Source organism: Hibiscus syriacus, unplaced genomic scaffold, assembly GCF_006381635.1.
Source record: "Hibiscus syriacus cultivar Baekdansim isolate YM2019G1 unplaced genomic scaffold, ASM638163v2 tig00111027_pilon, whole genome shotgun sequence".
NCBI lineage: Eukaryota > Viridiplantae > Streptophyta > Magnoliopsida > Malvales > Malvaceae > Hibiscus > Hibiscus syriacus.
In genome coordinates this window covers 1,960,090-2,026,544 of record NW_024062960.1, presented here as the reverse complement: position 1 = coordinate 2,026,544, position 66,455 = coordinate 1,960,090, and the positions used below count along the sequence as shown (strand labels likewise).

At 31.7% G+C, this 66,455-nt stretch overlaps 1 protein-coding gene, 1 non-coding gene and 1 pseudogene across 2 annotated transcripts; 1 reads left to right on the top strand and 2 right to left on the bottom strand.

The window, feature by feature from the left end:
- Positions 1-23,631: 23,631 nt before the first annotated feature.
- Positions 23,632-23,702, bottom strand: TRNAG-GCC. Its single transcript has one exon. It is a non-coding gene; the product is annotated as a tRNA-Gly (tRNA).
- A 1,424-nt stretch (positions 23,703-25,126) lies between these two features.
- On the bottom strand, positions 25,127-29,271 carry LOC120151123 (probable serine/threonine-protein kinase At1g54610). The gene is made up of 8 exons (XM_039163671.1): positions 28,375-29,271; positions 27,876-28,160; positions 27,365-27,682; positions 27,029-27,256; positions 26,794-26,894; positions 26,500-26,611; positions 25,891-26,361; positions 25,127-25,494 (listed from the first exon to the last, which is right to left on the bottom strand). The coding sequence occupies exons 1-8, from the start codon at positions 28,831-28,833 to the stop codon at positions 25,279-25,281; spliced, it is 2,190 nt and encodes a 729-aa protein (XP_039019602.1). The 5' UTR covers positions 28,834-29,271; the 3' UTR covers positions 25,127-25,278.
- Positions 29,272-56,782: 27,511 nt separating this feature from the next.
- On the top strand, positions 56,783-58,299 carry LOC120151002 (annotated as a pseudogene).
- Positions 58,300-66,455: the final 8,156 nt, after the last annotated feature.

Sequence of the window (66,455 nt, the reverse complement as noted above, 5' to 3'; positions counted from 1 at the left end):
GATCTAGTGCTAAAAAGAATTTGGCCAGTCCAGAAAGATTTCCGAGAAAAATGGACGCCAAATTGGGAAGGACCTTATGTCGTGAAGAAGGCTTTCTCCGGAGGAGCCCTTATCCTGGCTAAAATGGACGGACCTGAGCTGCCACATCCCATTAACTCGGACGCAGTCAAGAAATACTTCGCTTAGGATGAAAACCCGAGAGGGCGTCCTAAGTTGAAAAAAAAAAAAAGAACGTTTAGGGTGAAAACCCGAAAGGGCACCCTAAATTGAAAAAAGAAAAAGAGGAAAAAAGAAGAGAAAATAAGGTGGGTTCAAGATGAAAACCCGCAAAGGGCGTCTTGCAACTAAGGATGGGTCCAAGTTGAAAACCCGGAAAGGGCGATTTAGATATCAACGGTGGAAACATCCCGGCACATGAATCTTCTACGAACTCAACAAATCGGAGAAATGTTGCACCCTCCCAAACGTTGTCGCATTTTCAAAGATCCTTTGGCAAAGGCTGCATTCAAAGTCACCAAACGGCTTTTCAACTCAGAAGTGCCCACGTTATCGAGATCTAAGACATTCGTTTACACATCATTGTGTATTCGTTTTCTAGAATGTTTGCCATGTATTATTTGTTCTTCTCCTCCCTTATGAATAAAGACCATCTTTCCTCCAATTCCTTTTGAGCATCTTGAATTAGATTTAAACCTAATGATTTATTTATTTTTATAAAAGATAATCGCATATTACTGTACAAAGATTCATTGAAAAGTACAGGTACCCAGAAGCCGATCAAAGCTCATGCACATGCTTGAGATGGTTGAGGAGCATCTTCAAAAAAAATCAAAAAAAAAATCATCAAACATTTGAAGAATTCAAGATCAGAGATCGGAACTTCAAGCTCAAGAGTCAACAACGACAGGCCACCGGAGAACTCTCCAGAGCTCAGAATAACATATGTTGCATATGCATTTTAGGCATACCTAAGACCATGACATCCATAACATCACATATATGCATATCTTTGCAGGTTTTACCCAGAGCCAATTTCAACTTCACAACGAAGGATATTGGACTCCAGACAACATAAGTTCAACTTCACGACGAAGGGACCGCTGGTTGTCAACGAACATTTCTCAATTTCAGAGCCAATTTCAACTTCACAACGAAGGATATTGGACTCCAGACAACGATATTGGACTCCAGACAACATAAGTTCAACTTCACGACGAAGGGACCGCTGGTTGTCAACGAACATTTCTCAATTTCAGAGCCAATTTCAACTTCACAACGAAGGATATTGGACTCCAGACAACGTAAGTTCAACTTCAAGACGAAGGGACCGCTGGTTGTCAACAAACAATTTCTCAATTTCAGAGCCAATCTCAACTTCACAACGAAGTATATTGGACTCCAGGCAACGTAAGTTCAACTTCAGGACAAAGGGACCGCTGGTTGTCAACAAACAATTTCTCAATTTCAGAGCCAATTTCAACTTCACAACGAAGGATATTGGACTCCAGACAACGCAAGTTCAACTTCAGGACGAAGGGACCGCTAGTTGTCAACAAACAATTTTTCAATTTCAGAGCCAATTTCAACTTCACAACGAAGGATATTGGACTCCAGACAACGCAAGTTCAACTTCACGACGAAGGGACCGCTGGTTGTCAATAAACAACTTCTCAATTTCAGAGCCAATTTCAACTTCACAACGAAGGATATTGGACTCCAGACAATGCAAGTTCAACTTCACGACGAAGGGACCGCTGGTTGTCACCAAACATTTCTCCATTTCAGAGCCAATTTCAACTTCCCAACGAAGGATATTGGACTCCAGACAACGTAAGTTCAACTTCACGACGAAGGGACCGCTGGTTGTCAACAAGCAATTTCCCAGTTCCAGAACCAGTTCCAACGTCACAGCGGAGGATATTGGACTCGGAACAATACTTGGATTTCAACTTCACGACGAAGGATTTCCAATTCTCAGGCTCAAATTCACGACGAAAGAGCCATATACAATACCAACTTCACAAATAGATTGATCCAACTTCGTGACGAATAGGTCATCTGTAGCACAACCATACCGGAGCTTCGAGTTCGATTTCAACTTCACGACGAAAGGATTTCGTACTCAGGAGCCTCTAGTTTAACTCACAACGAGGGAGTCATTTTTCAATCCAGATTGACAAACCAGTCCTAATATCGGATTTCAATTCCACGATCGAAGACATTCGATATGACCAAAATTCGTGTCTTTTAATCTTTGCTCTATTTTCGTTACACGATAATGAGCAAAGAGGGGCAGCTGAAGACACTCAGTTTTGCCCTTTGTTATTAATATTATTATATTATTATGAAATATTACAAACCATAGTGTATAATTATATTATTAACTTTATTCACATTTTTGACAGGCCTCAAAATCAAATATAATGGCCCAACAGTAGCCCCAAACAAGTTGGCCCGTTCCAAGCCAAACCCTAGCAGCTTCCCCATCCAGCGCCGCATCACCAAGATTCCAGGGCTATCACGTCGCTCCAAGACCCCCATCACCGCACGTCTCGCCTCCAACGACCGGGACTCTCGGCCACGCAAAGAAATAAGCAACAACAACCAACATCAGTGTTTTACTCTAATTTAAACTCTAAAAATAGCCATTTTTGGGCTATAAATATTATGTAAAACACACAAGTTTGGGATTTTACGGCGAATACACAAAAAAATATACTGGACAAGAGAGAGCTTTTAGGCACAAAATACTCAAAAGTTCGCAAGGCAAGTCAGAGCTATTGTAATCGTTTCGAAAGGAAATAAAAAGGTAGCAGTGTTTTTACCTTTGTTCATCCGTTTTTTGCCTTTGCATGATTGTTTCCTATGCCTTGTACTGAGCTTTGATTTGAAAGACAATCCCGAAAAAAAAAACGTTTTCAGCCGATGAACAAAGGGAGAGTTTCAAAACTTTGAAGCTAGATCTACTCCCTGAGGCTCGTTATTTGTTGGATTTTTTTTCATTTTTGAGAAGAGTGGGTAGAGGGCTTTCGAACTGTAAAAAAAAGTAATAAATTTTTCTTTTTGCCGCCGATGAACGGCGGCCGGCGCCGTATAAACGGCGGCGGCGAGGCGGTGCTTGGAGGCCAAAGGCCAGTTTCTGGAAAACTTGGTCCATGTTCTTCATGTATGAAGAACAATGGAGAGAAAGTTTGAGTGAGGGGGGTTGCTCTCGGGCGAGAGAAGAAGAGAAAATGAAATTAAAAAACATTTGATCCATGTTTATATCAGATCCGCGTATTTTGTAATAAATTAGGGTAAACTACCCTTTTGGTCCATCGTATCTTTTGAAGAGTTATTTCACCCCCCAAATTGAAATTAACCCTTAATATTGCTTTGAATTTTGACCCCCTAGCTTATAGTTCTTTCAATTTGACCCTTTTTCTGGATTTTAATTTTATTTATCTATTATCTTTTTATATTACATTATAATGTTTATATATATATTTTATATTATTATTAGTTTTTTACACTCGTATATACGTATTATTAGTATATTATTATTTTACTTATATGTTATATTATATATATATGTGTATACATTTTGTATTTTATCTTATTATTTCTTTACTTTTTTTTCTTATTATATTTATCTTCATTATTTAGTTTTTCTATTACTATTATATAGATTTTTTCTCCCTCTCATATTTAGTTATTATATATATATGGTATTAATATTATTATATGTTTTTATTAACTTTATTTATTTTACTTTATATGCTATAATTATTATTTAATTTTTCTATTATTATTATATATTTTTCCCTCTCTCCCATATTTAGCTATTATATATATATGGAATTAATATTATTATATGTTTTTTATTAATTTTACCTTATACGCTATTATTTTACATTTTTTATATACATATGGACATTTTATTTAATTCTTATCATTTTACATTTGTATGTTATTTTATTTCACCTTTATTATGTTTTATTTATTTATTTATTCCTTTTATTTTTATTTGTACATATTTGATTATAGTTATTTATTTATTTTAGTTTTTTAGTTTTTTTATTTTATTTATTACTATTATATATATCTTTTTATTTTTTTTATTGTTTATATCTTTATTATTATTACCATCATTTTTATATTCTATATTTTCCTCATCTTATTTGTTTTCCATTTTACCTTAGGTGTTTTATTTGCATTCCTTATCTAATATATGTCTCGATCTTTTAAGGGTACAATTTAAGCAATCTAAGGTAAGTAATTTGGATCGTCATTTTACATTTTAATTTAAATTTACAACTTTCTTAATTAAAGACAACTGGAAATTACATAGTACCGAAAGGGCAGTTCAAGGGTGCTAATCCTTCCTTAGCTGTAACCGACTCCCGAATCCGACATATCTTTGGTAAGACGCAGATCAGGTAAGATATAAGGTATCCGATTAACCTATTTATTTTTAAATAAATAATCGGTGGCGACTCCAATCCATTTTTCAAGTCGAAGCCCAATTCCGGGGCCCAAACCGAAAGACGGTTGCGACACAAGCAAATCTGACTGTATCGACAAACGAACCACAAGAAGTGTTAAGCTATTAAAAGACCACCGAAAACCGCAAATCAAAGCTGAGTGTTGTGAGAAACTATCTACGATCGCAAAATCGCATATTCAAATTCAATTCGATGATCCATAGCAGAGAATATCAATTGGATTACAAATAAGCGTCATCTTGATCAGTCGTGGCGTCGTCAAATCAAACTCTGATAAAACATAAAATAAAAGAATGATCAAACGATCGGAAAAAAAGACGAAAAGTATGCCACAAAAGCAGAATTATTCTTATTAAAAAACTAAAAAAGAAACAAAGAGAGAAGAGAACCGACAATCGACAAAAAACCGATGGCGTCGTCGGCTAAACAAAATCAAAGAAGAAAAAGTTGATATGGTCTATAGAAAACGGTATAAACTCTAAAGAAAAAAAAAGAAAATGAAAATGAGGGGAATACTATCAATTAATTTAGCACGATGAAACATTAAATCTTTTAATAAAAAAATATCTATTAATTGATTGATATAATAAGATGAAATATTAACACTATATTACAAATTTATTTATTTTTATAATTTTAAATATATTTTAAAATATAGATGATAATCTTAATTCCTCTTATAAAATTTTTACTTGTCATGACCCCAGTACTAGTCCATGGTTAGAAAAACTTAGAACAATCCTAATATAAATAAAGAAAATCAATTAACCTGATTTGATTATTATAATATTTAAAAATGTAAATTTAAATGTATTTAAATATCTATTATCTTTTAATTGAAAAGTTTAAGAAGATAAAAATGTTTTAATTATTTTTTTAACAATATAATGTGATTATAATATAGAATTTATTCAGAATCTTTTTTAACTATTAACAATATAAATATATTATATTGACGAAACTGCTGAAACTAATTATTTTTAAGGAAAACAGCCCTCTTTTTTATAAGATAAATAATTAAAAACATGGTTGAAGTGTTATTGAGGTTGGAATATATGTGGAGTGAGTGTTGGATGGGAGCCAGCCGTAAAGAGGAAAGTGAAGGTATTGAGAGAGATGGTGGAGGTAAGACGTTTCCCTTGCAGGAATTGGGCCTATCTCAACAACAGCACAGAGTCGACACTATACATATTGCGGCATTCTCCAATACCCCAATTCAGTGTTGAAATTGCGGCATTCTCCAATACCCCAATTCAGTGTTGACTGTCAACTTCAATCCATGTTACTGTTTTAGAGTTTTTTCAGACTTTCACCGTCCTTTCTTCGTTCACTGTATGTAGTAATAGAAACAGGACGACACCAATTCCGGCCGCTAACCTCCCACCTCCATTTCTCCGAAACCAGCGTGGGAACTATCCGGGATGGAGGGACTCTTTGCTGCTACGATATTTTCATTGCAAAGCAACCCCACAAGTTTTAAACTAACAAATACTTTTAAAAAATAGAATTAAGAAATATGTCAAACATCTTTATATTATTTAATATGTCAATTCTAGTCAAATTTTCTTGAATCAAGTCAAATTGAAAAAAATCGATTTTATAGGTCGAGTCAAACTTTCTTGAATCGAGTCAAATTGAAAAAATCGATTTTATAGGTCAAGCCGAACTTTCTTCACCCCTAATTTATGGTGAAAGTAGACTCACAATATACAAATCTTTAAAATCAATTATTATTAATCCGATTAACTCTATGATAAACATTGATTAGTGTAGACACTAATTTTCATCCGGGGCTCGTTTAGAAAACGGTTTGAAAAACATATCATATATATTTTTAAAAAATGGTTTTTGAATATATATATATATATATATTATATAGTTTTTTTAAAACATTTTGAAAACATATATATAATATATAGTTTTTAAAACATTTTGAATATATATATATATAATTTTTTAAAACATTTTGAAAAAAATATATATATAATAATATATAGTTTTTAAAACATATTGAATATATATATATATATATATATATATATATATATATATATATATATTATAGTTTTTAAAACATTTTGGAAACATATATATATATAATATATAGTTTTGAAAATATTTTTAAAATGTGTATATAATATAGATTTTGAAAATGTTTTTGAAAACATATAATATATACTTTTTTTAAATATTTTTTTGTAAATATAATATTATATATATATATATTATTTTTTTATTTATTATGATTTTTATATTATATCTTATTTATTTAATTTTTTCTCTTTTTTGATCTAGGGTCCAATGCGTCCAAATGGGCAAAAATCCAAGTCAAGGTTTGGGTCTAGAATAGGGCCTGACCTAGCCCCAAAAGGAAACTAGGGTTTCCAATGATAAACAAACACTGTCGTCGGCCACAACAGAAACCACGTGAGAAATCCGACCGAAAACTGGCCACGAAATCACCAAGGCAATGAGTCCCAGCTAAATCAGGATTGACCCATCCCGTTTTAGCCGGTCAACCAGAAACAGTTCATAACAGTAAGATTGGGAACGGTCCCGAGAAAATCGGGAACGACCACCGGTGGAGGGGATAAAAATACCCCCCACCACACAACCAACGGAGGAACATCGAAACACAACAAACGGGAACCAGAGTCGAAAAACACAGAACCAAACACAACAAATAGAGCCAAAACAACACAGATCGGTAAACAACGTCGAACCACAACAATATCGAGCTATAAGGAAAAACAAGAAAGGCATCTAAACTCGACCAACAGAAAATAAGAAAATATTCAACAACAACCAAAACACGGAGCACCGTCGGTAAAAAGGTGAGGAAGACGAATGATTTTAACTTAGATCTATGGTGTTTAGGGTTCTTTTAGAGGAAGCAGGCTTCGGATTTGTGTTTAGGGTGTAGAAGAGAACATTTGGTGAGAGTTTGGGCGGCCAGAGCGGCGGTCGGTGCGGTCCGGTGGCCGACCTTCAACCGGTTAGGGGGAGATGATATTTGAGAGAAATGTTTGAAATGAATTAGAAATGGAGTTTTGGGTATTTATATACCAGGGACCTCTTTGTAATTAGAGGATTCTTAAATCCTTTCCTCATTCCTTGTAAGTTTGAAGCGAAATTCAATTCGATTACCTTTTGTAATTTTGCCTCCGATTTTTCAATTTAATTAATTTAATCCTTGTTCATATTTTTGTATTTTTAAAATTGGCCCCTAACTTTTTTATTTTTCTCTTACAGATCATTTTTAATATCAATTTAGTACATCAATTTTAATTTATTTCAATTTGGTCTTTAAACTTTTAGTTGTTCATTTTTTTCTTTTCTCATTATTATTTTATCATTCCTTTTAATAATTTTTTGTCCTTTTCTTTTACTTATTTTAATTTTTTACCCTTTCTAACCTTTTGTTCCTTTTTATTTGATATTTCTTAATTTATTTTTATTTTGAAATTTAACATTCTTTTTGCCTTTTTCAGTAATGATCTCAATCGATCAAAGGTAAGCAATTTGAATTGAATTTTTAAATTTCGATTTAAATTTTAATTTTTTGCAATTAAGACAACCGACAAATTAATTGGTACCGAAAGGGCAGTACAATGGTGTTAATCATTCCTTAACTGTAACTCACTACCGAACCCGGCACATTTCTGGTTAAACGCAGATCAGGTATGGTGTCTGATCCACCTAAATGTTTTTAAAATGATCGGTGGTGACTCTAACGATTTTTCAAGCCGAAGCCTAATTCTGGGCCCATCCGAAAAACGGCCGCGATAGCTTTGTGACTCTGTTGGGGACAGGTAAGTGAGTCAAGCCGAAATTAATTTCCTGTTATCTTTTTAAACGAAAATTATAAGTTTAAATTTTAATTTATTTATTCGATTATTATTATGTATCATTGATTATTTTTCAAGTAAATAGTTGTACTGACGATTTCTTTCAATGGTTTCAGTTTATCAAACTCTTTTTCCACCTAAGACTCTATACCCGAGCTCTGAACCCTTTTAAGTGGGGGTAAAACTGACGCCTTCATGAGAAATGCTTTTCCGTATAGGCCTGACAAGTAGCCTTCAGGATTCATATATCTTATATCTTCGTGTGAATTTATTCACCGCATAGACATAAGGGAATACATCCTCTCGAGTTTAACTTAGTCCACACAAGCTTGTAATGAGCTTAGGACTAAGGGTCTGGCAAGCCCAAGGGGGCATCAACAAGGAAAACTCGGGTACCGTCTTTAGAACCCAAACTGGGAGACTACAGGAAATTAGAGCCCACCCCAAAACCTCATTTCAAACCCTAGGTTGCTTTGAGATTATTCTCTGTTTTATTTTTTATTCAAAATATGTGAACTAGAAATTTATGCGGTTAGGACTTGTTCAAAATCAACTTGCGGGATAGAGATCATGTCCGAGTAGGAATAATAAGCATGTGGGGTAGATAGTATGTGGGTTAGGATTTTTCATTTTCATTATTTTTTTATTATCCTTATCTCACTAACTTTTTCCTTTCATTTTTGTTTTCTTTCATTTTATTTTCATCATTTACATCATTTAAAAGAGATGTTCATCTACAAAAAATGTGTTCGTTAAACGTAAATATTTTGCATTAATGGACAAAGGGGTTATAATACAAGATATGAAAAGCTCATAAGTTCGGCTATGGTCAGAAAAGACTCAGAATGGACAGGGTTTACACCAAGTACATCAAAAGTCAACTTTTCCAAAACGGGTTGGCAAAAGTTGCAGGGGCAAGACGAGAAAAATGTTACTAACTTAGGGAGTCCCTTCAATGACAACAAGAACAATATGGCAAAGCGATAGCTGAAACTGGAGGCCATTGTTGACAAATTAAAGAAGCAAACATGTGAGCTTCAGATAGTTCCTTTCGGTGGAGAGCTTCAATGACGTATTCGTGAGGAACATGTTCAGCAGAAGATGAAATCCAGAGATGCAGTCATTTTGAGACTTCTTGGAGTAAGTACAAAAAGTAGCTCGTCACTTGTACGGTTTAGTCAGAGAAGCTGAAGCAGTTCGACAGGGTACAGGCGAAGGCAGAAGATGAGTCAACCTGTCAGAAGCTGCTCGGGATCTAGAAGACTTAACAGTTTTTTGTCTCTTAAAGAAATAACACTTTTGTCCCCAATAAGGATTATTTATAATAACAAACACATTTTTTTGATTAATACCTCAGACATTTCATGCATCATGCATTTAGACATATTTTGCATTTTGTTATTTTCATTTCTTTACATTCGGATCAACTAACAAAAGAATGTCTTATAAAAAAGGGAACAAATACTGGAAATACCACCTCAAGCAATAGACACACCCCATCCACATAACACCCTCTCAAAAAAGAAGAAGATAGAAACAAAAATTGCTCAACTCGAGGAAATCATGTTGAAGTTGCAGAGGGAGTTAGAAGAGAAGATAAACCAGAACAATCAGAGTACTCTGGATACAATCACAAAGAGCCAAGAGTCCTTGGTCGATCAGAGATTGGCCAACATCAGACAAGTGCACCTGGGGCAGGCTCATCGGAAGGGGTAACTATGCCACCTACCTCGCAAGTGGTTGTCTCACTTGGAATCTTACCAGAACTTTAAAGGGACTCATTTGCTGCAAAAGCGAAGACCCCATCTTCTACAAAGATATAGACTATTGTATCTAAGCCTGAGAATAATCTAGGTTATTACCATATACTGGATTTAGACGAAGAGGACGACAAGGCAAAGAAGATGGAGGAGAAAATCAAACAATTAGAAGACCAAATGAAGGTGGTTAAAGGAGACAATGACTACTATAGATTCGGTGTCGCAGAACTCAGTATAGTCCCAAACTTGGTTATTCCTCCGAAATTCAAGTCCCCAGAATTCGAGAAGTTTGATTGGAATAGTTACCCATTGGCCCACATCACCATGTTCTGCCGAAAGATGACAAATTATGTAGGAAATGACCAACTCATGATCCATTGCTTCTAGGAGAGTGTGTCGGGCTCAGCCATCCGGTGGTACAATCAGCTAAGCCGATCACATATTAAGACTTGAAAGGATTTAGCCAAGTCATTTATGGAACAATACAAATACGCCAATGACACGAGGCTAGATCGAGTTATGCTACAAAGCATGGAGAATAAGCATAACGAAAGTTTCAGGCAATACGCACAGAAATGAAGGGATTTAGTTGTGCAAGTTTATCCACCCTTGGATGAGAAGGAAACTAGTAAGCTCTTCATGCAAACACTGAAGGCTCCTTACTTCGGGCACCTAGTTGCAATCACATCCGGTAAATTTTTTGACTTAATCATGGCCGAGTTTATACACTCAAACATCGTACTCTTCTCTTGCAAAGAACCGATATAGCCTTCTCATTTCATAAAGGAATTGACAAGAAGTTTGATATTAGGTATGCATAGGAGCGGACAACATGGGAGCATCCCTTGTATATGACATTATTATGCTTTTGTTGAAGACGTTCAGTGATGATAATGATCTTCACAGATGGAATAGTCGAGTAGGTGAATCTAGTTTAAGTTAGTTGCTTGGAAATTGAACTCTAATGAGGAGATTTCTTGACTTTCAACAGCACCTAGACTATAATAGGTTCTTCCTGAAAAACTTAAGAAATTAGATCCGTATACCCAGATTATAATATTATAAATATATACAATAAAGCTTGAGTTGTCCCTCTAGAGCAATTGGTTAAACATCCTGGCTTTATGGATAAGATTAAGCTAGCCTGATAAAGGTGATTATAATATTTATATAATAAAGCTTGAGTTGTCCCTCTAAAGCAATTGGTTAAACGCCCCGGCTTTATGGATAAGATTCAACTAGCCTGATAAAGGTGATTATAATATTGAGTTGTCTCTCTAGAGCAATTAGTTAAACACCCTGACTTTATGGATTCAGCTAGCCAGATAATGGCAAATTAAATCAAATTCATCTAAATAAGGAGTTTCAGTAAAGATGGACTAAGAGAGTTAAGGAACACATGTTATAGTCAATTTCACACAAGCACCCAGGAATTTCATTTTTAAACCAATATTTCTACACTGCCTTTGTTAGAGGAGTCTACGAAGCTTGAACAAATGGAAGATTTTAGAGGATCAAAATAGAAGGTCTAATACTTAATTATACTAGTTGCATCATTTTGTCTGCACCCGATTAAAATGTCAAGCCGAGAAAGAGGAGAATATTGTGTTGTTCAAAAAAATGACATTTTGGTGGCCAAAACCTTAGAAAATAGGAGGACAACCTGAAGCTAACTCATCAACTTGGACATTTGTCAAAGAGCTATAACTCTGAAAGCATTAAAGAGCTATTTATTCCTTTGATTTTCTTTGAACTCATGTTTATGATTTGATTTGATTGCGAACCTGAATTAAGGGGCAGTGTTTTACAGAATTCTTATATTCTCATATCATTTTTCCATCCTAAAATAAGAGAAATGAGAAAAACATTTTCAAACAAAACAGTCTCAAATGTGAAAGGTTGCAACCTAAGAAGAATATGGGGCATGATCAATTCCAAGGACCAGATCAAAAGACAAAACACTAGACTCCATCCAGGAGATAAAACAGAACTAATTCATGTTGCATGCATCTTAGACATACTTAAGAGCATCACATTTATCATTTTTTTAATATACATTATTTCTTGCATCTTTTAGAGTCAATTTTCAACTTCAAGACGAAAGATACTTGATTCAAAAGCACCTTTAGAAATTGGTGGTGGTTGCTTAACTCAGCAGGAGGAGCTACACCTCAACCAATTTGACCTATTGAAAGACCGATGGATCTTAGGATCAAATTCAGACGGGTTCGAGAACCAATTCAAAAAGGATCCAGTTCAGCTTAACTCAACGACGAGTGGCTAGTTTACAGTTGACGTTTTCAAGCCAGATTTCAACGCCACGACAGATGATATCCGACTGACAGAATATACCGCTTGGATTTCACGTGAAGGGGAGTTATCTGAAGAGCTATGACACGCTTACACCTATGAAGGGGAGCCGTTTTTCACTTAAATGAACTATTTACAACATAGATCAAGGCGAGAAATGCTATATATCAACAAAGACCTTCGAGTTCGATTACATTCAGCTCAATGACATATCAAACTTACAACATAGCTCAAGGCAATAAGGGTTATCTTTTAACCAAAACCTTCGAGTTCGATTACACTCAGCTCAAGGACATATCAAATTTACAGTATAACTCAAGGCGAGAATGAATATCTATCAATAAAGACCTTCGAGTTTGATTACATTCAGCTTAAGGACATGTCCAATTTACAGCATAACTCAAGGCGATAAGGGTTATCTGTCAATAAAGACCTTCGAGTTCAATTACATTCAGCTCAAGGACATATCAAATTTACAGAATAAGTCAAGACGAGAAGGGTTATCTGTCAACAAATACATTCGAGTTCGATTACATTCAGCTCAAGGACATGTCAAATTTACAGAATAACTCAAGATGAGAAGGGTTATCTGTCAATAAAGACCTTCGAGTTCGATTACATTCGGCTCAAGGACATATCAAATTTACAGCATAACTCAAGGCAAGAAGGATTTTCTGTCAACAAATACCTTCGAGTTTGATTCCATTCAGCTCAAGGGCATGTCAAATTTACAGCATAGCTTAAGTAGGGAAAAGCTATCTATCAACAAAAACTGTCGAGTTTGATTCCATTCAACTCGATGACATATCAACCACATGGTAGCATCAAAAAACTACTTTCTGGTTGAAGCAGAGGTCTTTAAGTCAGGAAGAAGATCTGGGGCAATCTCTCAGCTTAATACATCATAACTCAGGGCAAGAAGGGTTATTTGTCAACAAAAACTTTCGAGTTCGACTTCATTCAGCTCGAGGGCCTATCAACCACATGGTAGTGTCAATAAACTACTTTCCAGTCGAATTTTCAAACCAAGGTCTTTAAACCGAGAAGAAGACCGAAGATGACTACAATTTGACAATAAGAAACCATATTCCGATTCAAATTCCAAACTACGAGATCATTTCAAGACTGACTCAACTTCGCGGCGGAGGATTTATTAGCAACTCAATTTAATAGGGAGTTATTCATAATTACAATATCTGAGTTAATTTCCAACTCTACGATGGAGGATATTAGACTTAGGAACCCCTTCATATCGAACAAAAATTTGTGTCATTTTAACTTTGTCCTATTTTTTGTTACACGAAAAAAGACAAAGAGGGGCAACTGTAGACACTAATTTTTGTCTGGGGCTCGTTTAGAAAAAGGTTTAAAAAACATATAGTATATACTTTTTAAAAAAAATCAGTTTTTGAAAATATATATATTATATAGTTTTTTAAAACATTTTGAAAACATTTATATAATATATAGTTTTTAAAACATTTTGAAAACATATATATATTATATAGTTTTTAAAACATTTTGGAAACATATATATAATATATAGTTTTTAAAACATTTTGAAAACTTATATAATGTATAGTTTTTAAAACATTTTGAAAATATATATAATATATAGTTTTGAAAATATTTTTAAAACATGTATATAATATAGTTTTTGAAAACATTTTTGAAAACATATAATACATATTTTTTAAAAATATTTTTATTTTTGGAAATATAATATTATATATATATTTTTTTTATTTTTTTTATATTATATCTTATTTATTTAATTTAATTTTTTCTCTTTTTTGGTCCAGGGTTCAATGCGTCCAAATGGGCAAAAGCCCAAGTCAAGGTTCGGGACTAGAACTGGGCCAGTCCCAGCCCCAAAAGGAAACTAAGGTTTCCGATGATAAGTAAACAGCACCACCGACCACAACAGAAACCACGTGAGAAATCCGACTGAAAACCGGCCACGAAATCACAAAGGCAGTGAGTCCCGGCTAAATCGGGACTGGCTCATTCCATTTTAGCCAGTCAACCATGAACGGTCCACAACAATAATATCGGGAACGATCCCGAGATAATCGGAAACGACTACCGGTGGAGGGGTATAAATACCCCCACCACACAACCAAAGGGGAACACAACCAACGGAGGAATATCGAAACACAACGAACGGGAACCAGAGTCGAACCGAAAAAACACAGAACCAACCACAACAAATAGAGCCAAAATAACACAGATCAGTAAACAACATCGAACCACAACAATATTGAGCCACAAGGAAAAACCAGAAAGGCATCTAAACTCGGCCAACAAAAAACCAAAAAATATTCAACAACCAAAACACAGAGCATTGTCGGTAAAAATTTGAGGAAGCTAAAAGATTTCGGCTTAGATCTACGATATTTGGGGTTCTTTTAGAGGAAGAGAGATTCGAATTTGTGTTTAGGGTGTAGAAAAGAACATTTGGTGAGAGTTTGGGCGGCCGGAGCGGCGGGGAGGCCACTGGACAGTGGTCGGCCTTTGACCGGTTAGAGGAGAGTTGAGAGAATTTGGAGTGTTGGGGGAGATGATATTTGAGAGAAATGTTTGAAATGAATTAGAAATGGGGTTTTGGGTATTTATATACCAGGGACCTCTTTGCAATTAGAGGATTCTTAAATCCTTTCCGCTGTCCCTGTAAGTTTAAAGCGTAATTCAATTCAGTCACTGTTTGTAATTTTGCCTCCGAATTTTCAATTTAATCAATTTAATCCCGATTTATTTTTTTATATTTTTCGAATTAGCCCCCTAACTTTTTTATTTTTCTCTTGCATATCATTTTTAGTATTAATTTGGTCCATCAATTTCAATTTATTTCAATTTGGTCCTTTAAACTTTTAGTTATTCACTTTTTTCTTTTTAATTTAAGCATTCTTCATTTTAGTAATTCATTTTCTTTTCTTTCTTTTAATTTTAGTATTATTTATTTATTATTTATTTTTCTTTTTTTATTTCTCATTATTATTTTATCATCCCTTTCAATAATTTTTTGTCCTTTTCTTTTACTTATTTTATTTTTAACCCTTTTTTAACCTTTTTCCTTTTATTTGATATTTCTTAATTTATTTTTATTTTGCAATTTAACATTCTTTTTTCATTTTTCAGTAAAAATCTCAATCGATCAAAGGTAAACAATTCGAATTAAATTTTTAAATTTTGATTTAAATTTTAATTTTTCGCAATTAAGACAACCGACAAATTAATTGGTACTGAAAGGGCAGTACAAGGGTGCTAATCCTTCCTTAACTGTAATCGACTCCCGAACCCGACACATTTCTGGTAAAACGCAGATCAGGTAAAATGGTGTCCGATCCACCTAAAGTTTTTAAAATGATCGATAGCGACTTTAACGTTTTTTCAAGTCGAAGCCTAATTTCGGGCCCACCTGAAAAACGACCGCGACAATTAGTGTTACCAATAGACATCAATTGTGTTGTAATGATAATCAAATTTTAGGTACGTTTCATTTTGTAATTTTAATTTTATTAATATAATGTATATTTTTAGTTAAAAAGTTAAAACACAATATTAATTTTTTTAAAAAAATAATATGCAGAATTACTTGGGATGAGTAATGAATGAAGCAAATGAAAAAAAAAATAAACTAATTGAATTAATAAATCTTATTTTATTACTTAAATTTTATTATTTTCTTTATTTTTTTGAATACAAAGGTTGTTCTTGATAAAATTTTTGACCCCAACTCACAAGGTAACATGTGTTGCGAATAATTTGTATACTAACATTCAGTCACACAATTAGAGTTAGGGAAATTTGACGGGGTCTCGAACTATCTGAATTAGAAATAAACTAAACCAAAAATTTACTCAAATAAGGCTGCTTTAAAAAAAATCATATTCACATTTAGTTTATGACCATTTTCTCCTAGAATAATGAAGTGTTCCCTATCATAATATTTTTTTAGTCTTTTCTCGGGAATGTCATTCCCTCCATTTTCTTATGTATTAGACAATTCTTTTCCCTTAGGATAATAATATCCCTGAAATAATATAGTTATTTCAAAAGGATCATTCTTTTCTATATAATTACACGAGTATAAATCTATTATATTTCTTTTTAATTTTTTTTAGATTTTTTAATACTTATTTTAAAATAATATGATACATGTAAAATAAAAATATATTAAAATTTTATTTTATTTTGATTATTTATTATGTATGTGTTTGATTCAAGTTTTATTTTTGATATGTGTTTTATTACGTTTATTTTTTAGGATTAATTTTCATACAAGGTTTGCTCTATTATATTTTTCATTTTTTCTATTAATTTTATCAAATAATTTGATATGATATTTTGTTGTACAACTCATACATATAGCATGAATAAAATAAAATAAAAAGTGCAACAATTAACACTAGAGTAAGTATGTACAATTCATAATATTTTGGTACCTAAAAATAAACATATAATTATATTAGTGTAAGTATGTTTCTATATTTTCAAAGAAATATATATATATATATATATATATATATATATATAAAGTTATTTATATACAAATATATAAATTAGAAATAATAGAAAATTATATTTTCTATCAAATTTCATGCAAGTATTTTGACTTTAATATTGAGAACTCAACTTGTTAAAAAAGAAAATATATTTCAAGGACAATTTGATAAAACATATATTTTTCTTATCTTATATTCATTCAACAAAGCACTATAATATTACATTCCTATCAACCAAATCAAACAAAGTAATACAATATTTCCAGTAATATGTTAAGTAATAAAACATTGCAGTAATCTTATTCTCAAATACAATCTTATATTTCATGAACCAAATAACCCCTTAGAGTATAATCAATTTAGAGATACCATTGATAATACGTAGTATAAAAGTAGAGATTACTTGAATTCCACTAGTAATGGGACTAAAATCATAATTAAACCTTTAACTTTTAATTAGTTTTTTATAGTATTTTTATATTTTAATTGGTGAAAATAAATATATAAAAATTAAAAAAAAATCTAATAACAATGAACCGAATTAATTTGAACCATAGAATACGATTTGAATATCTTTTTTTTTCGATTTGATTTTAAAAATCAAAATATTGCATAATAATCACATTTTTTTAAGGATAAATTGCATTTAATATCATTAAACTTTAGGTTGTCTATCGTTTTTATCATTTAAACTTTAAATTGCTTTAAATTGCTTTAAATCATTAACGATGTGATAATATGATTATATCTTCTCATGAACTTTAGTTTGCGTATTGAGTTTGTCAATAAACTTTAAAATGTCTCAATTTTAGGCATTGAACTTTGGTTTGCGTATTGACTTTGTCAATAAACTTAAAATGTTTCAATTTTAGGCATTGAACTTTACTTTGTGTAACAATTTGGTCCATACAAAAAATTCTCAACTCCTCAATTCACCTCTTTCAGTCAATCATCACTTATCATCGATCATCATTTACAACAAGATCAGTATCAAAATATTCTTGTTTTACTCCGGATTCTTCTCATCAAGTTGGTTTTGAACGAAACTCACTCAAATTTGACGAAAAATTATATAAAAGTTCGTCACTCTAATGTTCCATCTCCTCCGACAGTCATTCAATAAAAATAGTTTTGAGGTATGTTGTTCGCCTTCTAGAAAGAATGTTTCCCACTATTTAGATTTTTGAACAAACACCTCAAATCTCTCAAATTCGAGAACCCAAAAAATAGTGAACTTTTATATTTACATTCATGGTATTTTAAAAAAGGTTTTAAGAAAATCTAAATGATTAAGTGGTTAAAAGACAATGCGACGAGTTCATAGTTGTCTAAGGTAAACACAAAAGACATTGAAGAATGATGGTTTTCTACGACAATTAGAAATGGGTGAAAGAAAGTTAATTTTGATGAAGAAACTGATGAGGTAGAATAAAAAAATTGTCTCCCCAGTACCAAATTATCACATCATCCGATTGTTAATGGTTTAACGACACACCACTTTCATTGAATCCATAACTAAAATCAATGCTTAAATGGAAGTATCTTAAAATTCGTAAATAAAACCAATACATAACTTTATGTGATATTCAATATAATTTATTTTTAGAAAAATCAATCCATATCATACCATTATCATCCGCTTAATAGATCACTGCAACACCATGTTTTGTTAAACCGTTATATAAATGTGTGAACACTTGCAAAGAAATCAATACATTACAGGTGATCCATGCTATTCAAACATACCATGATCTAGTCTCCAAGTCTATGTTGAACAAGACTTTCTTAACTTCAATGAAATTTCTTAACAACAAACTCTAAGAGCTTGGACGTGAGTCAACTGCCACTTTTTAAAAAGTGTATACTACATATCATGCACCAAAATAGTCACAATTCTTTAAGAGTTATTTTAGATGGTTTGTTAGGTGTGGGTATAACTATGTGGGGAACCCTTCACCCTTATGCCCAATTAAAATGGGTTGCTTATTTTTCATTTTGTTTGGTAAAAAGCTTCTGTCACATTTATTGCTTTTATTTGACTTTGGTGAGAAGCCGCTTTGTCCTTTTGGCTTGTTATGTTGGTGTGTGGACAGCAGCAAAATCAGATTTGAAAAAAGAGTAGCAGCATCATACATTTGAGAGAAAAACAGTTTTATTTAAGCTCGGTGTAGCGGTGATCAATTATTCGATATGAGGTTTATTCGTGATCCAATTAAGCTGATTTTTGAACAGAAGCTACGCGATTTGGTTTTCTTCATTTTGTACGGTCGGATTTTCATCCTAGTCCTGTAGCATCGAAAATTCCCATTTTACAGCAGCTGTGTTTTTGGAGTTGAATGCTAAAGATTACTAATTATTAGTCTTGTTGGAGTTGAATGCTTGTTGTTGGTCAGATATTGTAATATTGTAGTTGAACATTTGATGATAGTTAAACTTTTGATCGGACTCTAAAGTCTCGTGGTTTTTACCTTTGATTTAAAAGAGTTTTCCACGTAAAAATATCGATGTCTCGATTTATTATTTTGTAGTTGCATTGGTTGAATTGTGGTTAATTAGTGTTGCTAGATAACATATTTTGTGTTATTGTGTTTGTCATAATTCTTGGCAAAAGTTTTAGGGAGAGGAAGAACATCAGTTGTGCTTCCGCTTAGTTTCGATTGTTCGATTTCTTCCCAAACAAGTTTATTTATTTCTTATTGAATTTTTTTTTGTTTAAGAGAGCTACACAAGCGAGTTTCACTTTCTAACTTCAAGTGTACGAGGTTTTGGGAGATAATGTTAACTTTAGAGGCAACATCTACTTACAATATTACATTAATCCGGACGAAATTACTTCTAAGGCAATATCTTTTACAATGACACATTAACTATATCGGTTTCTTTATTTTAATTATTATTATTTACATTAGTTAATGCTAACATCTTCATGTTAAAGTAGTATTTTTAACACATATCATGCATGAAAATAGTCACTATTCTTTTTTTCAATCAAATAATTCTTCGTATCCGTTTTATAATGTAAGAAGAATAATCTTGCGGACTTCGCATTTATCTCTCTCAATATTGTCATTTCTAATGTTTGATCTTAAATTCTCTCATTGAGGGTTACTTTGGCATTCACTGAGGGAACTGTGATTAAAGAATGAAGGGCCGAAAAGTATAATAACCTTAGAAGTATTTGAATAAAAACTTATAAATAAGACTTAATTTAACTATCATTCAAACAATAAGGACCTAAAATTGAATTAAAGAAAAAATTAGGGTTAGATCCCACATTGCATTTGACTCCCATCCATGTTTATTACACAATACTTTTTTGGTTTAAGGGCTCATCTTATTCATGAAATAAATTTAAATTAGTAATTTTTATTTTTATTTTTAATTGTATCAATTTTGCCTTCAAAGTCATTTATTTGCATAAATTTTGTTTCTTTGATCAATGTTGATCGTTATGATGTTAGTATGGGAGTTAATTGTATTGACGTGGCAGTCCATATGTGAATGATGACATGATAGAGATGTTGAATTAATTTTTTTAGCTGACTTTGAGGGTATAATTTATTTTTTGACCGAATTCAAAAGTATAATTGATTTTAATTGAAAGTTTGAGAACTTATTTAATCTTTAAATAAAAATTAAGAAATTATTAATTTAATAAAATATGAAAATGTTAATAAAAATATTTAAAAAAAAACTAAAAAATGTAAAAGAATAAAAAAATTTAAAAATCAAAATTTATAAAATTATAACTATAAATATAAAAACTAAATTTTAAAAACATTTGTAAAGTATTAAAACTTTTTAACACTTTCATCCAAAAAGTCATCAATGGACTCTCGTCAACCTAAGTCCATTACTATTTCTTAACATATTTTCAGTGAAATTAACCTTGTATTAATATTAATAATAAAATTCAAATTCTCCTTCCATTTTCTACATCAAATAATAATGAACACACTACAAGTATGATCAACTTTCGATTTTTTTATTAAAATTTATATATGATAAGAAAATATATATAAGAAATAAATAAAAATTAAACTTATAACAAAACATGTAATTAACGGTTTGTAAAATTTAAATATTTTAAATTTTAGAAAACAAAAATATTATTAAAATTTAAATGCAGACCTTACCAAATCAAGTCACCTTAAAATCAAGGGTAAATTATGCGTTTAATACTTAAACTATCAGTTTTGATCTATTTTAGTATCAAAACTTTCAATTTTTTCAAAATTATATCTAACATTTAGTTTTTATTTCATTTTAGTACCTTGTTGTTAAAAACTTAACGCATTTAGTACCTAAACTATCAGTTTTGATCCGTTTTGATCCGTTTTAACATTTGAACTTTCATTTTTTTTTTTTGAAAACTTAAGTATAATTTAGGTACTAACATGTTTTGGTACTTAAACTTTCAATTTTTTCAACACTTAAGTTTTGCTACTAAAAATGAAATCAAAACTAAACTTTAGTTATGATTTTGAAAAGAAATAAAAGTTTAGGTATCAAAACTAAAATTTAGTAGATTTTTTTTTGGGTATATTACTGGAATGTCATTACCTCCATTCCCTTAGATATTGTAACATTACCGGCATTTTGGACTAAAATGTCCTTAAATTTTTATTTTTTTCAAAAATATCCTTCTTATGTAATTGAATAATAAAAATTCAACGAAGGTTAAATTACAAATTTATCCTTAAATTATTTTAGATTTACAAAAAAATCTGTAATTAAAATTTTATATGAAGTTCAGGGGTTAAAAACATTTTACCCTTTCATTAAACCCTTTTTATATTTTTAATTTTGTAAAAAAAAGTTATAAATATTATGAATTTAATTTTTAAAAAAATATATAAATATTTTACAATTTGTAATATTATACAAATATATAATAAGGACAATTTGGTCAAATATACATTTCAATAAGCTTTTATTCCTTTAACCAAACACGGTAATCTTATATTCCTGTTAAACCAACTAAACACAAAATACAACATTCTCAGTAATCCTATTGTCTGATAATCTTTTATTCTCACTGATAATCTTACATTCCGTGAACCAAACACACCCTAAAAACAAATCACCTTACTACAATTGGAACAGAATTGAACCAAGCCGCCTTAAACAGAATTCACCTTTATCTATTTGATCAACCTGTCTTGTCCCGAATCCTGTTACTTGTGCTTTTCTTAATTACGTTGAACCTCACTAATGTATGAAAAAAATTGTTCCGTCACATGGCAAATATCTTTGCCCGACACGTGATGCTTTACTTTAATTACTTTCTTTTTTTACTGATTTCAGCATATATAAAATATAATAATACTGTCATTTAGGGTTTTGGTGCAGGAGTCTCGTGGCTGACGCGCGCTCCAGGACATATGCTTCTGGGGTCGCAAAGCGGTCAACCTGTAAGCTCAGTGGAAGTTCATCGGGAATGCAACCGAACTACCATGTTTCAGACCACACCCCTCGTGTCTCTTTCTCCTTTTATTATTACCGAACCAAAGCCTTTCTTGGAAAGGGCCATAGATAGGGATGAAAAGAAATTGTACCCACCATTTTTATCCAATTTGATTCCCTTTTATTGTCCTTTGATCATGAAACTTTTTAGTTATTCAACATAAATTTCTTATTCAATGAAATCATTGAGAAAAATTGGCTACACATCAAGTTGTTGAATTTTCCATTTATTGTAAACAATAACAAAAATTAATAATCTAATTTTTTCATACGAATAAATATTTCATCATAATCTACACATTGTTTTTTTGTGTGTAGTATTTTGTAACAAGCATCGCCTTATGTCTCTCTATTTCTTCATTGACATATTTATTTGTTTTAAAGATCTACTTTACATTAACGAATTTGTGACATTCAGTTAAGGCAAATAACTACCGAATTTTATTTTCCTCGATAGCATAGGTTTCTTCTTCCATAATACGTCGTCATTTCTCATTTTTTTTACTTCTTCTTCAAAATTTAATAGTTCATTGTATGTAAATAAACAAAAAGTGAAGGATTATCATATTTTTAAATAGATAATCGTTGTATCATTCCGGCAATCTCTTTTCTTTAGTTGATATTCGAACTACTAGAGCAACTTCCCTTCATTTGGATCTAGTTTAAGATTTTATGCTAAATCTTATGTAATAGATAGTGGTGGTTGATTGTCCAGTTTGTCATCTTTAATGTCAAAATACATAAAGAAGTCATACAAATATTCTTTTGGGACATTTGAATCTCAATTATTTTGTTCATCGAACTCCACATCTCAATTAGTAATCACATTCTTATATTTGGATGGAACAAGTTATATTCTTTTGAGTGAGTTATAGCCAATGAAAACACATTTCAAATCTTCTATCACCAAGTTTGATTTAATCTTTCTTGTTCACGAATCTGAGCATAGGCGATATTAATGGTGTTCATCTTAAAATTTTATTTGTATCCACCTTATACAGATTTTTTTATTTTTAATATATGTGAAGACTTTCAAAAATATTTGTAGATCCGTCTATAAGAAAAAGACTAAATAATAGGTTTATTAGACCACTTTGGATATGTGCTATTCACCTTTACAGATTCCAAATGCATCTCAAAAGACTTGGCATAAAACATTACAAGAAATGAAAGAGTTATATACTATGTTTCAGGTAAATAGGCCCATTTAGAGGAAATAGAGCACTGGACCAGAAAAGGTTAAAACAAATAAAAAGTTTGCACCAGCCGGGAATCGAACCCAGGCCTGTACCGTGGCAAAGTACTATTCTACCACTAGACCACTAGTGCCCCTTGTTCTACGGCCTATTAAAAAATATTATTATTGTTTTCATTTGTATAACATAATTTTGGTGTATTACTGGCTTTCTATTGTGCTAACATCGCCAAGCTTTGCGCCCATTTAGTGCAAAGCATCTTTTATCATGAACCAGTAACATGGAAAGCAGAAAAAAAGTAAATATATAATGATGGATCCTAGATAATCACAAGCAGGACAACACCAAATCCTTTGGTGGCACAAATGAAGGCAAATTAGTAGTAATCATAGCATCACCTATGGAACCAATAATAAGTTGGTCTAGTGGATAAGACATAAATTCTTTAAGCAATGTTGAAGGTTCGAACTCTATCGTTTGCGAATGGAGTAAATTAGATTAGGAATATTGCAATCAACATCTACAAAACAGCAAGAAGGTTCACAAAACTAATCACAATGGTAAAATTAAAAAGACCCAGATTCTGAGCTGAGCTAGCACCTTTGATGAATTTAGTTCATTAATGTCACATTCGACCATTAATTCTTTGACGTGTTTTAAATTATGCCAAAACCCTATAAAATTTTGGTAAATTTATATAAACCCTCCTAAAGTTTTCCTCACTCAAACCGGATTTTTGAACTCCCTTTGATTCATCGATCAGATTCGAACAGTAGAGAACATGAGAAGAGGTAAAAAAAATACGTCTCAATTCCACACTGTCTAGACTGCAGAGATTAAATTATAAAACTAAAATAAGATTGAAGCTTTGATTTCAGTTTTGCGATTTTAAGAGGAAAAAAAAAACAAAGTGAGTAAAAGATAGGGGAAAGAGGAAACGTGAATGTCAATCACATTACAAATGATGGTCGATAGTGGTTGAATGACAGTGCAGAAGGACGTTATCTAAAGGAAATAAAAGAAAAATATTAGGTCAATTTAGTAATAAAAAGGTTCAAAACGTAGTGTTTTTGTGCTGCACCATGACGACATTAAAGTTTTAAACAGGTAAAATTTAAAAGTTCAATGATCAAATTAAAAAATGTTTATAATTGGATGACCAAAATAGATATATGCTAAAAGTTAAACGACTAACCATGTAGTTTATCCAAATAAAAGAACACCATAATAATCGTGGAGTGAAGAATGGGATGGGAATGAGCAGACAAGATTAGGTCCATCTGGTTCTCTCAATAATAATACGACTTTTCTAATCTTCCTTTCTCTCTCTGAACTTGAATCAATAACTTGTATTTCTTACGTTGAAAATTTAGTGCATATTTTTCCAGAGAGTATGCAGTCCAAGTCCATAATAAGTGATATAAAAGTCAGTCCGAACTGTTCGATTTCACGTCAAACGCCCCAATAAACATGGGCAAAAGCCAACTCATGATGAAGATACTACAACAATGGATTGGGGGAGGGGGGGAATGTCGCACCAAGAAACAGTTTCAAAAGTGTAATTCTTCTAATTGATTCTATTATTGATGTGTAAAAACATTAGCAATCACCTACAAAGCCATAGAATTTAATCCAATAAAAGCCACAATATATAGCTAACCAAATCAAAAGGAGATTGATTACATCCTTTGCTAAAGTGTATAGAACATCTATCCAGCTTTGCGAGCAGTGATGAACAATGAATTTTCTGTCACTTGCTTTCCTTGAGCTTGTAGATTCCCAGGTTTTGTCTTGTCAAGTCTTGCTCTTCGAGCAAATTCTTGGATCTTACGGTCATGCTCTTTAAGCAACTTATCAACATTCTCGGATGGAGCAAGTAATGGACCCGAGACGTAGATTTTGTTTCCCCTTGGACCACGACCATGCTGGAAAATAGCATTCATAAGAATAATCAGATTTCAGAATTTGGTATGTTACATAAAAGCCAGGTGTAGGATTGCAGAATGCTATGGCATGGATGCTAAAAGGTAAAAATATCATGTGGACCACATAAAATTGAAGCCTAATTCAAGTGTATCGATTTGAAAGGAAAAAAAGGAATTATTGGAAACAAGGGAAAAATCAGGGTTGTGGTTAAAAATGAATTCAAGAAAATCTGTAGAATAAAAAGTTAATTTTGAAAAGCTTAGGGAACCATTGATTTTACAGTGGCTTCAACAAAATAAATAATGTGGCCAATCATCAATGTTGGTTATATACGCTTTGATCAATTTGTGACTTCAACCGCTCTTTAAAATAAAGAATAATGTCCGGAAACTAACCATTGGTTCCTTAATGCAGGGTCTTCCACCTCTTGTCTGTGGGGATTCTGCAGTTTTTGGTATATGGCGTCTGATATCTTGTTTTTCTGCATGCTCTAATTCATTAAACGATCTGCGAGACCTGCCTACTTGGTTCGCTGCTTCTAGAGTCAAAGGTCCAGATTTGTCTCTGTGATCTTCAGGAGCCAATGTTCTAGTCGCTACTAAACCAGATAACTTGGATAAGTTAGCTCTGGATGACAGCCTAGTAAGGTCATCGGGTTCCTTCCCAGACTTCCCAAATGCAGCGCCATAGACCAACGGACCTGAATGCGAAACTTTCTTCCTATTGTACTCCGAGAAATCTCTACTGTTTTCTTTTGCGGCAGATGTTTGCTTAGGGGGATCAATCAAGAAACCAGAAAATCCATCTGAGTTACGAGAGTTTGACATCTGACTCCTGCTCTTCAAATTAGGATGTGGTTGTCTTCTCTGTAATTTAGGAAATTGAAAATAGTTAGTTATAGAGAAGCAAGGGCTGAAGGCAATTAGTGAAAGAAAAATGCCATCTAGTTGCATGCTACTGGCATTTGAATGAACATCCATCAAATTTTCTTAAGAAAATAAAACCTGCAACGATGTAGTTAGCTCAGAATTAGAATTGGATGATGATGTAGAAATTAGTTCCTTCTGCCCCATCCGTTCCATGTCTACCTTTGACCTGCTCCCAACTGCTCTTTGCCTAAGGGAATATACAAAACAGTTAATCTTAAGAAGAAAACTTCTTAGAATTATAAGAAAAAGAAAAGGCGTTATTTCAATTCCAAAAAGGAAAGATGAAGAAATCTAAATAGAGATGATCGCAGAAATAAATATACACCATGATGGTTTTTGAATTTGATAATAATCAATTTTAACATATACCTTCTAGCTTCTTCGTCCCGCAACTTAGCATCAATCTCCTTGCTAGGAGGATATTTGGGTAAACTTGAAGGATCACATGCAAATGGTTGTGTTGTAAAGAACTGAGAAAAGGCCAGGGGAAAAAGTGAGTGAAAACTGATAACAGATTTTAAGATTTTATAAATTACAAGTGAACAGTAATAACATAAGTTAATAGTGAGAAATTCATCGGTGATGATTGACACATTCTGCATACCTCACTCTTGAGAGCAAACACTGCAGTTTTTCGATGAACAGGATCGATCGAAAGCAAGGTGTCCATGAGACTTGCAACAGGAGACGGAAAGTCTTTGAATGCCTCAGCAACACATCGTCTATATGGGTGAAGAGGCTTGAACACCGTTGAATGAGGTAATTTTGCTCTTCGCCAGTATTCCTCAGAAGGTGAGCCACATAGCTTAAAAATCTTGTGTAATTGCTCAACCTACATATTAAAAAAAGATCTATTAAAAAAAAGACCTACTAAAATTTCCAACAATAATAATCATTGTATTAGTTACAAATATATAATTTTAGGCTCTGAATCTGGTACCTCTGTTTTCCCAGGCAAAATAGGTTTGCCAGAATATAGTTCTCCAAGTATGCAACCAGCACTCCATAAATCTATTGCAACCCCGTAATAAGAGGCTCCTAACAAAAGTTCCGGTGGTCGATACCAAAGAGTCACTACACGGCTTGTCATCAGAACACTTTCATGAGGATCAAAATGGCATGCCAAACCGAAATCTGCAATCTTCAAGATTCCATTACTGTCAACGAGAAGATTTGAACCCTTTATGTCACGATGGAGGACCCCATGGTTGTGACAATGGTCAAGTCCACTTAGAAGTTGCTTCATATAGCATTTAATCTGACCAAAAATGGAAAAACATATTATGAACAAACACTAAAAATTAAAGAAATTTCCATGAAGAGACATCCTTATGAATTGCAGAATAAAGGATATGTGACCGCTGTGCCCATGTTGCATCTTGAGACAGCTCTATTAAGAGACACTGTCGAACAACAGCATGAAACAACTAAAAAAACAATTTTAAGATTACCTGTGGCTCGGAAAACTTAATTCCAGGAAGAGATGCAAGTCCCACGAGATCATGTTCCATATACTCGAACACAAGGTATAAGCTGCATGACATTGGGGAAGTGATCAACCCTTCCAATTTAATAACATTCGGATGATCAAGTCTTCGTAAAAGATTAATCTCCCTTGCCATAAACTTCACACTCTCGGGGTCATGATTATCAAACCGCACTTTTTTCAGCGCCACAAATTTATTATGAATCACATCGCGTGCCTTGTACACACTACTATAAGTTCCTTGGCCAATCTGCAAGAATGAAATACTATCATACAAAAAATCAAAGCAAAATGAGAACATCAACATGGAAAATACAAATCCTATAGATACAATAATAAGATGAGCTTTTCTGACAAACTAAATCACCATGAACCCTACTACATAATACAAGATATATGACGAGCATTGATCAAGGTTCAAATCATAAAAGTAAAAGAGGATCAAGCTAAGTAAGAGAACCTACTTTATCCAACTTCTCAAAGGTGTTGGCTCTTCGGGGAATCCATCCCTTGATAGCTTCACTTGCCACGGCAACAAGCCAAGACGGCCAACCAGCTGCAACCTGCTCTGCTTTTATGCTATTCCACACCCTTCCTGAACCAGGATGATGATGATGAGCAGAAATCGTTGTAACCTCGAAGTTTTGGACCTTATCAATTGTCTCAATCACTTCAAACTTATCAATAATACTCTCCTTCTCAGCCTGATCATTATAAAAATAACGATTGGAACCACTGGTTTTCTTATCAATCAACAAAACTTTCACATCGCCGCCGTCGTATTTACCCTTCGATCCAACGATCTCCTCTCTTATCGACGAATTGGCTCGAGGAACAAGCTTTTCCAATGACCCTTTTCGCCTCTCTCTGTGGCTCTCACGACTATCTTCGACAGCCGCGGACTTGGAATTCATGCAACCCATGTTAGACTGTTTCTAATATATGTACACAACCACGATCGATAACAACAAAGAACCTACTTTAACAACCCTTAATTCACCGTCTAAAAACTAAAACAAACAAAAAAATATACCCCTCTAACTCTTATCATCCCCTATCGATCTTGCTAAAGAATTCGAAAAAATCACAATATCCAATCCATCAAATACCCAAAAGTTGAAGAGTTTAGACCACGAGTCTATAACAATCAAAGCTTTATCTTGAATCCTTTTGAACAATTCCATGTCATCCCAAAAGACCCATTTTTTTCAAGTTAGAGTAGGCTACAAGTCATGTCAATATTGGGCAAAAGAGAAGACAGAGAGGAAAGAAACAATCAAAAACCCAGAAATGTTTGGGGAAGTAACTGAAAATCTGGGAACAAAGAGGAAGTTTAATTAATTGCAAAGGAAAATTTGTGGGTGGATTTTGATGATTTTTTATAAACGCGTAGGGATAAACGTGTTAATAAAGTAGATTTTGGATTCTAGAAAGGAAAAAAATTAAGGAAAGTATAGATTTTCTTTCTCTTTTTGCTGAGTGGGGTGTTTGAATGTTGTGTTGCATTTAACGCGTTTACGATTTGACAACTACATTGTGTATGTATGTCTGGGTTTTTCATATAACTATTATTATAAACATTTTTATAAATATTAGATTAAACTATCTATTTACTCACTCATTTATTCTTGTATTTATGTTTTGATCATTTAACTTTTTTTAATTTATATCTAATGTTATGTGTTGTTTCTATTTTGGTCATCCATCATTATATTTAACCGTTAATTTATTGAAAATGATAATATGATATGGTATGATAATATTGAAGTTATATGCTAACTCCTCGAACCGATTTTACATATTATATCCACTAACAAGCAAACTAATTCGAAGACATAGAATAAACGCCACAAATTCTTTATAAGTTACCATCAATGGAGGCATGTCAATTAGAAAACAAATTTTGATTTGAGTGTAATACTGATTATGTTAAGAATTTTAAGTAGAAAAAAAATATTCAAAGTGATATCAATATAAAATAAGATATGTATAAGAGGTGAGAGATTTAACGTGGTTTGATCTTATCTACATCTACGGACAAGAAGACTAATGATCCATTATAAATGAGAGATCATGAATGGTACAAATACATGATATCCAATGTATCCTAAAATCATATATCTATATCCCAAATCACTCTCTCAATGTCCCTACAAAATTATCTCTACAACTTAAATCATAAAAATTGCTTAGTGTCGTAACCGTCTTTCGGTTGGGCCCCGGAATTGGGCTTCGACTTGAAAAATGTGGATTGGAGTCGCCACCGACCATTTTAAAATGAATTTAGGTGGGTCGGACACCATCTTACCTGATCTGCGTTTTTACCAGAAATGTGTCGGGTTCGGGAGTCGATTACGGTCAAGGAAGGATTAGTATCCTTGAACCGCCCTTTCGGTACCAATTAATTTATCGGTTGTCTTAGTTGCGAAAATTCGAAATTAAAATTAAAATTTAATAGACCCGATTCAAATTACTTACAATTGATTGATTTGAATACCCTTAAAAGATAAAAACATTTAACTCGTAGCGGAGTATAAAATCGAATTAGGATAGCAAGTGTGAAAACTTGAGAATAATAAATAAAACAAGAAAAAATGAAAAATAACAAAACATGTAAAAATAATAATAAAAATAAACAAAATGAATAAAATATTAAAAAACAAAGACACGGATAAAGGGAAAATATTAATGGAGTAAAAAACTAAAAAAGGTAAAAGAAATTAAGAAGGAATAAAAATAATGTGTACATATAAAGTACTATTTACTAAAATAAATAAAAATAATAAATATATAATATTAAGTAAAACAAATAAAAAATAAAGATATACATGATATTAAGAAAAAAATAGAAAAAATATAATAAAGTAAAAATATATATATATATAAATAAATAAAATAAAAATAGAATATTAAGAATATATATATATAAACGTATAAAATATAATATTAAGAAAAATATATATACATAGTAAATAGAGAAAACTAACACACACACATATATAATATATAAATAAAAAGGAATATAGTAAATAAAAAAATATAATTAAAAATATATATATATGGGACGAAATTAATATAAAAGTAAAATTAAAGGGTAAATTTCAAGGAAAATTAAAGATTAAGATTGACTTAGGGGGAATATTAAATACTTTAAAAAAATGAGCATGCCTCGGGAATAGATCTAGGTTCGAAACTTCGAAACTCCACCCCTTTTTGGTCATCGGCGTAACCCACGCTTTGGGTTATTCAAACCAAATCTCAAGAAAAATAACATGCACATGCGAGAAATGAACGAATCAATGTAAAAAAAAGATGCTACCTTTTATTTCCCTTTCGAATCGTTTACAATAACTTTGCCTTTAAACTTTTCGTGCTTTCCGCTGTATCTTGTATGTAAATCGTGTCGTACAAATGGGGAGGATTACATGTATTTATAGTGAAAAAAAAAACTAACTAACAACAGAATCCTAATGCAACTAGACTTCTTGCTCGGTTGTTGCACGTTTGTTGGTGTGGTTGTTGCTTTAAAAGATATGGTGGTGGAAGAGTCCTCTTAGGAGATGAACTCTTGCTAATTCTATATTTTAAGAAAATTGGTGTCTACATCTGCCCCTCTTTATCCTTTTTCGTGGAACGAAAAATAGGACAAAGATAAAAAGACACAAATTTTCGTTCAGTGGAGTTGAAGAATAACTCCCTGTCGAATTGAGTTGCAGATGGCTCATTCGTCGCGAAGTCGAGTCCATCTTGAAATGATTTGAATCAGAATGTGGCTTCTCGTTGTAGTCCACTTTGGTCTTCTTCTCGGTTTAAAGACCTTGGCTAAAAATTCAACTGGAAAGTAATCCCTTGACTCCATGATATGGTTGATATGCTCTCGAGCTGAATGAAACCGAACTCGAAAAGTCTTCGTTGACAGATAGCTTTTCTCGACTTAAGTTATGCTGACGGAAAAAGGCTTATTGCTACTAAGGCACGGCTAACACAGATCTTCTTCTCGGCTTGAAAACCTCGATTGCAGTCGGACAATAGTGTGATTGAGGTGTCATCGAGCTGAATGAAATCGAACTCGATAATTTTCGTTGATAGATAACCCTTCTTGCCTTGAGCTATGCTGTAAATTTGATTTACCTCTAATGTAATCGAACTCGAAGGCCTTTGGTGATAGATAACCCTTCTTTGAGTTGGATATCCTTCGTCATGAAGTTGAAATCCAATCTAGAGATGGATACTGCTTATGTGCACGATTCCCCTTTGTCGTGAAGTTGAAACCGCGGGTGGACCCTTCGTCGTGAAGTTGAGCCTGGTAATTGGACATCCTTCATCGTGAAGTTGAAATCCAAGTGGGTAGTATTGTTCTGAGTCCAATATCCTCCGTCGTGAAGTTGAAATTGGCTCTGGAACTGGGAAATTGTTTGTTGACAGCCAGCCGCCCTTTTGCTGTGAAGTTGAGCTTGTGTTGTCTCGAGTTCAATATCCTTCGCTGTGAAGTTGAAATTGACTCTGAATGAAACTAAAAAGTTGTTTGTTGAAAATCAGTTGCCCCTTCGTTGTGAAGTTGAGTTTGTGTTATCTTGAGTCCAATATCCCTCACAGTGAAGTTAAAATTGGCTCTGAAACTGGGAAGTACCTTCGTTGTGAAGTTGAGCCTCAAATGGCACGATATCCTCCGTCGTGGAGTTGAAATCGTGGATGTGCGGGTACGATATCCTCCGTCGTGGAGTTGAAATCGCTGATGGCCCCTTCGTCGTGAAGTTGAGCCTTGACTTGAATATCATTCATCGTGAAGTTGAAATCCAAGTATTGTATGTTGCGGGTGGACACGATTCCCTTCACCGTGAAGTTGAAACCGTGGATGACCCCTTTATTTTGAAGTTTGGCTTCGAGTTAGATATCCTCCATCGTGAAGTTGAAATCTACTCTCGAGCAAATTGTGTCGCTTTGAGTTCAATATTCTTCGCCGCGAAGTTAAAATTGACTCTAGCTAAAAATTGAAACAATTATGCATATATGTGATGCTATGGATGCAATGCTCTTAGGTGTGCCTAAAATGCATATGCAACATATGTTATCTTGGGGCTCTAGAGAGAAATCTCGATCTCTGGTTGCCTGTCTGGAATCTTGATTCTTGAATTTTCAAGTTTTGATCTCTGATCTTGAATTCTTCAAATGTTCAAATCTGATGTGCACATTCTATTTTTGATTTGAGAAATGCTTCTCGACCATCTCAAGTATGTGTCTGAGCTGAGTGTAACGGTTCAGATGATGCTTCAAGAGAAGTTGTCTCGAAAGAGATAGAATTCGTTTAAAGGGAAACGATCTCAAAGATATATGTTTTTTCATGAAAACAGTCTCAAGGGAAACAAAATTTTGTTTTAAGGGAAATAAATTTGAAAATTTTGTGTTTCAAGAGAAACTGTCTCAATGGAACAAAATTTGTTTTAGGGGAAATAAATTCAAAGATTTTGTTTCAAGGGAAACTGTCTCAAGAGAGACGAAATTTGTTTCAAGAGAAACTGTCTCAAGAGAGACAAAACTTAGTTCCAAAAGAAACTGTCTCAAGGGAGATGAAATTTGTTTCAAATAAAACATATTCAAATAATTTGTTTCAAGGGAAACTTTCTCAAGAGAGACAAAATTTATTTCAAGGGAAATGTTTTCAATGTTTATGTTTCAAGAGAAACTATCTCAAGGGAGACAAAATTTTGTTTCAAGGGAAACTATCTCAAGAGAGACAAAATTCGTTTCAAGGGAAATGTTTTCAATGTTTATGTTTCAAGAGAAACTGTCTCAAGGGAGACAATATTTTGTTTCAAGGGAAACTATATCAAGCGAGATAAAATCTTCTTTTTAAAAATAGTCTTGAGTGAAATGAAATGCCTTCTTTCGAGTGAAACAGTCTCAAGTGAGACAAAATCTGTTTTAAGAAAAGCAATCTCAAGTGAGATAATCATCTGCATTAAATGAGACACTCTCAAGCGAGATAAAATTTATATTGGAAATGTTGAATCTGAAGATGAATGTCGATCTTTCAATATGTCGAGTTGGTTGAAGTGTGACTTCTTGCTGCTGAGTTAAACAACCACCATCGATTTTTACAAACTCTTTTGAATCAAGTATATTTCGCCTTGAAGTTGAAAGTTGACTCTAAAGTTGCAAAACTTATGTATGTGAAAAAATGATAAATATGATGCTCTAGAATGTATGCATAATGAATGAGTTCTTGTTTTATTCCTTGGACAAAATCTCATTTTTTGCATGTTGTTCCTACATGTGATTGTTCCTCAGCCTTCGGAAATGTCGTTTTTACCAAGATCCACTCTAGAGAGATTGTCTTGTTTGAAAAAATGTTTCTCTTTTATTTCAAAGTTCTGAAAATATCAATTAAAAGAGTTTCGAAAAATGTTTAATCAGAAGTTTTGAAATATTGTCCTTTCACGGTTTTACATTGAGACGAATCATAAAACTAGAGTTCATTGGATATCAAAGAATTAATTACAATGTTAATCCTTCAATAAATTATAGCTATTTGACACGTGCCAAGATCAAAGCTATTTTTGGGAAATGGCTAAGTAAGGAAAAGATAAAAAGTCTCAGGTTATTGTGTTTGGTCAAAGGTTTGGCATTTTTTGTTTATTTGAACCTCAAAGGTTTGATGGGGTAGCTTGTATGCTCTTCTACTGGAAGTGTTCTCCGACTCCCAGCTTTCATGGTCACGCTCGGATCGTGTGATGCCTTATCAAGGAATTTGTGCGGTCGCTTCAGCTGCCCAATTTTTGTATTCGAGTCGCCTTTTCAGGGTTTTTAACTCGAATTCTCCTTTGGTTTTAAGACGTCATTCGGAATTTACGTCTTAAACTCCCTTTGTTATTTTTCTCTATCATGCATTAATTACACTGTTTTTTGCAAATAAAGATTAATCCTGATGGGCGGGATGAAATCTGAAGATAGTCTCTTCTGTTCAGAACTTCATGTATGATTAGAAGGGCTTTTAAGGCACGTAACGTAGGTCATGGTTCATGGTTATGAAAGAAAAGGATAAAAGGCCCAAACAAGTGTTTAAGGGTGATTGAACCAAGGATCAATTCATTCTGATGTCTTCAATCATATCTTGCTCAATTTGAATCTGCTTGTATGTGTCTCTCTCTTGATGCTCTATGATTTTCGAGTGAAGTGATTCAGTGATTCGAGAATGATTGTGCTTGATCAATCTCATAGTTTAAAGCTTGATGCGCCATTTGTCTTTAGGGAATCTTTGCATGTGCTTCTTGTCCCTTTTTCTTTTTGATTTTTGTTCTTTTCTTTTTTCCTTTTGTTCTTTTTTCTCTTTTTTTATTTGTTTTTTTTCTTTTTTGCCTCTTTTCTTCTTGTTCTTGATTGGATCTTCGCACTTTTCATTTGGTCTCATTTGGATTGATGTCTTCGCTCATGTGAGCAGATTTCTTCCACCTTGCCCCCAGTGTGGAGGGTGATCCTTGGTTAGGGTTGAATCAGAAGAAAAATACTATAGGCTCAAAAGGGGACACAAGGGATATATATTTTCTCCAGTTGTGAAGGGATAAATAAAGAAAGTCGTTCATCATTTCATACATGGAAGTCCTCACAGAAGAGGTAAGTCCTCACAGAAGAGGTATCCCCAGGGGGATAGATTTTCAGGATTAATTTTATTCACATGAAAACAGTGTAATTAATGCATGATAGAATTATTTTGAGTGAATTCTTCTTTCTTCTTCTTGCCCTCAACATGTCTCAATGTTCAGGCTCCCTGCGAGATGCCCCAAGTTGTGTCTTAGATGAATGCTCATGTTCAAATGAACAACTCAATGCCTTGGGTTTTGATGGCATAAAAATGTCAATTTTGAGTCTAAAAGACAATGGTATGACTTTATCGACTCAAAGAAAGGTATGGTATGAAAAAGTTTCAAAGGGGTGGTAACGTCAAAACTTGATCTTTTTGGTAATGATCATGAGTTATTTTGGGTAAAGAATCAAGGTATTTTATTTTGGGGTTTGAGACAGGATAAGAAAGGTCTAATATTGCCATATGTCAAAAATCTATAATTTTTGAAGAATTAAAAGAATCCTTAATTCATTTAATATTTGAAGAACTAAAGATTAAAATTTGTTCAATTGCACCACCTTAGAAAGTAGTATAAATTCAATCGTTTAAAAGATTAAGCAAAAGATCAAAGACGTGTTCAAACAAAAACAATTCTATAGGTGCAAATGGTATATGCAATTCCCCCTTCTTCGGCTGTCCATGCCCCTTAATCCATCAGGTTTTGGATCTTGTGCTTCAGCGCCTTATAGTTCTCAGAGGAATATTTGGAGCATCCTATGTGGCAACTGTAAACAGATTCAACATCATAGCCCTCAGGATATGTGGACTCTTTTCTCAGATCATCCTGACAAGCTTAGTCATACAACCAACTGATCGGACTCCCACTGTACTGATTTCAATTTTTTCTTTTGATATTACAATCTTGCTTCCATGTGGTGTCATGTGGTTAAAACCACTTCATCGAATCCTCCATGAAGAAATTTCATGTTTATGAAAATGTTAAAAATGAAATGTAGATGCAAAATGCAAAATGTAAAAATGCATGAAATGTTCGAGGCATTGATCCAAAAACATGTCTGTTATTATAAATAATCTTTATTGGGACAAAAGTGTTTTATCTTTTAAGAGACAATAAACATATTTAAAGGTACATCTGGACTAAATCCTCTAGACCCCGAAATAAGTTGACTAGTCTTCTACCTTTGTGTGTCACCGGTCGAATACCCTACCGAACCGCTCCGGCTTCTCTGGCTAAACCGTGAAAATGTTGAGTTGTTTTTTGTATTGGTTCCCAAAAAGTATCGAATGACTGCATCTCTGGCTTTCATCCTTTGCTGAATCGGAAATTCCATTGAAATCCTCCATCAAAGGGATTATCTGAAGTTCATTTGCTTGTTTCTTGAATTTGTCGAGAGTGACTTGCCATCTTGTTCTTGTTGTCTTTGAATGGACTCTCAAGGTTAGTAACCTTTTTTCGTCTTGCCCCTGCCACCTTTGTCAACCCATTTTTGAAAAGTTAACTTTTGATGTACTTGATTGTGGGCACCATGTCTTCTTGATCGAATGTGACACATAGTTGTCTTGCAAATTGTCCTCATTTTCTTTATGAGTCTTTTCTGACCATAGTCGGACCCCTGCGTTTTTCATCTCTTGTATTACAACCCCTTTGTTCATTAATGTAAATTATTTATGGTTAACGAACACATTTTTTTTGTGCGGATCAACACCTCTTTTGAATGATGCAAATGATGGAAATAAAATAAAAGAGAGAAAAATTGAAAAGATTTAGTAAGGTAAAGATAATAATAATGAAAATAAAAGGTCCTACCCCACATGATATCTACCCCACATGCTTTAATTCCTACCCGGACATGATCTCTATCCCGCATTCTAATTCCACACAAATCCTAACCGTATATTTGTTTAGTTCGCATGCTTTGAACAAAAAGTAAAGCATGAAACAAAGTAGCCTAGGGTTTGGAATGAGGTTTTGGGGTGGGCTCTAATTCTCCATAGCCTCCCGGTTTAGGTTCTAAAAAATGGGACCCGAGTTCTCCTTTCCGGTGCCCCCTTGGGCTTACCAGACCCTTAGTCCTAAGCCCATTACAAGCTTATGTGGACTAAGGTAAACTCTAGAGGAAACATTCCCTTATTCCCGCACGGTGAATAAATTCACACGAAGACATAAGGTATATGAATCCCGAAGGCTACTTGCTAGGCCCGCACGGAGAATAAATTCACACGAAGGTGTCGCTTTCACCCCCACTTAAAAGGGTTCGGAGCTCGGGTATAGAGCTAGAGATGGAAACTTTTTCAAAAATCTGAAATCATTGAAAAAACGTTAGTACAACTATTTACTTGAAAAATAATCAAAGATAAACAATTAGAATCGAATAAATAAATTAAAATTTAAACTTGTAATTTTTGCTAAAAAAGACAACCGGAAATTAATTTCGGTCTGACTCACTTACCTGTCCCCAGTGGAGTCGCCAAGCTGTCGTAATCGTCTTTCGGTTGGGCCCCGGAATTGGGCTTCGACTTGAAAAATGTGGATTGGAGTCGCCACCGACCATTTTAAAACGAATTTAGGTGGGTCGGACACCATCTTACCTGATCTACGTTTTTACCAGAAATGTGTCGGGTTCGAGAGTCGGTTACGGTCAAGGAAGGATTAGCACCCTTGAACCGCCCTTTCGGTACCAATTAATTTGCCGGTTATCTTAGTTGCGAAAATTCGAAATTTAAATTAAAATTTAACAAACCCGATTCAAATTACTTACAATTGATTGATGTGAATACCCTTAAAAGATAAAAACAATTGACTCGTAGCGGAGTATAAAATCGAATTAGGATAGCAAGTGTGAAAACGTGAGAATAATAAATAAAACAAGAAAAAATGGAAAATAACAAAACACGTAAAACAAATAAATAAACAAAATGAATAAAATGTTAAAAAAAAAACAAAGACACAGATAAAGGGAAAATATTAATAGAGTAAAAAAATAAAAAAAGGTAAAATAAATTAAAAATGAATAAAAATAATGTGTACATATAAAGTAGTATTTACTAAAACAAATAAAAATAATAAATATATAATATTAAGTAAAACAAATAAAAAATAAAGATATATATGATATTAAGAAAAAAAAATAATAGAAAAAAATAAAATAAAGTAAAAATATAATATATATATATATAAATAAATAAAAACAAAAATAGAATATTAAGAAAAATATATATATAAAAACGTATAAAATATAATATTAAGAAAAAATATATATACATAGTAAATAGAGAAAAATTAATACATATAGTAAAGGCTAAAACATATTCTCTATTCATAAAATCAAATACTTGATTACCAACAATTCTTATTCTATAAGTATTCTTGCCTAAAATAAGTATGCACCTACTAAATAAACTCAATTATGAAGTAATCTTTAACCACTACAATTACAATAAAATCTAACATAATTATAAATTATAATTTGGGTCAAAATATAACACAACACATTTCAACCTTTATTAGACAGCTAAATTTATTTTCTTTCAATCAGGTGATGACATATGTCATCATCAGATTGGAAGAAAATAAATGAACAAGGATTAAAAGGGAGACTTGAACATAGGATGCTACGATGCTTGAGAAACCAATCATAAGTTGACATGTGTTATGACACATTCTCAAATGACACTTATCACAATCTAATTACAGGATTAATGTCACCCCATGTCTCTAGTAGTTGGGCATTAGTTTGGTTTCTAAAGCATTACATTTTTGATAATCTAATTAGAGGCTAACACATTTTATGACATTAGTCATTAATGATATATGCCACAATCTAATTAGAGGTTAATTTTTTTTTGAATTAAATCAAATTTAGGCCCAAATCGATAGAATATGTAAGTAATATCGATCAAATATATAATTATACAATTTTTTTAACTATAACGTCATATTCTATTTTAAATGTTAATGGGTAATGGCTTGATTGATATTTAAATAGTTAAATGATATGATTGATAAAATTGAAAGGTTGATAGTTAAATTAAAATTCATCTATAATTAAGTGATCATGAGTATAATTTAACCTTTTTTATCTATCTCAGCAATAACATGCCGGCTATTTGAAATTTTAAGAAATTTAAATATTAATAAAAAAAAAAACTGTCCTCGATCCATTGTTGTCATCTTTAAAACATAGTTAAAAAAACTGATGAATGAATTCAGATTCAATCTAACTGATCATTGTTCGAACAACTAACAAACCAGGCTAAATATCTGCAAATTCATACCTGAGTTTTCTCTATAAAATATTTAAAACCAGTCGATTTTTAAGAAATGGAAGGTTGTTCGCAGTGACGGATTCAAAAATATTTTTTAAAATCGATACATATATATTAATAATATAATTTTTTTACTGAGGTGAATAAAATAAAATTTTAAGATAAATACCATCAATGAAATAGATATCTAATCGAAAAAATTAAATTTTAAGATAAATACGTGTTCTTCCTCAAATACACTTGGATTCACCTCTGATTGCTTTGGTTGGTCGTTTGGCCTAAGAACACACGAGCTTTTAGGAAAAAAAAAAGAAAAATCATAATTGCAAAGAGAAAAAGAATCCACTATAAATGAGATTAATTAATTAATTAAAACTGATAGAAAAAACATGAGAAAAATAAAATCTTAAAAGTTTATTTTTGTTTTTTAAGTTATTATCTTTTTTATTTTACACAATGTATGTATATATATAACTACCAACAATACCTGTTTAAAATTATTGATTATTTATCGTTTTACACATATTATCAATCCATTCATTGATATAATCATATAAACTATGAAAATAATAGTTTTGAAATAGATAATATTATTATTTTATTTATAAAAACAAAATTACTTTAATATAATATTTATTATAATTTTTTTTGCATAACATATTATCTTTAAATTGAATGTTTGATAATTTTTTTAAATTTTATAAATTCATCTTTCTAACCTAATATTTGGTGTAGACAATAATGAATTGAGAAGGATTTATATTTTAATATAATTTAGATATATTTTTATAAATATTTTTTTATTTTATATTCATCTTTCTAATCTAATATTTTGTATTGGTTCCTAATAAATGCATCAATTATATCACCCACATGCTCAAATCATGGATATGTATTATTTGCTTAAAATACAATATCTGATCACGAATTTATACGATTTTTTTCTTTGAAAAATATATATTTCCAATCTGTTATAATTATAATCGGGGACGAACTATGCTTCACTTTGAACAATGCTTCCAACAAATATGAGGTGGCCGCGTGTACCATTCATTTGTATTGAAGTCTGGACAAAGGAACAAGATCATTTAATTTTTGGGTACCGTACGCAAATAATCTTTATAAGGTGTTATTTTGTTGAGTTTTTCAATTATTTAAAGTTATAAAATAGATAGGACAATTATTTTATTGAGTCACTCAACTATTAAAAATTATAAAATGGTCACTCACTTATTCATATATTCCAAAATTGTCTGTCTCCGTTAAATTATTGATGATTGTGTGAGTTGACTAAGATATAATAAAATCATATTTTAATGATGTTTACTAGCACAATCGTTCCTTTCAAGCACTGACTCGACGACATAATATAAACGGAGAGTTTTCAAAAAATACAACTCAAACAGTTCCGTGATTAGATTTTATCATATCTCAATCAACAGGTTAACGTTCAGCTTAGAAAGTCGCCAGTTTTTAACAGCAAATGACGAGTTTGGAACATATAAATAGTCGGATGATCATTTTGTAACTTCTAATAATCGGAGAACTCAAAAAACAACATCCTATAATCAGAGAATCATTTTATAACTTTTAATAGTCGAAAGACTCAACAAAGTAGTATCTCATAGTCAAAAGACCATTTGTGCACTTCAACTTTAATTTTTTTTTAAATAATAATAAAATTATAATATCAAGAGAAAAGTTTATCAAAGTCAAAATATACTACATTCATCAATCATCATTTCACTTAAACTATTAAATAATATAAATTAATCACTAAATAAAAAATATACATAAAAAATTCAATTAAATAACTAAAGAAAATAAAAGATGTATTCAAAATTAACATGTCTTTAACAGCTCAAAATTAACATGTTTGGTCATGAGTTTGTCAAATCTCACATTATTTATATATGAGTTTCTTTTTAAGTGTATATTTGAGTTTTCTTTTCGAGTGTTTAAATATAGACTTTTAAATATATGAGTTTCTCAAACACATGTTTTCGACATGCATTGCACATATTTATTCCTTTTATTTAATTTTTTCATATTTTGACTTCTTCTTTTTACTTTCTTTCATTTTAGCTAAACCTTTAAAAATTCTGAATGATTTCTATTACATTAATAGAGCAAAAACGTATGTGAAAAAAATATGACATAATATATTTTTATAAAAAAAACATTAATCTAAGGATCAATTTGTAATAGATGTTAATTCAGAGATTAATTTTTCAGTGAGTAAAAAGACATACTATTCAATAAATAATATATAATTATCTAATTGTTGAACACTATTATATATGGTTTTATATTTTTTAACCATGAACATCACGTACACACCTTATAAACGTAATTGTTTGAACTTGATTCTTCGAAAGAGAATAATCTTTCTTTTAACCGCTGAGATGACTTAATATGTTCGTTTTCTTTCACGTTTTAATGGATGAACCCATGTCTTTAAGATTGGAGGAGAGAATAACAACCCTCTTTGATTTGCACATGGATGGTTTTCAAGAGATATTAGGTAACATTCATAAATCACGTTATTTAACACATAAAAAATAAATGATAGACCTCAAATCCTAATTAAAGCAAGAAGCTGAAACCGATGATATTCCACATGCTGTTTACTTCAGACTTCATATCTTTCCTTTCTTGCACAGTTGGATGTTATAAACACCAATAATTCTCCTCCTTTTTCAATCACAAATTATCTCAACCCTTCACCTCACCTATAACTACATATTGTTATTATTATTATCCTAGACTTTCAGGGTAATTATATTATATTTCTATTAATTTTCTAATTTAGTTTGATCCTTTTTCTGTTAGAATTTATTATTTAGGTTTCTTTTAATTTAATTTAACTTAAACAATTTATGATATAATATGCTTAATGAATAGATAAATTGGAAAAAATGAAAGATATTAATTAATTGAGAAGAATTTCGGATCGATATGAAATAACTCTATTCTACTAAGATCTATGAGTTCGTATAACTATATGTTAGAATCTAAACATAACCAAAACATAATTGATATAAGATCAAATTCAATATCTAATCACGTTAAATCATTAAGAATATAATATTATATTCGTAAACGCGTATTTGAATCCATTGTCAGAGATTCCCTAGAATGTTAAGATCATCTAAGAAGATATGTGTTTCTCTTTTGTATACAAATTCTCTGACATGATATAAAAAATACAAGTTAATATATTTCTTGAGAATTGGTACCTATTTATATAACTAAATATTAAATCAATTTTTAAGTATTTATAAATTTATCGATCATCAAATTATAAATATAACTTATAGTATCTACATTTTAATTTCATGACACTTTAGTATCTATGATATTATAACATAATTAGTCGTGTAATTTTATATTATATTATATAATAGCATTATGTACTATATATGTATTTACAATTACGAATTTGAATCCAACAATATATATGTGTGTTATTATTATTATTAATGCATCCTTATCTGCTAGTTAGTTAATTGGCTTAGCACTCAAGCTTGCATCTAGTTAGGTAGACCGACACCAATAAAGACGGAAAGCTTGTCCTAGTTCTAATTTTTAATATAAGATTTTCTTCAAAACACTACAAAACTAGCCTTATTGGATTAATCCGGGATATTTAAATTTTAAATCACTAAATTTAAATTATTTTGAATTAAATTTAGAGCTAATTGCATCATCAAAGTATGGTTCTCTTTTTAAATTGGTCCTTAAAATTTTAAATGTTCCAATTTCATCCCTAAACTATGATTATTATTCTAAACTACTTTTGAATATTCCAATTTCATCCCTAAACTAATCACATCCCTTGTTAATAAAATCGCTAGGCCAAGTTATATTATTATATGTTTGAGAAAAACAAAATTTAGGTTAAACTATGATTGGAATTAATTAATTTAGGTTAAACTGTGATTGAAATTAACTACATATTTGGATAAACTTGGGGATGGAATTGGAAGATTTAAAAGTTTGGTGACTTATTTAGAAAGAGGGTCATAGTTTAGGGATGAAACTAGAATATTTAAAAGTTTAATAATTGATTTAGAATGAGAGTCATAGTTTGGGGATGAAATTGAAATATTTAAAAGTTTAAGGACTAATTTAAAATAAGAGTTATAAATTGAGGACATGTGATACAATTAACTCTTCCATTTATATTGAACTATTGTATATATCTATGTAATACATAAATTTGTTGCGTGATAATCATAGATATATTGATTTATTTTTTGTACATTGGATAAAATATATGAAGCTATTTTTAAATTATAATTATTACAATGTATAAGAATATAAATTTATAAGAGTATAATAATAATTTTGTTTTATTTGTACTGATAAATACAATATAATATCAAAAAATACATCTAACATTCGATAAAATAGTCATTTTGATATTTATTTTTTAGAGCATTTTGATCCCCAATATTTCATTTTAGGCTAAAAAGATTCATCTGTAGATGAAAATCGTTAATCAACTAACTTTCAACGCTTTAGGGAAATATTGGGGGGGGCAAAATGTTCCAAAAGAAAAGAATAAGGGACACAACGACTATTTAGTCTTCAACAACTTCAATTCTTACGTAATATATGTCGGAGCACTGTTGGATCGATTAAGAACTGCTCCACTACAACTAAAACCTCATTGTAGCAAAATTCATCTTGCATGTCTTCAAATTCGCTAATAAAATCTGCAGCAACAAATTCCTTGAAACTCCACAGCCTAAACTTTAACTCTGTTATCACTTGTTAGAAATTTGGGGCAGGAAAATAACCAAAGCGATATCAACATAAAATAAGACATGCGTAAGAGGCGAGAGATTTAATGTGGTTAGGCCTTACCTACCTCCACGGGCGAGAAGGAGAATAATCCATTATGAAGGCATAGATCATGAATCATACAAATACATGATATCCAATGCATCCTAAAATCATATATCTATACCAAAACTCGGAGTATCCCAAATCACTCTCATAATATCCCTACTAAACTATCTCTGCAACATAAACTCCAAAAGTTGCAAAGATCCCAAAAAGTAATTATTTCCAAAACAATTTTCTCCCATATAGTTGTAATATCCTCAATACCGGGTTAGTGAACAAATTGTAAAATTTCAGAATTTGGTAATTTAAAGTTGAATAGTTGAATAGTTCAATGATTTATCTGGAAATATTTCCTGAAAATTGTTAGTAATTATGAAATGAAGTAAAGGGTAAATTGGTCATTTATCATGAAAGATATATTTTTCCCTTCAATAGGAGAGAAACACGTAGGGGAGAGTATCTGGAAAACTCTTCTTCTTCTTCCTTTCTTCTTCTCCACCGTGAACCAATGGAGCAAAGGTGAGTTTTCTGATTTCTTTATTATTTATTGATTTTAAGTATGGGTTTTGATCCTTAAGTGATACTTAAGCTTAACGAAAGCTTAAGTTGTCTTAAAATCAAAAGATGAAGAAGTTATGAAAGATTAAAGAGAATGGGGTTTTAAGTGAATTTCTGGAAAAACGTTGATAAGTTAAATTTGAAACTAAATTTGACTTGTCATCAACTTAATTAAGAGATATGAAGGGATATAATTGGATTTAGAGTATCTTGAAATTTTGGTATGATTATTGGTTTCTATATGGAAAAATGAAATTTTGTGGTTTAAGATGAGATAAATGGATATAAATGAGTTTAAGTATGTATATGTAAGTTAAGAACATGAAAGGGGGGGAACCATGAAGTGTTGAAGCTGAAAAGTGTGAATTTCGTGCTTAAAATGTGATTTCTGGGCAAAGAGTATCGGTGCCCATTCAATAGGTACCGATACCCTCTTGAACGAAAAATTCCAGAATATAATAAGGGTACCGATACCTTATGGAGGGTATCGATACCCCCTAAAGGAAAAATGGAATTTGGGTTCATTAAACTAGCTTAAGTTATTAACATCAAGTTATAAGGTTTAGGCTTCTGATAATCGTCTCAGAAATTATGTTTATGTAGATATTGAGTCTAAACAAGTTCCAAAACAATCAAAGAATTAGGATAGAATCAAAGCAAGGCTAAGGTGAGTGCAATTTAATTTGTACTTATGTTATCGAATAAACATTGGCTTGTGATGAGCCAGTGACGGAGTTACTATGGTAAGAAGTGACTCCTAAAATGTTATTGTATGTGTCATGATTTACATGATTACATGTATATGTGATATGTTTGACATGTTGTTCTATGTGTTGTGTGATATATATATATATATATATATATATATATATATATATATATGAACATAAGTAAACAAGACATGACATATGTGCTTACATAAGAACATGAGAAGTAAAATAAGCTATGTGATAAGGATATAGAGAATGAAATGAATGACATGAAATGTATGCATGCTTGATTATATGAGTGGATATGTTCTTGTAAGTGCTATGTGGCTTATGTGAATAAATGGAAAGGTGAGATAAAATAAGTAGTATTTACAGATAAGGTAAAAGGAGATTATATGAACAGATACTATTGATAGGGCACATAAGACTATATGTCTATCTTTTAATGTAATAAAGTGAAATAAGTCAAATGATATTGAATTATATGAATATAATATATATGATATGAGATTATGTGACAATAAGTTATATGAGGTGAATGATTTAATAAGAAGTTATGTGATAAAAAGATATGGGTTTATGTGATATAAAAGTGTATATGTGAAACAACATGATAAGTGATAAAAACCGTGAGCCTATATGAATATGTGATATGAATGTGATATATGTGATGTATAGGAAACATATGAGAACAAGAGATGACAATGATTTACATGTCATATGAACACAGGAGAAGTGTTACAAGCTAAGTGACATATGATTATGAAATCATATGAAAAGTGAAATGTGCATGTGAATATGTGAAATGATATGAAAGAGAATGCTCGTGTTATATGATATGAGAGCTAGTGGTATAGTTGGCATGCCAAGAGTCGAGGGTTACCTATGTCTTTCGGGACATATTGACAGGATTACCTATGTCATTTGGGACATATGGACAGGATCATCTATGTCATTTGGGACATATGGACAGATTTTACCTATGTTCTAAGAAACATATGGACAGTTTACCTAGGTTCTTCGGGACCTATGGATAGTTGCCGAGGTTCTTTATAACCTCTAGATAGGTCATTCAGGACATTTATACGAGCTATGTTGACAACATATGTGTGCACAACCTCAATGTACTCACATACCTTAAGTAGGGGTGTTCAAATAACCGAACTAATTCGGTTAACCGACCGAACCGAATTAGTTCAGTTAATTCCGTTCGGTTACCGAATTAGTTCGGTCGGTTAACGGTTAAGAAAATTTTTAGAATTCGGTTAACGGTTAATTCGGTTTGAATTCGGTTAATTAACCGAATTAACCGAAATTAAATTTTAAATTTTAAATATATTATATATATAACATATGGGCTCAACCCAAATCATTAAAAATCCAATTAATAATTTAAGATACAATAACTTTTAAACTTAAATCAATATTAATTAATTAAAAAATTATATAAATTTTTTATTTTATAATTATATATTATTTAAATTAATTGTAAACTATTTTTTAATTAAAAAATATTAAATATATTATATATAACATATGGGCTAAGCCCAAACCATTTAAAACCCAATTAATAATTTAAGATCCAATAACTTTTAAACTTAAATCAATATTAATTAATTAAAAAATTTATCTAAAATTTTTATTTTATAATTATTTATTATTTAAATTAATTATAAACTTTTTTTGAATTAAAAAATATTTAATTTTATATAAATTAGAAAATTTTAAAAACAATTCGGTTAATTCGAAATTAACCGAATTAACCGAAATTTATTCGGTTCGGTTAATATGTTCGAAAAAAAAATTCGGTTCAGTTAACGGTTAAAGAAAAAAAAAGTTTGGTTAATTCGGTTATGGTTAATTCGGTTCGGTCGGCCACCGTTTTAACCGAATGAACACCCCTAACCTTAAGTTCTCAAAAGTATACATGGGTTAATACATGGGCTTTAAAGAGAGTAAATAAATCAATTGATATGATACAATGTGTGCTCTGTTGTGAAATGATATATGTTCCATGATATGTATAGAAATGTTCAGTGTATGCTTCTATGATAAAGGAATTAGTGATAGTAATATAGGAACTGATAAGCATATTAACGGGCCTATAAAAGATATCAAAAGTGTTTTGAATTATTATGTGACATCATGTTATTATTGTTCACACTGAATCACAAGTGTACCATGGGATAATAAAGAGAAAATAACAAATACAATATATGTTATGTATATGCTTATGGTAATATGAAATGTTTTACAGGAATTATATGATGGTATATGTACATGTATGCATTCGGTTATGTGAAATGTTCTATGATTTCTATTATATATTTTATATGTCTCACTAAGTCAACGACCTAGCGTGTGATTGTTTCACACGTAGGTTCCGAGAAGAGGAAGATTGATAAAAGTTATGCAAGACATGTCAGTTTCTCCTTTCCAAATATCATATCATAAAAGAATTGAATAGTATGTATTTTGTAATACGGATATTGGTTGGCATGTAAATAAAGGTTTAAATCCGATATGTTCTAATCGGTTTTTGTAAAATCATATGATTGAGTTATATAATATTTAAACATATATATGTAAATGATATCTTTATAGTGAAAAAAGTTTAAATTTTTATGAGTTTTATATATGTTGGCTGGAATACTGTAGCAATGTATCGGTACACTGTAGCAGGGTATCGATACCCCTGTAGCATTCTGGAAAATTTTAGCATTCGGTACTGTTCATAAAACGTTTCTTTCCTTAAATTTGTTATAATGAATATAATTCAACTGTATATTATCGTATTTTCTTAATATAAGTCCAAGCGTTTTAATATTTTGTAAGAATATTGTTTTAAAAAGTCAATGTGACATCTCGGACTAGTATCCGGATTAGGTACGGGTTGGGGGTGTTACATAGTAAAGGCTAAAACATATTCTCTATTTATAAAATCAAATACTTAATCACCAACAATTCTTATTCTATAAGAATTCTTGCCTAAAATAAGTATGTACCTACTAAATAAACTCAATTATCAAGTGATATTTAACCACTAAAATTACAATAAAATCTAACATAATTATAAATTATAATTTGGGTCAAAATATAACACAATACATTTCAACCTCTTTTGGACAGTTAAATTTATTTTCTTTCAATCAGACGATGACATATTTCATCATCAGATTGGAATAAAATAAATGAACAAGGATAATGTAGAACTATGTTTCGATATAACAATTTTGGCAAAATTCTTTTGGACTTGAATTGAATTTATTCAAAGATTTCAAAAATAATTCAAAGTCCATTTTTAGATTGGAATTGAGCAAAAATTGATTTTTTCTATAGTAATACTGATACTATTCTTTGCAGTATCGATACCCCATGAACAAGTATCGATACTGTTCTTAGGGTATCGATACCATAGGCAAAGGAAGTACCGATACCATCAAGGTAGTACCGATACTACCATAAAGGCTCAAATTCCAGAATACAAAATGGGTACCGATACCATACAAGGGTATCGATACCATAGTGCAAAATAGTATTGATACCCCTTAGGCAGTATCGATACTACAAGGCTCCAACGGCTAGTTAAATTTGAAATTAACAAAGGTAGTATTGATACCCTATGAAGGAGTACCGATACTTTCTGTTCTGGACAACCTTATTTTACAGAAAATTAATCCCCAGCGGCTCCAAAAAAATCTCCAACAGCTAGATACGACTTCAAACTCATTTCAAGCTATAAAACCAAGCTGAGGACACTTGAAGAAGATAGAGAACAACTATCCAAGCAATCAAACACAAGAGAAGAGTTTTTCATTCTTATTTCATCTTTCTCTTGTAAATATTTATGTTCTTGTGAGCTTAATTCTTGTAAACACCTACCTTAGAGAGGTTTTCTTGTTTACATTTCCTTTCAATGTAAAGGGGTTTTAGCTAAGCCTGTTAAAAGCTAGGGAAAAGGGTCTAGTTTAGCCCGTTAAAAACTATGGAGTTTGTAAAGGTTATACCTTTATCCTTGAAAAATAAATAACAAATTAGTGAATTTGTTGGAAAATCCTTGGTGATGAGCTAAGGTAGTGGATGTAGACTTGATTGAGAAGTCGAACCACTATAAATAGCTGTGCAATTTTCTATCTTTCAATCTCTTTACTCCCTAAACACAAAAACTGACCCGACCCCTCTTGGTGAACCCTTTCGATTATTGATTCGAGCTTCCATAAATCCCAACAATTGGTATCAGAGCTTGACTCGTTAGAAGGCTTCACATCCTTAAGACGATCCTCGAAGAAGCTTTATCGATTCTCGATGCAACCGACAAAGAAATTACTTCAACCTCCGGTGTCTATTACATTGAAGATTCACTTATTATTGATTCACAACCGGTCAACAAGCCACCCTTCTTCAATGGAGAAAATTATGTCCATTGGAAGAATAAGATGATGTTATTTGTTCGAGCCTATGATATAGGAGCTTGGAACTCAATCATGAATGGTTACTCCACTCCACCCGGTGAGATAGATGATTGGGATGATTGGAGTAATGAAGAGAAGAAAAAGTTTCAGCATAATGCCAAGGCTATGCACATTCTCTTTTGTGCTTTAGGCCCTGATATATATGGAAGAATCTCATCTTATTCCAGTGCCAAAGAGATTTGGGATAAGCTCCAAGTCACTCATGAAGGAACCGACGAAGTGAGGGAAACAAAGATAAGTCTTCTCAACCATACCTACGAGAACTTCAAGATGAAGCCCGGTGAAGACATCAAAGCTATGACGGATAGATTTTTCGTGATTGTCAACGGTCTCAGGGGATTTGGAGAAGTAATCCCTAATGAGAAGTTTGTAAGAAAGATGATCTACTCTCTTCCAAATACGTGGCAATCAAAGAATATAGCTATTATCGAAGCTAGAGACATAAAGTCTCTCACTCTCGACGAATTGATTGGTTCTCTTCTCACTCATGAGATGATGTTGAAGGAAGAGGAAGAAAATGAAGAGAAGAAAAACAAGAAGAAGAATGGCGTAGGCATTTGCCTTCAAATCCACCAATGAAAGTTATTAAGATTCAAGTGATGAGATAGATGAAGACGATGATGAACAAGAAGATGAGATGGCCAAGCTCTTTAAAGAGTTAAAGAGACTTATGACTTACAAGTAAGTGAAGCATGAATCAACCAAGAAGAAGAGTCCCCCGGTGTGCTTCAATTGTCAAAGAACGGGGCATGTCAAATATGATTGTCCCCTTCTAATAAAGAAGGGATCATCTAAAAAGAAGGCATATGTGACAGCTTGGAGTGATGAAGATGGCTTCAATGATGATAAAGTAGTCAATCTATGCCTCATGGCCACTCATGATGAATATTTCGAGGTATCTTCTAACTCAAATGAATTAAATTCATGTTCTTTTGATGAGTTATAAGATGCTTATAATGTGTTGTATTTGGAATATGAGACCATGAATTCCAAATATACGAAATTAATTTCAAAAACTCAAAATTGAAAATAAATCGATTTTGAAAGCAAAAGTTGATTTTGAAAATCAAAATGAAATTTTGAAAAATGATTTAGAATTTTCAAAAATCAAAACCAATGATTTAGAAAAAGAAAATTTTGATTTAAAAGCTAAGCTTGAGAGCTTAACAAAAGAAAAAGAATTAATTTTTAAAAACAACACATTATGTTTAAAAGTGGCAAAATGCTCACATCACCATTATCATGGTCAAAAGGAACATACTTGTCCTTTGAAAAAAGGAAAAAGTTTTAAAATTAGACAAGTATGGGTTCCTAAGGGAACAAGGGGCATTGAACCTAACGTCCAAGGATCCAAAGCAATTTGGATACCAAAATCAAAATAAATGTCTCTTCTAGGTGTGTGGGAGCAATGGTGATGAAGATGACTAAATCAAGATGCTCTAGCCACAAATGAGAAAGGAATGGGTAACCACTAAGCTTAATGCTTTTAATTTTGGTTATTTGGTTGCTCATTTAAATTTTTGCATGCATGAGTCTTTGATTTTAAATGATTATGTTTTGTTTATCATCTCATGTATGTTAAAAAGAATCTATGATGAACATTTTAAATTTTAATGATTTTTTTTTATTTTTAGTTCATCATAATGAATTTTGGTCAAAATTGGTTTTAAATGCAAATGATATCTCTCTAACAATTGATATCAACTTTTCAAAATCTTTGATTTTACATATTTTAAATTTTTGACCTAAATTTGAATGTTTATGCATGTGGTTTAAATGAAAATGATAGCTCTCTAACAATTGATATCAATTTTGTTTTTAAAATGCATAACATTTTTGGAAAACTTTATGCATATGCACTTAATTTCAACAATTGATATTGCATAAAGTATTTTAGACTTGGAAATATTGAATTTCATGTGCTACTAACATGTTTGTCATTCTTTGTTGAAATTCAATCTTATTTAAGTGTCAATATTTTAAAGCTAAATTTTGTTTGGAATGCACTTATTGAGGGGGACTTTTGATTTTTCAAATGATTTTTGATGTCAAATTTATCACTTACTCTCTAAAGTTATTTTAGAACTTTAAAGTTGAATTATTTTTTATATTACAAAAAGGGGGATAAGTTATTATCTAAAAAATTCAATTTCTTAATGAAAAAGTGGGAGCTTAACATTTTCATATATTTTCCAACAATTGGTTTCTTTTTCATTAAACATTTTATTAAGGGGGGGTTTTGCCAAAAAAAATTTCAAATGTTTTGTTATATCAAAAAGGGGGAGATTGTAGAACTATGTTTCGATATAACAATTTTGGCAAAATGTTTTTGGACTTGAATTGAATTTATTCAAAGTTTTCAAAGATTTCAAAAATAATTCAAAGTCTATTTTTAAATTGGAATTGAGCAAAAACTTATTTTTGCTATAGTAGTATCGATATTGTTCTTTGTAGTATCGATACCCCATGAACAAGAATCGATACCATAGGCAAAAGAAGTACCGATACCATCAAGGTAGTATCGATACTACCATAAAGGCTCAAATTCCAGAATGCAAAATGAGTATCGATACCATACAAGGGTATCGATACCATAGTGCAAAGTAGTATTGATACCCCTTAGGCAGTATCGATACTATAAGGCTCCAACGGCTAGCAACGGCTAGTTAAATTTGAAATTAGCAAAGGTAGTACCGATACCCTATGAAGGAGTACTGATACTTCCTGTTCTCGACAGCCTTATTTTGTAGAAAATTAATCCCCAACGGCTCCAAAACATCCCCAACGGCTAGATACGACTTCAAACTCATTTCAAGCTATAAAAACAAGCTGAGGACACTTGAAGAAGATAGAGAACAACTATCCAAGCAATCAAACACAAGAGAAGAGTTTTTCATTCTTATTTCATCTTTCTCTTGTAAATATTTATGTTCTTGTGAGCTTAATTCTTATAAACACCTACCTTAGAGAGGTTTTCTTGTTTACATTTCCTTTCATTGTAAAGGGGTTTTGGTTCTCGACAGCCTTAATTTGCAGAAAATTAATCCCCAACGGCTAGATATGACTTCAAACTCATTTCAAGCTATAAAAACAAGCTGAGGACACTTGAAGAAGATATAGAACAACTATCCAAGCAATCAAACACAAGAGAAGAGTTTTTCATTCTTATTTCATCTTTCTCTTGTAAATATTTATGTTCTTGTGAGCTTAATTCTTGTAAACACCTACCTTATAGAGGTTTTCTTGTTTACATTTCCTTTCATTGTAAAGGGGTTTTGGTTCTAGCTAAGCCTTCTAAAAGCTAGGGAAAATGTTCTAGTTTAGCCCGTGAAAAACTAGGGAGTTTGTAAAGGTTATCTCTTTTTCCTTGAAAAAGAAAGAACAAATTAGTGAATTTGTTGAAAAATCCTTGGTGAGGAGCTAAGGTAGTGGATGTAGACTTGGTTGAAAAGTCGATATAAATCGCTGTGCAATTTTCTATCTTTCAATCTCCTTACTCCCTAAACACAAAAACCGACCTGGCCCCTCTTGGCGAACCCTTTCGGTTGTCGATTCGAGCTTCCACAAATCCCAACAGATAAAAAATAGGAGACTTGAACCTAGGATGCTAGGATGCTTGAGAAATCAATCATAAGTTGACATGTGTTATGACACATTCCCAAATGACACATGTCACAATCTGATTAGAGGATTAATGTCACCACATGTCTCTCGTAGTTGGCCATTTGTTTGGTTTCTAAAGCATTACATTTTTTATAATCTAATTAGAGGCTAACACATTTTATGACATTAGTCATTAATGATATATGCCACAATCTAATTAGAGGATAATCTTTTATTGGATTAAATCAAATTTAGGCCCAAATCGATAGAATGTGTAAGTAATATCGATCAAATGTATAATTATACCAATTTTTTTAACTATATCGTCATATTCTCTATTAAATGCTAATGTGTAATGGCTTGATTGATATTTAAATAGTTAAATGATATGATTGATAAAATTGAAAGATTGATAATTAAATTAAAATTCATCTATAATTAAGTTAAAATTCATCTATAATTAAGTGATCATGAGTATAATTTAACCTTTTTTTATCTATCTCAGCAATGACATGCCGGCTATTTGAAATTTTAAGAAATTTAAATAATAATAAAAAAACTGTCCTCGATCCATTGTTGTCATCTTTAAAACATAGTTAAAAAAACTGATGAATGAATTCAAATTCAATCTAACTGACCATTGTTCGAACAACTAACAAACCATGCTAAATATTTGCAAATTCATACCTGAGTTTTCTCTATAAAATATTTAAAACCAGTCGAATTTTAAGGAATGGAAGGTTGTTCGCAGTGACAGATTCAAAAATATTTTTTAGAATCGATACATATGTATTAATAATATAAAAAAATTACTGAGGTGAACAAAATAAAATTTTAAGATAAATACCGTCAATAAAATAGATATTTGATCAGAAAAATTTTAAATTTTAAGATAAATACGTGTTCATCCTCAAATATACTTGAATTCACCTCTGTTTGCTTTGGTTGGTCGTTTAAGAACACACGAGCTTTTAGAAAAGAAAAGAAAAATCATAATTGTAAGAAGAAAAAGAATCCACTATAAATGAGATTAATTAATTAAAACTGATAGCAAAAACATAAGAAAAATAAAATCTTAAAAGTTTATTTTTGTTTTTTAAGTTATTATCTTTTTTATTTTACACAATGTATATATATATATAACTACCAACAATACATGTTTAAAATTATTGATTATTTATCGTTTTACACATATTATCAATCCATTCATTGATATAATCATATAAACTATGAAAATAATAGTTTTGAAACAGATAATATTATTATTTTATTTATAAAAACAAAATTACTTTAATATAATATTTATTATAATTTTTTTGCATAACATATTATCTTTAAATTGAATGTTTGATATTTTTTTAAAATTTTATAAATTCATCTTTCTAACCTAATATTTGGTGTAGACGATAATGAATTGAGAAGGATTTATATTTTAAAATAATTTAGATATATTTTTATATTTTTATAAATATAATTAGGGTAAAGTATAGTAATGGTCACTGAATTTTTTTAAAGATTTCATTTAGGTCTCTAACTTTTAAAACTTACAATACAGTCTCCCAATATTTAGTCCGTTTACAATATGGTCCCCCAACATTTAGTCCGTTTGTAATATGGTCCCCGACGTAACTATTGGGGAACCATATTGCAAACGGACTAAATGTTGGGAGACTGTATTACAAGTTTTAAAAGTTGGGGGACCTAAATGAAAGCTTTAGAAAAGTTCATTGACCATTACTATACTTTTCCCTAATTTTAATTTAATAGTATTTTGGTTCATGTAAAAATAAATATTTAAATTTAAAAAATATAAAAATTTATTAAATATTTAATCAAGTAGGAGTCGAACTAAAGAATAATAAGTATGTGTTCTCAAATTTTTTATCTAATTACAATTTAAGTCATTGTAAGTTTAAATATTAGACAAATTAGAAGTTCTTTTGAGTTTAGAGTTTAGAGTTTTTTTTAATTTAGGGTAAATACAAGGTAATATTTGTACAAAGACTTTCAACTATTTGACAATGAACGCTCACATCCCTACATACGTGCTTGAACTCGAGACCTCAAGGATAACAATAATCCCTTAATCACTAAGGTCGCTTGGTTCATGCTGAATTTCGAGTTTAAATACCTAATAAGTATTTATATTTTTCTTAAATAGTCTAATATTTCGGCCCCTGTCAATATTTAATTATGGCTCCGTCCCTGACGGTAAAACTTCTCAACAAAGATTAAGAGAACAAATTCGAACATGTTCTCACTTATTTTCTTTCTTCTTTCTCATGGAGATAGACAATGGCAAATCCAAAAAAAAAATTAGGGTGGACACATATATGTTAACAACATAAATTTTTTAATGAATGCATACAAATAAAATTTTAGAGTGGACATCGTCAATAAAATAAGTAAATAATCTAAGAAAACTCAGATTTCAAAATAGACACGAAAAATTTTAGAGTAAAAACTATCAATAAAATAAATAACTAATTAAAGAAAATTCAAATTTCAAGATAAACACCCTCATCAAACTTAGGCTCCACCATAGGAGACAGAGAACTCAAATATCTATCGACCATCGTATTATCATTGATTATGATTTTTATCTAAATAAGAAAAGAATAAATTACAAAAAAAATCCAACGCCGGGGGATGGGAACCCTGCAGGTTCGTTGTTACTGAGTTGTTGGTACGTAGCATCAATTTCTCAACGGTATATAATTAATAAAATAAGCAGGCCATTTTTTCCTCCAAACTTTCTTCAAAATGGGAGAGAAGTAGTTCGGCCTATATAAAGCGTCCAACCATGACGGCTGCGGCATATAACAAATTTAGAAAGAAAAAAAAAGAGTGATGTGCGGATCCATAGCAAGCCGATGGAGAGCACTAAGCGGCGAGAACAATTGGGAGGGTCTCCTTGAACCTCTAGATCCCGATCTCCGCAGATATATCATTCATTACTGTCAAATGACTGCAGCCATAAAAGACCTGTTCAACAAAAAGAAGAAAGAAGCCGACGCCACGGAAAATGATTTCTTCACCAAGGCTTGTCTCGTAAAAGGAAACCCATACAAGTACGTCGTGGATCGGTTCATTTATGCCGGCACAGGAGTTGTTCGGTCGTCATGGTTCGGATATGTGGCGGTGTCCACCGATGAAGGAAAGCGTGCACTCGGCCGGAGGGACATTTTGATCGCTTGGAGAGGAACCATGACGAAGTGGGAACTCCTCAATGATTGCTTAATAAAGCATACATCCGGCATTGATATATTCCCCACTGCCAAGGAACACGGTGCTAAACTGCACCGGGGCTTCCACTCTGTTTATACCGGAACAAGAACTCGTTGCAAAACTAGCGCCAGACAGCAGGTATACGTACTTGTTTTCTACCAATTATACATCGTATACGTAGATATATTGTAAAAACCATTTCCTTGCTACCCTGCAGGTCCTGGTCGCGGTAGAGGAGCTTTTGAACAAGTACGAGAATGAGGAAACAAGCATAACTGTGACTGGCTTCAGCTTGGGTGCAGCACTCGCAACGTTAACCGCAATGGACATAGTTGCCAATGGATATAACAAGCCCACCACCGGCAACAAGCCGTGCATGGTCACTGCCTTCACCTACGGCGGTCCGCATATCGGAAACGCTAATTTGAAAAACATATTTGTTACACTCGGCAAACACCTTCATCTTCTTCGTATAAAAAATAAAAAAGATCCGGTTACTAAACTTCTACCGGGTTCGAAAACCTATTTCGGAAATATATTGGTAGTTGACTCCTCGAAGTCAAACTACCTGAAGGGACTCATTTCTCCTCCGACTCCGAGCATGAAGTCGATGGGATCCTTTTTCTTATCATGCATTAATGGCGTGGGAACTAAACGCAAACGTAGCCATAGTCGCATAGTCCCTCTAGATGATGAACTTAAAGCCACACGTATCAGCGAAGACGAAGACGAAGACGAATCTCAACCAACTCCAGACGAATCTAATCGTAAACACAAACGCAAACGTAGCATTCCAGAAATCCTTTTTAGTGCTCACAGTATGGACCTATATATGCATGGAGTTGCAATCCAAGACATCAAGAACAACACTCACAAATTAGATCATGATATAGCACTCGTGAACAAACACTCGGATCGTCTGAAAAATGAGTACAAAATTCCTTCGAATTGGTGGTTTGGTAAGAACCGCAAAAAAAATGGTTCAAATGGAGAACGGTCGTTGGAAAGTTCGAAAGTAGCAAACGTTTCGATAAATCACCTTCTGTTGTGTGTATTTCGTCAAGGTAAAGTATGCAAATGGTTATTAGATTGTGCTGTAATAATCTTTAGGGTAAAGTATAGTAATGGTCATTGAACTTTTCTAAAGATTTCATTTAGGTCCCTCAACTTTTAAAACTTGCAATACAGTCCCCCAACATTTAGTCTGTTTGCAATATGGTCCCCCAACAGTTACGTTGGGGACCATATTGCAAACGGAATAAATATTGGGGGACCGTATTGCAAACAGACTAAATGTTGAGGTACTGTATTGTAAGTTTTAAAAGTTGGGAGACCTAAATAAAAGCTTTAGAAAAGTTCAGTGATCATTACTATACTTTACCCATATATTTATTTTTATTTTTTTATTTTATATTCATCTTTCTAATCTAATATTTTGTGTTGGTTCCTAATACATACATTAATTATATCACCCATATGCTCAAATCATGGATATGTATTATTTGCTTAAAATACAATATCTGACCACGAATTTATACGATTTTTTTTCTTTGAAAAATATATGTTTCCAATCTGTTATAATTATAATCGGGGACGAACTATGCTTCACTTTGAACAATGCTTCCAACAAATATGAGGTGGCCGCGTGTACCATTCATTTGTATTGAAGTCTGGACAAAGGAACAAGATCATTTAATTTTAGGTCACGTACGCAAATAGTCTTCTAACTATAAGGTGTTATTTTGTTGAGTTCTTTAATTATTAAAAGTTATAAAAGAGGTAAGACATTATTTCATTAAGTTACTCAACTATTAAAAGTTATAAAATGGTCACTCAATTATTCATATGTTCCAAAATCGTATGTCTCCGTTAAATTATTGATGATTGTGTGAGTTGACTAAGATATAATAAAATTATATTTTAATGATGTTTATTGGTATCGCTGTTCTTTTCAAGCATTGGCTCGACGACATAATATAAACGGAGAGTTGATTCAAAAATTACAACTCAAACAATTCTGAAATTAGATTTTATCATATCTTAATCAACATGTTAACGTTCAGCTTAGAAAGTCACCAATTTTTAACAACAAATGACGAGTTTGGAACATATAAATAGTCGGATGATCATTTCTTAACTTCGAATAGTCAGGGGACTCAACAAAATAACATTCTATAATCTGATAATCATTTTTCAACTTTTAATAGTCGAAAGACTCAACAAAGTAGTATCTCATAATCAAGAGACCATTTGTGTACTTCAACTTTAATTTTTTTTAAATAATAATAAAATTATAAAATCAAGAGAAAAGTTTATCAAAGTCAAAATATACTATTCATCAACCATCATTTCTCTTAAACTATTAAATAATATAAATTAATCACTAAATAAAAAAATATACATAAAAAAATCAGTTAAATAACTAAAGAAAATAAAAGATGTTAAGAAACATCGTTGTTGAGAATGAAAGATAGATGTTATTAATACTAATATAAAGATAAATATATTAATGATGACACAATGACAACTTATTTTGTTATAACTCAAATACGATTTAAATAGAGTGATTACAAACCTCTATCAAGATGATAAACTCGGCTCCAAATTTTGAATTCAAAATAAATTAATAAATATCAATTTAAGAGATCATATAAAATCAAACCCTAATTTTTTTTATTAAAAAAACATATAATCAACATTTTCGCCTAGTAGCTAGTCAATTGGTATTTAAAATTTATGAAATTTGTTTAAAGAAACGGTCCAGTCAACGTTGGAATGAAATATGATTCACTTTGCTGGTACTTTCTCAAAAATAAACATCACCTCTTAGATATTCATCTCTTCCAACTGGGATTAACTTAGGGGAGATGTTTGGACAGTCATCCTTTTAAATTTTTAAAATTATAATATTGTAGACATCATTTTTTTCATTTAAATTTATTATTATTATTAAAATTATTATTATTATTATTATTATTATTATTATAATTATTATTATTATTATTATTAAATAAATATAATATATATATATATATATACAAAGGCCCAAGATCGGGGCCTGATCACGAGCTAGCCCAACAACAACCCTAAAACACAACTAGGGTTTCTTTCATCATCAGCCAGACGTCCCAACCAATGGTCCAACATCCCAGCCGATGTCTCTCCATCTCCGTTTTAGAGAGGTGGCAGAGAAAATTTTCATCTCTCTCAGTTAGAGAGAGAGATGAAATAAGAGAAATGAAATTATGGCCTTTAAGGGCCAGCTTAAATGGGTATAAATACCCTCATCAAAACGACGCCGTTTTGGTGAGGATATCTGTGTAATTACACATATGGGTAAACCCCATATGCAGTCCATTATTTTTGTAACTTTACATTTTAGTCACTAAATCAATTTATAATCCTTTTAATTCGGTCCTTTAATTTTAGATTTATTTATTTTAGTCCTTTCTATTAAATAATATATTTAGGATAAATACGTATTTAGTCCTTTAGTTTTAATAAATAATATTTTAATCCCGAGTATATATTTTTAATTTATTTTAAATCTGATATTCAAATTTTTTTTATTTTTATTTTAGTCACCAAATTAATAAATAAGGAAAATAGCATTTTTAATCCCTATAATCTTAAATAATTAATTATAAATTAGGTATTTAATTTTATTAGATTATAATTTAGTCCCTAAGTTAAATATTTTCATTTATTTTACGAGCTTTATTATTTTTTTATTTTTTTATACCATGTTTTAATTGTATTTTAAATAATATTTAATCATATGTTACCTTTATATATTTATGTTCATACATATTTAATTATCATTATTATTATTATTCTTTATTAATTATGTCAATATATATAGTCTTATAAATATATATAATATTTATTTATTTATTCTATTTTCCTATTTATAAATTTAATTTTATAAATTACTTTTAAGAAAAATAATTATATTTTGATATTTATTTATTTTTAATATCAAAGAAAAAAGTTGTCTTAAGGTACCTAGAAGCTCTTTTCTGATATTTTTTTGAATAAATAAATATCTTACTATATTAAAATAAAATGTTTTTATTTATTTTTAAATATTAAAGAAAAGAGCTGTCTTAAAGCACCTAGAAGCCCTTTTCTGATATTTCTAAATAAGTAAATATCTTATTTATGTATATTAATATATTTTCTTAAAATTATTTGAAACAGTAGAAATATGAATTAAATATATCTTTGGATTTTTAAAATTTTCAATAATAGAGACAATTTATAATTAAAAAGTACCACTTTTGGGCGTTGTAGGGGTGCTAATCCTTCCCTAAACGTAACCGACCACGAATCCCTTTTTATTATTAAAAAGAACGAATTTTTGGTTATAAAACGCAGATCAGTTCATTTTTTTTTATTAATGTTTTCTTAAAACTCTTTTAAAGAAAATAATTTTTAGGTGTTCGACCTACCTGATCCAAAAGGCCGATGGCGACTCACAAATTATTTTGAAAATTATTTATTCACATCAATTTCCCTGCCAAGTATAATATTTCGTGCCCGGACGAAAACCGGTTACGACAGCTTGGCGACTCTGCTGGGGATTCAGTCAAACTTTTAAATTGTCTCTATTAATTATAAATTAAAAATTCATATATTTAATTTATAATTCTTTCTTTTCAAATTTTTTATACTTATTATTTTTATAGTTTTTATATATTTTCTTATTAATATTTCATTTTATTTGCAAGTATTTTATTTTATTATTTATTTTTCTGTTAAAGGTTTGAACATTTCTCCTCACACACAACACTTGCATTGCATAACATAAAGCTCTATAATTGAGTTTGTCCCTTTTAAGTGGGAGTGAAAGCGACGTCTTCGTGAGAATTTATTCTCCGTGTCAGACCTAGCAAGTAACTTTCGGGGTTTATATGCTTTATGTCTTCGTGAGAATTTATTCTCCGTGTCAGGTATAGAGAAATGTATCCCCTCGAATTGAACTCGATCCGCTAAAGTCTGTAGTGGACTAGGATTGAGGGTTTGACAGCCCAAGGGGGCATCAACAAGAACAATTCGAGTACCTTTACTCCTAGAACTGAAACTCTGCATATAAGGAACCCTAGAAATTCTTCTGATCTAAGACAATACTGAACCTCTGTTCATAGGTATACACAAAGGAGAAATAAGCTCTAGCTTTTAATTTATTTTATTTCCTTTTCTTTTTCCTGAATAAATGCATGCGAACTAGAAATCATGCAGTTAGGTTAATTTTTCCAAACAAAGCATGGAATTAGAAAGCATGAGGTTAGGATTTATTATATACCATGATAAATAAATTTGTTCTTTCAATTAGTTGGTTAACCATAATATTTTTTCTTATTTTCATATGCATGTTATTTTTGTTCTATTTTGTTTATATTGTTTTCTTTTGTTTGCATTGCATGATCATGAACAAAAGGTGTTAACTGAAAAGACTGTTCATCAAATTAGAAAGAAATCATAAATGGATAAAAAGTTCTATGATCAAACAAAATATGATGCGGCCAAGAAAAGCCATCCTCAGGGAACTCCAAGGATAGAGGAGAGCTATGCACCCAAAGATTGTATGCCCATTAAAGATCAAAAGGAGATACGTGAGATAAGAGAGCAGATGTCCAAGATGATGGAAAGAATATTTGTTTTGGCCAAAAGAGAAGAGATTCCTGCACAGAAAGAGAGAAAGCTTATTAAAGATAATCCTGCAATTTCAGATATGCAAGGGAATTCTGATCCTAACCAATTAGAGAAATTACAGACAGTCATCATTCGTATTCACAAATCGTATGGAGATACCAAAGAAATGGTGACAACCGTACAAGCTCCCAGAGAAGAGAAGAAATCATGTAATCAGAAATCATCAAAGTTTGGTCTGCTCCCGATGTTTAAAACTCAGGTTCAATCCAAGACAAAAGGTGGTTCTCATCTTGATACTATCCCCATATCATATAAAGAGTTGTATGAAAAGCTACTTGAAGCACGAGAAGTGGATCCATATTATATAAAACCATTCCAACATCCGTATCCAAATTGGTATGACATCAACGTTCATTGTGAATATCATGCCGGAGCTCAAGGACATACCATCGAGAATTGTCTTGCCTTCAAACGCCGAGTCCAAAGTCTTTTGGATTATGGAACTTTACAATTTATGGTAAATGGTCGACCTAGTTTGGTAACTAAGGGTCCTGATAGATTAATACCAAAAGTCTTCAAATATAAGAATATCAGTAGGGGCGCCCAAAGAGAAGAAGATTTGCTGTGGTTTGAAGCTCAAATACGTCATTTGAAGATTGAAAACGATAAATTGAGCACCAAAATGGAAACCATACATGAAGACTTCCAGAAGGTCAGTCAAGCTTTCAAAATGCTGGTATAGGAAATACCCCAGAAGAATGGATATCAGGGGTTACCAAATTGAAAAAGAGTTGCAACATACATGAAGATCTTCTCCAAAAACTTTTTGAACACAAATGTTCTCTCACAAAGGAAAATGATCAACTCCAAGAATTAACATAGGAGATGAAAGAACCCCATAATGTCATGAAAGAAGCTGCAGTCCAGACAAGCAATATGGCCCATAAGCTGATAATCTAACTTGGCTTTAGAGAAGAAAATGGGAAAGTTATTCCCTATATGTAAAGTTTTGTTGAAGTTAGGATTAAAAGTTGTCCCCTACATGTAAAAGTTTTGTTTGATGTACTGAAGCTTTTGTGTTCAATGAAATCTGTTCTAAGATGATCACTCTTAAGTAACACCTTTTCATACATACATTTACAGTTTGTATCTGTGCATTTTCATTTTGTATTTTTATTTTTTTATATCTTTGAATTGCACATTTTACATTCTTATTTTTCCATTTATGTATTTTTCACATTTTTATTTAAGTACTGTCATGTACTTTAATTATAAAAACATATAAATAATTCATGAAAGGTTTCTGTAACAGTAAAAACCAAGATCATTCATTTATTTTACGGTACCATCATCATGAAAACAATGGAGCAATCTTATGAGGGACTACGAGACCATTAGCCAGAACCATTGACAGGGTTACCTCGGGATACAAGGAAAGAAGTTTCAGATTCAGTACCAGATGGATCAGATCAAATTATTCAGGGAATGGAATCTGATAAAGAAGAGATAACTGCTAAAGAGAAACCATACTGTCAGATTGATGAGATGAAAATGGTAAAACCCTCTGGGGCATCCCAATTGAACCCAAAGAATAGCCTTGTTCATTATTCGCAATATGAGGAAAGATTCAAGAAGATGGATGAATCAATCAAAAATATGAAATGTGTTGATACTTCCCACAAAGAATTAGAAGCAAGAGAGCTCAGCTTGATTCCAGATTTGATTATTCCCCATGAATTCAAAATGCCTGATTTTGAGAAATATGATGGCACCAGTTGTCCCTTAATCCATTTGAGAATGTTTTGCAGAAAAATGGAAGGATATTTGAGTTCTAATGATCTATTAATTCACTCTTTCCATGATAGTCTTGTTGGCCCAACAGTAGTATGGTACAATCAGTTGACCCAAGAACAGATCAAGAGATGGGTAGATCTAGCTGATGCATTTTTGAGACAATATCGATATGTTAAAGGCTTAGCTCCAACACGTATGGATCTTCGAAGAGTAAAGAAGAAAACCAATGAAAGATTTCAAGAATATGCCCTAAGATGGAGAGGAGTGGCAGCACAAGTTCAACCTCCCATGTTAGAAGAAGAGATATCACGTATGTTTCGTGATTCCCTTCCCGCTCCTTTCCGCGAGTTGATGCATGCAAATCCGACAAAGGAATTCGAGAATCTTGTGACAACTGGAGATTTAATTGAGAATGTAATCAATGAAGAAAACCCAAAAGTCATATCCAAGAGCCCAACTGATCAGAAAACAAAAGCTGAAGATGTAAATGTATGTCGCATCCAAAATCCCCGCAACTGCAAAAGAAAAAGAGAAAGTAACTGTTCGGATCGACCAAAGAAAGTCATGCGATCAAGAAAAACTTTGGAAGTGTTCCAAATTTCCATTTCAGATTTGTATCCTCATTTGGTTAAAGGTCAATACATCACACCAAGACCAACTAAAGTGATATCAAACCCTTCTGCTCATAGCTATGATCAAGATAATGTTTGTAATTTCCACTTGGGGGTAAAAGGGCATTCTACAGGCAATTGTAGGCCATTGTTAAAAGAAATTGAGATGCTTGTTGACAAAGGGGTTTTGACACAAGAAATGATCAAGAAATGGGGGGCAAATGAAGAAAAGAACCCTGATCCTATTACATACCATTATAGGAGTAATGAGGCATAATAAAATAAATAAGTGGAAGTGTTATCTACCACTGTAGTACTTTTCTATTTTCAGCATCTTGTTTGAACTTGTTTTTTGTTCCTTTCTCAGCTTTTTGTGCAATAAATAAATATGTGTTGCTTATTAAGGTTATGAGCAAAGAATTAAATTTTAATCTTGAAATTATTGAGTATCAAGTAGATTAAAAATTATTTTAATTTTTCAAGAGTTATAGATTTATTGGCAAGTGATAAAATTATATCTTCCATATCCCATCCAATACCAATTACTCGACCTTTACCAAAACCAAATCCTGACACTGCATTTATCTGAGACTCTGAAGTAATGTCTCTACCTGTTTTTGAGACACAAACTCTAGATGTTTACCTTCTCGGGTAGAGTCAATTGATTGATGATACTACCTTCCACCATATACATGACTTTATAAATCACACATTTGTCCTTCCAAATACAAAACCATCATAAACCAAAAGACCTCAAAAGAACCAAATTTTCAACTATTCGTGAATTTTACTGCAAGAAGAGACGAGATGAGGCATCATGGACCAACTCATTGATGATAATTTCGAGTGATTAGGGCATACTTAAAGAAGAAGGGGAAAGTGATTGATTGAAATAAAATATATAATGCATTAATTACATTTTTTCATGTAAATAAAGTTAATCTTGAATATTCATCCCCCTGTGGATACCTCTTTTTACAAAGGTTTCTGTGTATGAGATGATGAACGGCATTGTTTCATTTATCCTTTAATATATATATATATATATATATATATATATATATATATCCTTTGTTGTCCCCATTTGAGCCTGAATAATTTTTCTTCTAATTCAACCCTAACCAAGGATCACCCTCTACATTGGGGGGCAAGGTAAAGGATATTGGCTCACAAGAATAAAGATTGTCAATACAGTTTTACTACGAAGACAAG

What these genes read in the sequence shown, in the direction of transcription:
- LOC120151123 (XM_039163671.1), bottom strand. Translation starts at nt 28,833, where the DNA reads ATGGGTTGCATGAATTCCAAGTCCGCGGCTGTCGAAGATAGTCGTGAG. An exon ending in CCTTTGAGAAGTTGGATAAA is followed by an intron (nt 28,161 to 28,374) that starts GTAGGTTCTCTT and finishes TCATTCTTGCAG; the next exon opens with ATTGGCCAAGGAACTTATAG. An exon ending in CGGGACGAAGAAGCTAGAAG is followed by an intron (nt 26,612 to 26,793) that starts GTATATGTTAAA and finishes ATATTCCCTTAG; the next exon opens with GCAAAGAGCAGTTGGGAGCA.